At 41.7% G+C, this 63975-nt stretch overlaps 1 protein-coding gene and 1 non-coding gene across 3 annotated transcripts; both read left to right on the top strand.

The window, feature by feature from the left end:
• Positions 1–21398: 21398 nt before the first annotated feature.
• LOC120298098 lies at positions 21399–21505 on the top strand. The gene has a single exon (XR_005553949.1). It is a non-coding gene; the product is annotated as a U6 spliceosomal RNA (small nuclear RNA).
• Positions 21506–27442: 5937 nt separating this feature from the next.
• Positions 27443–48751, top strand: LOC120298097. Of its 2 annotated transcripts, none has more exons than XM_039321434.1 (3): positions 27443–27861; positions 43188–43241; positions 45891–48751. In XM_039321434.1, exon 3 carries the CDS (start codon positions 46893–46895, stop codon positions 48630–48632), a length of 1740 nt encoding a protein of 579 aa, XP_039177368.1. In that variant the 5' UTR covers positions 27443–27861; positions 43188–43241; positions 45891–46892; the 3' UTR covers positions 48633–48751. Both variants share the same exon structure in this region, with proteins under 2 accessions (XP_039177368.1, XP_039177369.1).
• Positions 48752–63975: the final 15224 nt, after the last annotated feature.

Genomic DNA, 63975 nt, shown 5'->3' with positions numbered 1-63975 from the left:
TAAAGTTTTGCAGCAAATGCAAGATTTTGCAGAAGGGCTAAATTTGAAGGGATGCAAAACATATTTGGACTGTGCAGTATGCAAAGCATCGAAGTCAAAGGCATTCCCAGTTAGTAAATGTAGCACAAGACAAACAAAAAGAGTTCTAGAGCTGGTCCATGCAGATCTGGTGGGACCTATGCAAGCCAGTTTGGGAGGAGCAAAATATGCACTGATAATTGTTGATGATTATAGCAGGTATTCGTTTTGCTACTTGCTTAGAAGTAAGACAGAGGTGCTACAACAATTCAAACAGTGGTTAAGTTTTGTAGAGAGAAGGTACAGACAACAAGTGTGTCAGTTGCAAACTGACAGAGGTACTGAATTTATGTCAACTAAATTCCAACAATTGTTGGGGCAGTTGGGGATAAGACACAGACGTACAAATCCTTACACAGCAGCAGAGAATGGTGTAGCTGAAAGAAGGAATGGTGTTTTGCAAACAATGAAAGATTCATTATTGGAGGATTCTGGTTTGAGCAGGTCATATTGGGGAGAAGCCATATTGACTGCTAATTAAATAGTTAATAGGCTGTGGAGTTCCTCCATTAATAATACTCCATATGCCATTCTATATGGGAGAAAGCCATCATTGGCACATTTGAGAATTTTTGGAAGTACTGCATGGGTACATATTCCAAAAGCAATCAGAAGGAAGGGACAGCAAAAGGCAAGAAAGCTCAGGTTTGTGGGCTATGAGCCAGGGTCAAAAGGATATTGCTTTAGCGATGGAAGTAAAAGAATTATAATTTCAAGGTCTGCTAATTTTGCAGAACAAAATTGGGACAGAATTAATGCAAATTCTGGGTGTGTCTCATTTAATGACGCTGATCTGTTTAGTGACAATATTTCATCTAATGATGAAAAAATGAGTATAGAAGATGTCAATGTTCAGGGAGGAGAGGCTGAACAAGACATGAAACCAGAAAGACTTGAGACACAGGAGCAGTTAATACTAAAGTGGCACCTGGGAAAACACTAATGATCCGACAAAGAATATGGGTAAAAAGCAGATGGCCCACCAAAGATTGTGTGTGAAAGGGAGGTTTGTTTTGCTTACAAGACAGCTCTTAAATTTAGGATGGCCAGACATCCTGTTCCCAGCTCTGCACATGATATATTACTAACTGCTTGTCACATGGTGTATCTAAATTGCTTAACACTTGATATATTACTGATTGCTAAAAGCATTCCAATGTAAACGAGGAGCTATCGATTATAGATCTGTCTAGTAGTTTTTCTATGTTAGAATAAGGACCTATAGAATGTAACCATGTGAGGAATGTGACCTGCTCAGGAAATAACTCTGCTTGAAGGGTTATAAAAATGGTCATCAATGCCCAGGCTTTTGTTCAGAATCTTTAGCCACGATGGCTCTCTGAACCTGCGCAATAAACTTCCCTTTCCTGGAAAGAGCTGACTCAAGTCTTTCAATTCTACAACAATACCATGTAGGTCAGAGCGATGTAATAAAGGAATTCCGCCTGACAGGTATTCTGCCAGCAAGGTAAAGGTTTGCAATGTGTGGTATGAGCCAAGAAGTTATAAAGAGGTGTTGGCATTACCAAAAGCTGAACAAGAAAGATGGAAAGAGGCCATGGATAAAGAGATGAAATCCATAGGAGACCATGAAGTATTTAAATCAGTGACTTTGCCACAGGGAACCAAAGCTGTGGGTTGTAAATGGGTATATAAGAAAAAGGTATTGACAAATAATGATGTACAGTATAAGGCCAGGGTAGTGGCACAAGGTTTTTCAATATTAAAGAAGTGAATAAAGTCTATAGGTCTGATGTGTCTTCCTGTCATGAAGGGAGGAGTGTTGGAATATTCATGAACAGGAAGAGTCATGTGGTAACTCAGTCAGCCAATGTGAAGAAAGTGCTACTGAGTCTGTGCAAAAAGAGTATTGAGTTAGGAGCTGGATTTCCAGTCTCATGTCTGTTTCTGGTCTGTCTCTGTAAGAAGCCTTCATTAAGCTATATTGCTGTAAAGAAGAATGGTATTGTAAATATTTTTATTTGAATCAGCTAAATGCAGTCAAGTGTGAGAGCTTCTGATTTATTTTTCACCAATAGAGAAATTAAAAATTCTCTAACAGTTTATCTTCATAGTTTAAACAGGCCAGATATGCCGCCCTGCAGTTCCTTCTTTACAGCTGAGTTTTTCATAGGTGGTATCAAGAGAGTTTTTTCTAGATTCTGGGCTTCACGCCAAGACTCTTTTAGTCAATAAGAAGTTTTAATACCATACTTCACCACAAGATGTCACCGATGCTGTTTAAAACTTTTTGAGTCCCAAGATTTTATAATAATTTTTCAAGGTTTATTTCTTTTCTTTTTAGATAAAAAACAACATCTCCAGTATGAATAGGAAAACTTTTAGTCCCCAAATTTCAAAAGTATATGCATTCAATTAGATTAAAGTTGTTTTTATAATTGCTCTATTTCCCCTGGGTAGTCAGTCACCGCTGTTCTTAGAGGGTTGGGTAGGAATTCCCTTCCATCTCTCCTCACAGGGGAAAAAATACTTTGGGCAGCTTTGGCAGGAAAGATATTTAAATCTTAAAGAGAAGATCAGATCTCACCCAATTTCATCCATGTTGCTTTAAAGGTGCTTGGTAGTAATTTTGACTTCGGCTGTCAGCAGCTTAGTGATGAGCCATATTGCTATGGCCAGTTTTTTCCCCGCTGGTTTGGAGAGCTGGCCCAGATCAAGCGGAAGGGCTACCGCCCTCCCACAATCAAGCGGGGGTCCCCTCCTTGCTCATCGTCCCTACAGGGTGACTTTTGACCCTTTCCAGGATCCCCCAGTTGGATGAATTCCGATGCAGAAGATGGAGCTCGCCTTCATGTGTCTGCAGGCACCACGATGGCAAACTGGAAGTCCTGCAATGGCAAACCGGAAGTCCTGCAATGGCAAACTGGAAGTCTCAAAGAACATGTTTATTAGTTACAACGTATTGGCATGGTCAAGAGTGAAACCAACTCTGCGTACATGTAACAATACAAAGTTAAATGTGCAACCCATAATACTATGCAAGCAACTACATTCCCCAATATGATTATTTGGCAGGCTTTTTATGCAACACCCAGTCCTTAATCTTGGGAGCAGCCTGTGAGGTTGGTTCCCACGGGACAAAAGATTATTTTGACTAACGAAGCACCTAGGCAGCCCCCCATTCCTTCCATTCTATGTGGCAATCTAGAATGAGAAGGAAAATGGCTGCAGCCATGCTCATGTGTAGGTCTTGAACTCATAGTCTCTTGCTTTCTAGTCTGGTGCCTTAACCACTAGATCAAACTGGCTTTCAGTTATTTTTAGCCTTCTTTAGAATTTCTTATGCTATTTCTGCAGATGGTACTTACTCCATTGTACAATGCTGAATAAATTATGCAGCCAGCTCAGCATGCTTAAAATTGGTGCCCTAAGATCTAATGAAGAGCCTTTCTACCCTCACTTGTGATCAGTACTGGTGGTCTAGCTAGCTTCTTTAGATGTAAACAGGGAGGAGTGAAGATTTGTTCTTCGACCTCCAATGCAGAAAACAAGTTGGCCCATTCCAGTTCTGTTCTCCACAATTTAACACTGAACTGGAAAGAAATAAAAAATTGAGAGGAAACAGAAGACAAGAAATACCTGTGTTCAGTTTTGATAATCTTTTAGAAGATACCAAACAAGAATGAAACTGGATCTACTATGTGGAGAGAGAGAAAAAACAAACAGATCTTGTACTGTCCTCAGACAAGAGTTCATATCTTTCCCTCATTGATTAACTGCTTCACAGCAAGCACCAAATGAAATACCATTATTTATTTATTAGGCTTATGATTTCATTCATATTATATAAGATTTTATAGTGACCACAGTTAATATTTTTATGTGAGTTTGGTTGATATATTTTGTCTGGAGGAGAATCAATGCTTGAGTTACAGCCATTAATTTAGCAACTGTTCAAAGTTACAATGGTATTGGAAAAAAGTGCCTCATAACCAGTCCTTGCACTTATAACCATAGCAGCATCCTTATATGGTCATGTGATCAAAATTTGGGTGCTTGGCTACTAGCATATATTTATAACAGTTGCAATGTCCCAGAGTCATATGATTACTATTTGTGACATTTCCAACTGGCTTCTAACAAGCAAAGTCAAGGGGAAAAGCCACATTCACTTAACAACTGAATGATTCACTTATTAGCTGCAGTGATTCACTTAATAACTGTGGCAAAAAAGATTGTAAAATTGGGCGTGACTCACTTAACAACTACCTTGTGTCATGGTTCTGATAAATGAGACCAGTAGAAATAAGAACTCTGAGGCAATTGCTTTCCTCAAAGAACACTTTTAATGGCTACATAATATCAGCATGAACAAAGGTGAAACCAAGACTCAAAGTTCCCCCTCCCAAAAGATTAAAAAGTAAAAGTTGAACTCCTCACACCTTAGTGTGACATAAATCACAATCCCCAATTAACACCGTTGGCGGGCTTCCTAATGGTAGCTCCAGCCCGCCAAACACTTAGGCTGCTTGACCTTGGTTCCCACAAGAAAGTTATTGTTTTGACTAAACTATAAGAATGCATCTCCCCCTCTCATTGCTGTGGCAACCAAAAACAAAGAAACATGGCTGAATTCAGAGTGTTTGAAGGTTTGACAGTTGAATCCCTAAAAGAAGAGAGAAATCCTGTGGATGGAAAAGAATTTAGAGTCAGAAATCAACCCCTAGGCTTATTCAGATGCTTATCATAACATTTATGTATTAATCTATCATCTTTTACATCAGTACTTTTCACCCAGGTAACTACTGATAGTGGGTAACTTTTCCATTGCACTGGATACTGCACCTTTCCCCTATACAACCTTGAGTCAAGGATTTGTTTTATTTCATAATAAGTTCTCCCTCCACAACCAGAGGACCAGGTGCCTGTTTGGGAGGAGGTCTCAATGCGGACTCTCTGTATGGCTTCAATAGGCTGCAGTGGAACACAGGGTGAATTTTCCCTAGAAGAGGAGGAAGCTTTAATTCCACAGTGACTGGATTTATAATCTGCACTATGGGGAAAGGTCCAAGGAACTTTAGTTCCAATTTTTTACTAGGCAGTTTGAGTCTTAGATATTTTGTAGAGAGGTAAACCTTTTCACCCACATGAAATGATCTCTGGGGGACCCTTCTTTTGTCTGCCTGCTCTTTTTAAACTTTTGAGGCTTTTGTTAGAGCTGCTTTGTCCCACATGGTTTTCCAAGAAGTCACCCATTGGTCTAAAGTTTGAGAAACAGAAGGATCCTGAGGGAGCTCAGGCATGGGAATGAATTCTCTACCAGTAGCTATTTTAAAGGAGTGAGTCCAGTGCTACTATGTACTGTGTTATTGTAAGCCACCTCAGCGAAGGGGAGGAGGTCAGCCCATGTGGTCTGTTGGTAGTCCACATAGCACCTAATATATTGCTCCACTATTGAGTTAGCCTTTTCAGCAGCTCCATTAGTAGATGGATGAAAAGACAATGACAGTCCCTGCATGGACCCAATAAGTTTCAGAAAGTCTCTCCAGAACATGGTAGTGAATTGCATCTCCCCATCTGATATAATCCACTTTGGAGCTCCATGGAGTCGGTAGATATGCTTGAGAAACATTCTTGTCAATTTCTTTGTGGAGGAGAGACCAGGGCAGTCAATGAAATGAGCTTGTTTAGAAAAAAGGTCTAAAATAGTCCATATTACCGTATTTCCCCTATTTTCTGGCAATTCTACAATAAAATCCATGGCTATTTCTTCCCAGGGCTGGGAAGGGTCTGCAACTTGATGTAATAATCCAGGCGTTTTTTCAGGCCATTTTTTTCATGGTTGCACAAGTTGCACATATTTTCACATAATTCTCAATGTCCTTCTTCAGTCCAAGTCACCAAAACTGCCGCCAAATCAAATGTAAAATTTTTAGATAGTCAAAGTGATCTGCTTGTTTGCTATCATGGCTGCATTGGAGAGCCTGAACTCTGATAGTCTCTGGTAGATACAGTTTCAATCCTTTCCAAGCTAATCCATCCCAACAAGACAGTATGGTTTATTTGCTAAGAACTAGGTGTCAGTTTTCAACTCCTCCTTCAGTCTCTTAGTAATCGGGTTATTAGGTTCAGTAGATTTTATGTGCGATGGGCCTCCTGTTTTTACTTGAGAAATCAACTCTGATTGCAGAATAATGGAGTTTACAATCTCTTCTCAACGGCTTTTGTATTGGGGTAGTCTGGATAGGGCATCAGCTAGGAAATGTTTTCCTCCCGGGATGTATTGTAATGTAAAGTTGAAATGGTTAAAATATTGTACCCATTGGACTTGCTTAGGGGATAATTTGCGAGGGTTTTTTAGTGCTTCTAGATTGTTGTGATCAGTCCATACTTCAAAAGGCAAGTCGCTTCCTTCAAGAAAATGATGCCAATTAAGCAGAGCCCATCTTACAGTGAAAACCTCTTTTTCCCAGACTGCCCACCTTCATTCAGCATTAACTTTTTGGAGGTATAAGCGCAGGGCTGTAAATTTCCACTGTCATTCCTTTGCAAAAGAACAGCCCCCACAGCTACATCACTGGCATCAACTAGAATGGTAAATTGTTTCTCAAGACCGGGATGTTTGAGAATGGGTTTTGCTGCAAACAGTCTTTAAATTCTCAAAAGCAGTTTGGCATTCAATGGACCATTGGAGTGGTTGGCAGAGTCATAGTTTCCCACCCATTTTCCCTGTTTTTAGCAGCTTGGTCAGTGGCAAGGCAATTTCGGCAAAGAAGGGTATGAATTGCCAGTAGAAATTAGCAAACCCCAAAAAACTCTGGAGCTGCTTTCGAGTTTGTGGGAGTTGCCATTCCAGTACTGTTCTCACTTTAGCTGAATCCATTTCAATGCCTTCACTGGAAATCCTATATCCTAAGTAATCCAGGTGTGTTTGATGGAACTCACATTTTGAGAGTTTTGTGCAAAGCTTGGCATTTAATAGTTTTTTCAGTACTTCACACACCAATTTAACATGCTCATCTAGTATAGATAAGGATGTTGTCAAGGTAAACAAAAACACCCTTATATAAGTGATTATGCAGCACTTGATTTATCAATTGCATGAATACAGCAGGATCCCTGTGCTGGTCAAAGTATATAGCCATCTGGTCAGAATATATAGCTAGCTTAGCAATTAAGAACTGTTTCCTTAAGGGATAGCCTTCTGGGTAATGTAATGTATGTTACCTGGTTATATCTGTGTTAGGATTGGCCACTGGGATGGTCTTGTATTTTATTATAGGATATCCTGATTATGTGCCAGTCTGCAATCTCTCCATGAATCCTAGCCACGAGGCTGGTAGTTCCATTAGAATGGAGAAATCTATTATCCTTTTACCTATGCGATGGGTCTAAATTACAACTCATATTCCAGAGGAATCTCTACAATAACTGTAAGTTATTAAATTGAGGATGCCTGTTGAATAAAGTAATTGCATAATTCATCCATGGAGTTAATTCTGCCTGTTTCAAGTAAAATCCAGCAATCTTCTTTGCTTGAGCCAGGATAGTAAAAGGATAAGAACATGTTTCTTCATTTGCTTAAAGTTTTTTTAAAAAAGGGAATCAATCTTTCTTCTGCCTGCCTAAAGTCTTCTCCTGCATGTTTCCTCTGCTTGCTTATGTAAAGAGACAGCTTAGAATGTGAAGAGATGTATGTTGAATCTGCTCTGCCTGGCTAGACTGAAAACTTCTCTTTGCCATCTGAAAAGATTCAGCATTTCAAAGTTTACATCTCTGCTCAAAGAACTCTGTTCCCTTTGTCTAAAAAGATCACTCAGAACTGCAAGCCCAGCTAGCTAAGAAAAACTCCCCTCGTTGGGATCGCTTCTCAGCCTGCTTGTAAACCAAAGCAATCTATTGCTAAGAGACAGGTCAATTGGTATGTGAAAGCCAATACCTCATGCAGAAATCTCTTCCATTGGAATGTAGGCACAGGGAAACCAGAAAGGCTATTTGATTAACAGAAGCCAGCCATTTAACGGTTCCCTTGATTATTGCTTGGAAGAAAAATAGCAAACTGAGCCCTTTTATAGTGCAAACTTTTAACGTGGAGTCTCAATTCAGGAATGCAAGCCTTTAGAGGTTCCATAAACAGATACTCAGAAGCTTTGTAGCTCATTAAAATTGATCAAACAGCAAACTGTCTATTCCAGTGGTTCTCAACCTGTGGGTCGGGACCCCATTTGGGGTCGAACGACCATTTCACGGGGGTCGCCAAACAACACAGTCCGCCATTTTTGCCCCCTTTTCCTTAGCTGGGCTACTCCCTTTTATTCTATTGGCTTTTGAAAGCCAATAGAATAGACTCTCTTGAATAGAGTCTAATTCTATTGGCTTTCAAAAGCCAATAGGAATTGTCCAGGCTGTCTCTGCCCTGCTGAGCCCGCCAAAAGCCCCATTCTGCAAACGGTGCTGCACCAGTTGAGTAGTCCTCGACTTATGACCGGTTGAGCAGTCCTCAACTTATGACCGGTTGGGGGTCGTGGCATTAAAAAGGTTGAGAACCACTGGTCTATTCCAAGCGTAGTCTAGGTACAGTGTCCTCTGGTGGCCAACCTGCAAACAAAGGCCTGAATTCAAATTACTTGTATACAACACACCCTAGTGGCCTATACGCAGCACCCTCTGGTGGCCAATCTGCAAACAACAGGCCAGCATTTAAGCTACTTGTATACAATGCACCCTAGTGGTCAAAGAGAAAATTCTATTAAAGTCTTCTGAAATATCCAGGAGTTCTCTAGTCATGGCATAGAGTTCCAATGTGCCAGAAGAGCAGGTCCTTCCAACTAACCTCGATTTGTGTGCAGAACCTGATGTACAAACCTGATTGGGAAACAGCAGAAACATCTAGGAAACCTTATGCGACACATCCAGAGATAAGCTTTCCCCCGGGTGCATTCGTTCTTTGGAAGAGGATATGGACAGGCTTTTCCTAAAATGGACAGACTATGAACGCCGCCTCATAGACATCCAATCACAACTAGGAGATTCAACACTCAAAGAGGAAATGCAATGCCTCAAGCTGATAAACAAGGAACGTAAGAAGCTACTACAAAGCAGTAAGGAATCTCTCCAAGCTGAACTTCAGGCAAAGAATACACCAAAGAAGGCCAAGTCTGAAGTGTCCCATCATTTGCATTTACCATCCCATTTGTCACATAGGTCTTCCTCTCACACCTCTAAGAAAGCCTCATCCTTTTGCCATAAGTCACAATGGTCTAAGGCGTGTTCCAGTGTGTCTGTAAGGACCCACCCCACTTTGAATCTTAAGAAGACAGAACTCTTGGAATAATTCTTCCAACAGGCATCCTTTATTAAGAGAAAATAGTTGCAGGCGTTCTAGACAGGACTTGGGGTCCAAGCTCTCCCATTCAAGGTTTTAAGGAGTTCTCCAGTAGCCCCACCCAATCAACCCCTGTTCCAGCGACAGTCTCAGACATTACATTCCCACCCCCTTTTCCTTACTGCCGGCTGGATGGAGACTTCAAAGAAAACTACATGAAAGGTAATAGCCCCAAACTTATGGTTAGCTCTTTTGGCAAAACACACATTCAGTTCCTTTGAAGTGTACCGAAGGAAGTGAGGGCCATAAAGCCCCTTTGTTCACCCCCTTCCCTTCATCGTGTGGCAGAATCCATACAAGGCAGAAATGGTTTTTTCTGTAATTGATAACTAGAGATGAAATATAATTGGATTCTGACATCCTGCCCCTCAAAAATACGACAGATCCACCTGAAAGAAAACAAAACAGGTATAAAAGTTAGTCAGGCTTGTTAGAGTATTCTGTGTGAAACTTCTTTAATAGCTTCAGGGCTCTGACATGACGTTTATGGACCCATTCGTTTTGTGAGGTAGGGAGGTGTTTCCAGGCAATTAGGTACTGAGTCACTCCATGATATCTCCTAGAGTCAAGGATTTCCTTTATCTCGAAGTGTTGTTCACCCTCCACCATGATTGGAGGTGGGGGCGGGTCTTTTGGCCATAGAGGTGAGTGACGCTCTCTTTTCAGCAAGCTGCAATGAAAAATTGGGTGTATTTGCCTGAGAATTTTGGGTAATTCTAATTCTACTGTTACTGGGTTTATGATTCTTTTAATTGGAAAAGGCCCTATATATTTTGGTCCAAGTTTTTTACAGGGCTGTAGGGACTTTAAGTATTTTGTAGATAAGTACACCATTTCTCCTATAATGAATAGTGTAGGCTCAACCCTTTTTTTATCAGCTTGTGCTTTGTATGCCTGCCTAGCTTCATCTAGTGCTTTTCTGACTATTGGCCAGGTGTTTTGTAATTGTTCCATCCATTCTTTCAGTGATGGGATCGCCGGTTCCTGTGGGGTTAATTCTGGCATGGAGTTGAAACTTTGACCGGTGGCTATTTGAAAAGGAGTGTAACCTGTGCTGGAGTGGACTGCATTATTGTAAGCAACTTCTGCGAAAGGGAGTAGGTCCGTCCAATTTGTTTGTTGAAAATTACTAAAACATCTTAAATATTGCTCAAGTACTGAATGACAACGTTCTGTTTGTCCATCCCCTTATGGATGATGGCTAGATGTCAGTCCCTGAGTGGTCCCTAAGAGGGATAAAAATTCCTATCAAAATGCAGACATAAATTGCACTCCCCTATCAGAGATGATAAGTTGGGGTGCCCCGTGCAATCTGTAAATGTGCTGGACAAAAGGTTTTGCTAAGGCCTTTGCCGTGGGAATCTTTTGGCAAGGGATAAAGTGCACCTGTTTAGAAAACAAGTCCGTGACCATCCAGACAACAGTATTCCCATTGTTTTCTGGCAGTTCCACTATAAAATCCATGGCTATTTCCCTCCAGGGGGCTGAGGGATTTGCCACTGGTTGTAATAGTCCTGGCGATTTCCCTTGCAACCTTTTTGCAGTCGCACATTTTGGGCAGCTGGCCACATAACATTCTATGTCCTTTTTTATTGATGGCCACCAAAATTGTCATTTAATTAAGTGTAAAGTTTTTACAAATCCAAAATGCCCTGCTGATTTTTTGTCATGGCAAAGCTGCATGAAAGTGACTCTTTGGGTTGTTGGTATGTATAACTTTTCCCCTATGCAAGGCAACCCGTCTCTCACTGTGCACACATTTTTGTTTTTCTGGAACCATTCGTCTGTTTCCAAACTTTTTCTGAATTCAATTCCAGTTTGGCTGTCCAGTTGTGGTTTTAATTTAGCTTGGGTTCTTGTGGTTACTGGTGCTGCCAGTTGTGACTCTTCCATTATTGGTTTAGAGCTGTGGTATATTGGGGCATGCGAGATAGTGCATCTGCCAGGACGTTCTTTTTCCCTGGTAAATGTTTGAGCTTAAATTGGAACTGGTGAAAATGCTGGGACCAGCGGGCTTGTTTGGGATTGAGTTTCCTGGCCATTTTCAGGACATCCAAATTTTTGTGGTCAGTCCACACCTGGAAGGGGATTTTGTTGCCTTCCAGGAACTGTCGCCACGTGAGTAATGCCCAACGTATCCCGTATGCCTCCTTCTCCCATACAGGCCAGCACTGTTCTGTTTCCATGAGTTTCTTGGATGTAGATGCACAGGGTTGCAATACTCCATCATCGTTTTCTTGTAAAAGAACAGCCCCCACTGCCACATCACTTGCATCTGCCTGTATTACGAAGGGCTTGTTCATGTCTGGGTGCCTTAGTACTGGTTCTCTTTAGTCTCTCAAATGCTGCTTGGCACTACATTGTCCATGTTAGTGGCTGGCTAGGTTTTACTGAGGATGCTCCCTTCATTTTTAGTAAGTTAGTGAGGGGCAAGACTATCTGGACAAATGAGGGGATGAATTGGCGGTAAAAGTTTGCAAAGCCCAGGAAACTTTGTAGTTGCTTTCTTGTGCGGGGTGGTGCCCAATCTAATACTGCTTTGACCTTCTCTGGGTCCATTTCAATGCCCTGGGGGGATATGCGATAACCTAGGTAGTCTATCATTTCTTGGTGGAATTCACATTTTGAGAGTTTGGCATATAGGTGGGCGGCTCGCAATTTCTTTAAAACCGCTCTGACAAGGTTGACATGTTCCTCTTTTGTTTCGGTGAAGATAAGAATGCCGTCCAAGTAAACAAGGACCCCCTTAAAGAGGTGCTACCTTAGAACGTCATTGATTAACTGCATAAAGACTGCAGGGCCCCCTTGTAATCAAAATGGCAAGACTTTGAATTGATAGCACCCCATGGGGCAGTTAAATGCGGTTTTCCATTTGTCCCCTTCCTTAATTCTCACGTGATAGTAAGCTTCCCTTAGAGGGTATAGGTTGCTTTCACTGATTGTATTCAGGGCCCTATAATCCACGCATAAGTGTAAAGAGCCATCCTTCTTCTCTCTAAAGAGGACCGGGGCAACCTCTCTCTAGGTTTTTTTTAATGAATCTTTCCATTTCCTCCTTCTCCTTTGGGCTCATGGAGTATAATCTGCGCTTCGGGAGTTTTGCCCCAGGCTTGAATTCCATGGTACAGTCTGTGATTCAGTGGGGGGGGAGCTCATCCGCCCTCTCCTTACTGAAAACTTCAGCAAGGTCTCTATATTCCTCTGGTATTTCTGTTAGTCCCTTTTCCTCTCCCATGGATGCTTTTTCTGTTCTTGATTCTGGTAGCCCCCCTTGGGGTTTTAAGTCCATAGGGTCCCCCTTCGGGAATTTGATTTCTGTCATCCTCCAATTTACCCAGGGGTTCCATTTTTTTAACCATTCCATCCCTAGGATCATTGGGCATTCCATGCCTGGGGTCACCACAAACGTTATGTCCTCTTCATGTTTGCTCAGGGAGAGGTGTATTGGTAGAGTGGCTAGGGTAGCTGGCACCCCCCCCCTGCTATGGATCCATCTAACTGGCCAAATGAGATTGGTTGTTCCAGTCTCCTCGATGGAATGCCCAGATTCCCCACTAGTGTTGGGCTAATGAGGCAGCGGGTGCAGACAGAGTCTATTAAGGCTTTCACCTTCACGGCTTCGGGCATGGGGGGAATTAATATAGTCACTGTCTTGAGGATGGGTTCTCTTCCGCACTTGAAACACCCCATTTGCTTCTTCGCTGTAGCCGATGATTTCACCGGTTCGTGTGTCAGCTCAGGCGGGGGGCGGCTCCATTGTTTTCCTCGGCGGTGTCTCTTCAATATGTCGATCTCTGCTTCCTCTGCCAAGATGTACCATTCCTCAAGTTGGTGTGGGTTTCTCTCGGGGCAGGCAAGCGTCATATAGATCATAATTAAGTCCATCTTTGAAATGGCTAAGGAGGATGTCTTCTGGCCAATTCAGTTTGCTGGCAATGGCCCAGAATTCTTGTGTATATTCAGCCACCGGGTGTTTGCCTTGCTTCATCGTTTTTATCCTTTCATGGGCTTTGCGATCAGCCAGGGGGGTCTTCAAATCGTCTTCTCAAAGAGGACATGAAACGGTTGAAGTTACTGAGTTCTGGGGCATTGGAGTCAAGTTCACCACCCAATCTGCAGCCGGTCCATCCACGCAGCTTGCATGATCCAGATGCAGGCTTTGTCGCTGGGAATGTCCTGCCCATATTCCTCCATGTAGCTGAGGATTTGGGTTAGGAAAAACTCCAAGCGTGTTGGGTCCTCTTTGAATTTCACCTCCAATGGCAGACATCTTGGAATGGATCGGTGCCTCCGTTGTTGTTGGTAGTGTCTTCCATCCAGATTGCCATCTGTGGTCCAGTAGGGGGTGGGGACTACTGGATCAGCAGATGTCCCCGGGATTGCAGGTTCCACTTCCCCCTCGGTGTCTCTCCCTTTGCATCTCCAGGAGCTGGGGAGCTGAGAGTTCTCTTCATCAGATCAATAGCTTTCTCTAGGATCCAGTCTGAGTACGGTGCCCAGCTTTCTCCTTCTTCACTTGCGTGCAGGGATTTCTCCATCTCCTGCTTCCATTCTGGTTGCTTGGTCCCCCGTATCAGGGTCACCTTTCTTGATTCCTTTCCCCACTCACTTTTCTTTCCAACGCCCATTGACCAGCGAGGCTTGTGATCCCATGTCTCCACCACTTCTTCTCCTGAGGAATCTGACCTCTCGGATTCCAACATCTGGCAAAGTTCCAATTTGGTCAGCGGCTCTCTTTCCAGGGAGTTTTCCCCCTTTCTTGCTCCATTGTCTGACATGGTATTTTTTTGCAAAATCCCCTGGCAAGGGTCTCCCTTCCAGGTGGATTAATTTTGCAAGTCCTGTCTAATATAAGGACCCACCCCACTTTGCATCTTAAGAAGACAGAACTGTTGGAATAATTCTTCCAACAGGAATCCTTTATTAAGAGCAAATGGTTGCAGGCATTCTAGACAGGACTTGGGGTTCAAGCTCTCCCATTTAAGGTTTTAAGGGGTCCCCCAGTAGTCCCACCCAATCATCCCCCCTCTTCCAGTGTCAGTTTCAGGCATCACAATCCCACCCCTTTTTTCCTTTCTTCCGGCTGGATGGAGACTTCAAATAAATTACATGAAAGGTAAATAGCCTCCTTTGTTATGATGAGGCCTTTTGGTGCTATCCACATTCAAACCCTTTGAAGTTGTACCGAAGGAAGTGAGGGCCATAAAGCCCCTTTGTTCACCCCCCTCTCTTTTTTTATGACAGAATCCAGAGAGGGCAGAAATGGGGTTTTCTATAATTGATAACTGGAGATGAAGTATAATTGGATTCTGACACTCGCATTCTGTATTCTGATATCTTTCGGTTGTGCTCATCACTCATCTACAGGAAGCGCAGGTAATTACAATGATCTTTCCTGACGTAGAATGAATAAAATATCTGTTGAATGTTAGCCATCACTGCTATAGCCTCCTTTCTGAAGCGGATAAGCACACCAAGCAAACTGTTAGTTAGGTCAGGCCCTGTAAGGAGGACTTTGTTCAAAGAGGTGCCTTGAAATTGTGTGCTGGCGTCGAAGACTAGTTGTATCTGATCTGGCTTTTGTGGGTGGTACACTCCAAAGAATGGTAGATACCAGCATTCTTCCTCTTTCTTCAGGGGTGGGGCAAGCTCAGCGTGTCCACTCTGGATCATCTTATCCATGAACTCCACTGAATGAGCTTTCATTTCAGGCTTCCTGTTCAGGATTCTCCTCAGACTGTTGAGGCGAAAGAGAGTTGCTCATGGTTGTTCAGCAGATGTTGCCTGGGTATGCAAAAAGATAGTGGGGCTATCCAACTTCCTGTGGCACCCTGTAGAAATTCCTTATCCATGAGTCACAGAAATTCTTTGTCTTCTACCTACAAGGCCATGTCGTTGTCATCTTTGCTGGTCTGGAACACTGTCACTCCTAAAACAAGTTTGGTTGTCAAAAGCGTGAAGTTTTCTTGGCATGGTTTCAGGTGAGATGGAAGTTGCTGAGACGTTTGCTTGGGTTGGAGCTTGCAGCCCATCAACCCAGACCTTTCCTGCAATGACCCATCCAAGTTCTGTCTTAAGGACGATTGGGGTGCCTGATGGGCTTCTGACCATTCCGTGGTAGGCAAAGGCATCTACTCCCAACATAAGTCGGATTTTGGCTTCAGGATCTAGGGCAGGGAAGTGATCCACCATGTGCGCCAGGTGAGGTATGGTGCATGCTACCTCTGGTGCTGGAATTTGACTGAGACCGTCTGGTAAGGTGTCCCATTCTAACAATGGCAGCAGTAGGAACCGTGAACTCCCATCTAACAACTCTATGAGGAGTCCAGTGACTTTCCTCCCTGCCATGCTCTGGGGGACAGTGCACATTGATATTGTGAAAGGCGTTTCTTCACTTAGGACATTAAAGAGGTCGAAGAATGCTGATCTAGCTAATGAGCAATTGCTTTGTGTATCTATTAATACATACATCTTCATGGCTTCTCCCGGGCATCCATCGGGGTAGATTTTAACCAAACAGAGGTGGTGGCATGGATGAGGGAATGGTGAGTTACCACATACTGACATGCAATTGACACTTGTGGTCACCTCTGGCTGCACTTTGGAGCTATGCTGAGGTTCCTTGGTCAAAGGAGGAGTAGAAGTTTCTTGATGTAGCTGCTCCTGGGTCCTTGTCACTCTTGCATAGGTGACACTTCACCTTAGCTGCGCAAGCTTTGGCCACATGTTCCATAGACTCACAGCATTTAAAGTAGATTTTGTACTCCCCAAATCCAACCTTCTTCTCCAGGATGTTGGAGGATACATTGGTGCTGTGCAGGATTTGCTGTCAGGCTGAGGTAGCTTGATATTGAAGTCGCTAGGAGCATGATTAGTGGCTTCTTGTTGATCCTCCTAGGAATTGCTCCCAAGGGCAGGGGGATGGGCCAAAGAGGGCTGGCAGTTTTCTTCAGAATACTCCTTGATGATGGTAACTTCCCAGGGTTCAGACGAGGGGCCTTGAAGGTCTGGCCGGAATTCCTTTGTATTGAGCTTAGGAATCATGGCTCCTTGTGTGCCTTGTGTGCCCTCCTTGTGTGCCCTCCTGCTTATGAGTATTTGTTGTTGCTGATGGACCGAAGGGGAGGTCTCATGATTCAGATGGTACAATGTCAGCTTCCTGGCTGGTTTGCACATCTGGTGGTTGAAATTATCCCTCTTGTTCACTTGGTTTTGGGAGATTTGTGGTCAACCGCATCGCTCCTGCCTGCTCATGTCATAGTGCATTCTGGTCATCCATGTAGGCCTTGATGTGGCTATATGGGCTTCTTATTTCTAGCCGTTCCAAATTGTGCATGGAGGTAGCACCTTCAACCTCCACCTGTAAAGCTGCAGCTGTTATTTCTGCTACCTCCTGTTCGCGCTCTAGAAACTCAAGCCTGGCCTGAGCTTTCACCATTTCTTCCTTTTGTTTAATCACACATAGAGCTGCTTTGGCCATTTCTTCCTTTTCCAGTTGCTCTGCTTTTGCCACATGTAGAGCTGCTCTGGCCTCCGCAGCATCGAATCGTGCTTGTGACACTTGAGTGGCCAGGCTCTCTGCCTTGTAATTGTTTGTCAGAATCCAATTATATTTCATCTTTAATTATCAAATATAGAAACTCCCAATTCTGCCTTCTCTGGATTCTGCCATCAGAGGGAGAGAAGGGGGAGAACAAAGGGGCTTTATGGCCCTCACTTCCTTCAGTACACTTCAAAGAGCTGGATGCTGAATGTGTGTTTATTGTAACAAAGAAGGGTATTTGCCTTTCATGTAGTTATCTGAAATCTCCATCCAGACGGAAGAAGAAAGGGGATGGAATTGTGATACTTGAAACTATCACTGGAAGGGGGGTTGATTGGGTGGGACTACTGGGGAACCCCTTAAAACCTTGAATGGGAGAGCTTGAACCCCAAGTCCTGTCTAGCATGCCTGCAACCATTTTCTCTTAATAAAGGATGCCTGTTGGAAGAATTATTCCAAGGGTTCTGTCTTCTTAAGATGCAAAGTGGGGTGGGTCCTTATATTAGACAGGACTTGCAAAATTAATCCACCTGGAAGGGAGACCCTTGCCAGAGGATTTTGCAAAAAATTACCATGTCAGACAATAGAGCAAGAAAGGGAGAACCCCCTCCCACCGGGAAGAGAGCCGCTGCCCCAGCTGGAACCTTGCCAGATGTTGGGATCCGAGAGGTCAGATTCCTCAGGAGAAGAAGTGGTGGAGACATGGGACCACAAGCCTCGCTGGTCAATGGTCGTTGGAAAAAAAAGTGAGTGGGGAAAGGAATCAAGAAAGGTGACCCTGAGATGGGGGGCCAAGCAACCAGAATGGAAGCAGGAGATGGAGAAATCCCTGAACGCAAGTGAAGAGGGAGAAAGCTGGGCACCGTACTCAGACTGGATCCTAGAGAAAGCTATTGATCTGATGAAGAGAACTCTCAGCTCCCTAGGAGAGGAGAATCCTGAGCCCTACGGCTGCCTCAGCTTCTGGAGCCACAAAGGGAGAGGCACCGAGGGGGAAGTGGAACCTGCAATCCCGGGGACATCTGCTGATCCAGTAGTCCTCACCCCACTACCAGACACAGATGGCGATCTGGACGGAAGACACTACCACCAACAACGGAGGCACCGATCCATTTCAAGACGTCCGCCGTTGGAGGTGAAATTCAAAGGGGAGCCAACACACTTGGGGTTTTTCCTAACCCAAGTCCTCAGCTACATGGAGGAATACGAGCGGGACATCCCAAGTGACAAAGCCCGCATCTGGATCGTGCAATCTGCCCTGGACAGACCGGCTGCAGACTGGGTGGTGAACTTGCTAGACTCCAATGCCCCAGAACTCAGCGACTTCAATCGTTTCATGTCCTCTCTGAGAAGACGATTTGAAGACCCCCTGGTTGATCGCAAAGCCTGCGAAAGGATAAAAACGATGAGGCAAGGCAAAGGCCCGGTGGCTGAATATACACAAGAATTCCGGGCCGTTGCCAACAAACTGAACTGGCCAGAAGACATCCTCCTTCTCCATTTCAAAGACGGACTAAATTATGACCTCTATGATGCTTGCCTGCCCCGAGGGGACTCACACCAACTTGAGGAATGGTACATCTTGGCAGAGGAAGCAGAGATTGACATATTGAAGAGACACTGCCGAGGAAAACAATGGAGCCGCTCCCCGCCTGAGTTGATACACGAACCAGTGAAACCATCGGCTACAGCCAAGAAGCAAATGGGGTGTTTCAAGTGTGGAAGAGAAGGGCATCGAGCTGTAGAATGCCGCTCCAAAGCCCCCCAGCACAACCCAAACAGATCCCCAATCAGCAAATCCGGAAAGTCTTCAGCTAAGTCAAAAGAAACTGCCATGAGAATGATGGAAATTGCAGAACCCCCCACTTCTGCTCATCAGGGGGAAAGAACTCCAGCATACACCGCAGGGCCGGTGGACGCCTCAGATGACAGCTCGGAGGGCGAACCCCTGGTAAGTGGACACATCGCACCCATCCTCAAGACAGTGACTATATTAATTTCCCTCATGCTCGAAGCTGTGAAGGTGAAAGCCTTAATAGACTCTGGCTGCACCTGATGCCTCATTAGCCCAACACTAGTGGGGAATCTAGGCATCCCATCGAGGAGACTGGAACAACCAATTTCATTTGGCCAGTTAGATGGATCCATAGCAGGGGGGGTGCCAGCTACCCTAGCCACTCTACCAATACACCTCTCCCTGGGCAAACATGAGGAGGACATAACGTTTGTGGTAACCCCAGGCATGGAATGCCCAATGATCCTAGGGATGGAATGGTTAAAAAATGGAACCCCTGGGTAAATTGGAGGACGAAAGAAATCAAATTCCCGAAGGGGGACCCTATGGACTTAAAACCCCAAGGGGGGCTACCAGAATCAAGAACAGAAAAAGCATCCATGGGAGAGGAAAAGGGACTAACAGAAATACCAGAGGAATATAGAGACCTTGCTGAAGTTTTCAGTAAGGAGAGGGCGGATGAGCTCCCCCCCCCCCCCACTGAACCACAGACTGTACCATGGAATTCAAGCCTGGGGCAAAACTCCCGAAGCGCAGATTATACTCCATGAGCCCAAAGGAGAAGGAGGAAATGGAAAGATTCATTAAAAAAAACTTAGAGAGAGGTTTCATTGAGCCAGCCAAGCCTAAAGTGGCTGCCCCGGTCCTCTTTAGAGAGAAGAAGGATGGCTCTTTACACTTATGCGTGGATTATAGGGCCCTGAATACAATCAGTGAAAGCAACCTATACCCTCTGGAATGCCCAATGATTCTAGGGATGGAATGGTTGAAAAAATGGAACCCCTGGGTAAATTGGAGGATGACAGAAATCAAATTCCCAAAGGGGGAGCGTATGGACTTAAAACCCCATTGGAGGCTACCAGAATCAAGAATAGAAAAAGCATCCATAGGAGAGGAAAAAAGATTAACAGAAATACCAGAGGAATATAGAGACCTTGCTGAAGTCTTCAGTGAGGAGAGGGCGAATGAGCTTCCCCCCCACCGACCCACAGACTGTACCATTGAGTTCAAGCCTGGGGCAAAACTTCCGAAGCCCAGATTATACTCCATCAGCCCAAAGGAGAAGGAGGAAATGGAAAGATTCATTTAAAAAAACCTAGAGAGAGGTTTCATTGAGCCAGCCAAGCCTAAAGTGGCTGCCCCGGTCCTTTTTAGAGAGAAGAAGGATGGCTCTTTACGTTTATGCGTGGATTATAGGGCCCTGAACACAATCAGTGAAAGCAACCTATACCCTCTACCCCTCATGAAAGACATGCTGTCACACCTATCGAAAGGGAATTTTTTTTCTAAACTAGACCTAAGGGAAGCTTACTATCGCAGGAGTATTAAGGAAGGGGACGAATGGAAGACTGCATTTAACTGCCCCATGGGGTGCTATCAATTCAAAGTCTTGCCATTTGGATTACAAGGGGGCCCTGCAGTCTTTATGCAGTTAATCAATGACGTTCTAAGGGAGCACCTGTTTAAGGGGGTCCTTGTTTACTTGGACGACATTCTTATCTTCACCAAAACAAAAGAGGAACATGTCAACCTTGTCAGAGCAGTTTTAAAGAAGCTGCGAGCCGCCCACCTATATGCCAAACTCTCAAAATGTGAATTCCACCAGGAAAGGATAGACTATCTAGGTTATCGCATATCCCCCCAGGGCATTGAAATGGACCCAAAGAAGGTCAAAGCAGTATTAGATTGGGCACCACCCCACACAAGAAAGCAACTACAAAGTTTCCTGGGCTTTGCAAACTTTTACCGCCAATTCATCCCCTCATTTGCCCAGATAGCCTTGCCCCCCACTAACTTACTAAAAACGAAGGGAGCATCCTCAGTAAAACCTAGCCAGCCACTAACATGGACAATGGAGTGCCAAGCAGCGTTTGAGAGACTAAAGAGACTTTTTTCTACCGAACCAGTACTAAGGCACCCAGACATGGACAAGCCCTTCGTAATACAGGCAGATGCAAGTGATGTGGCAGTGGGGGCTGTTCTATTACAAGAAAACAATGAAGGGGTATTGCAACCCTGTGCATATACATCCAAGAAACTCATGGAAACAGAACAGCGCTGGCCCGTATGGGAGAAGGAGGCTTATGGGATATGTTGGGCATTACTCACGTGGCGACAGTTCCTGGAAGGCAACAAAATCCCCTTCCAGGTGTGGACTGATCACAAAAATTTGAAAGCCCTGAAAACATCCAGGAAACTCAATCCCAAACAAGCCCGCTGGTCCCAGCATTTTCACCAGTTCCAATTTAAGCTCAAACATTTACCAGGGAAAAAGAACTTCCTGGCAGATGCACTATCTCGCATGCCCCAATATACCATGGTGTACTTATCTACAAAATACCTAAAGTCCCTACAGCCCTGTAAAAAACTTGGACCAAAATATATAGGACCTTTTCCAATTAAAAGAATCATAAATCGTGCTCGCTTTGGCAGCACATATACTAAAATTGGAATGATACAGAGAAGATTAGCATGGCCCCTGCGCAAGGATGATACGCAAATTCGTGAAGCGTTCCATATTTTTCGCAGAATTTTGGTGAACTAGTTCTACTGGATACCTGGGAAACTATCTGGGTGAGAAATGTTAAGTTTATAAAATGTTTTACAGATGACACCTTGATCCACAAAAGATGTCTCTCTTGTATCCTGACTTACAGCCTAAATGTTGGAGATGTGCCTGCCTGGATGCCACCTATTATCATATTTGGTGGTCGTGTAAAAATATAAAAGCTTTTTGGATTAAGATATGGTGGAACATTCAGAGAATTTTTAGAAAGAGGGTAAAATTTACTCCACAATTGTTTTTGCTTGGTATTGTTACTGATTGTGAGGCTAAGGAGGTTATATTGATGTTGAATCTGATTACAGCCGCAAGGCTGTTAGTAGGTCAATACTGGAAGAAGGAATCTTTGCCTACTTTGCAAGAGTGGTTTTTAAAAGTATCTTACTTGGCGGAAATGGCAAAGATTTCGGCTTTCTTAAAAGAGCAAATGCAAGAGAAATTTTTTGCTGTATGGGAAAAATGGATAAATTTCATACAATTTAAATTGGATTTGAAAAAATATCATTTAGCTTTTTTATAATTTGTATAAAAACTTTACTTTTTCTTTTTCTTTTCTTTGTTTTTCTTTTTTAAATACTTTCTCTTTTTAAGGATTATAATTCTTTTTTCATATATATTTTATTTTTAATTATCTTATAATTTTGTTATTTTTTTTTAATTAAGCCTATATTCTGCTCTGGGAAGCTCCGGGGGGGGAGGGACGGGGTGGTTTGGGAGGGGTTGGGGGAGGGTTGTATTGTTTTGTTTTGTTGTTGTTGTTGTTATTGTTTTTTTTCTGTCTTTGTAAAAGTTTTTAAAAATTTTTCAATAAAAAAAAAAGAATCATAAATCCAGTAACAGTAGAATTAGAATTACCCAAAAATCTCAGGCAAATACACCCAATTTTTCATTGCAGCTTGCTGAAAAGAGAGCATCAGTCACCTCTACGGCCAAAAATCCCCCCCCCACACTTCCAATCATGGTGGAGGGCGAACAACACTTCGAAATAAAGGAAATCCTTGACTCTAGGAGATATCATGGAGCAACTCAGTACCTAGTTGCCTGAAACACCTCCCTCCCTCACAAAATGAGTGGGTCCATAAACGTCATGTCAGAGCCCCAAAGCTATTGAAGAAGTTTCACACAGAGTATCCTAACAAGCCTGACTAATTTTTCTACCTGTTTTGTTTTCTTTCAGGTGGATCTCTCTTATTTTTAAGGGGGGGCGGATGTCAGAATCCAATTATACTTCATCTCCAGTTATCAATTATAGAAACCCCCATTTCTGCCCTCTCTGGATTCTGCCATAAAGAAAGAGAGGGGGGTGAACAAAGGGGCTTTATGGCCCTCACTTCCTTTGGTACAACTTCAAAGGGTTTGAATGTAGTTAGCACCAAAAGGCCTTATCATAACAAAGGAGGCTATTTACCTTTCATGTAGTTTATTTGAAGTCTCCATCCAGACGGAAGAAAGGAAAAAAGGGGTGGGATTGTGATGCCTGAAACTATCACTGTAAGAGGGGGGTGATTGGGTGGGACTACTGGGGAACCCCTTAAAACCTCGAATGGGAGAGCTTGAACCCCAAGTCCTGTCTAGAACGCCTGCAACCATTTGCTCTTAATAAAGGATTCCTGTTGGAAGAATTATTCCAAGAGTTCTGTCTTCTTAAGATGCAAAGTGGGGTGGGTCCTTACACACAGCTTCAGTCATTTTTGCGATACCACAAAGCGGATTAGCTCCCAATGCTCCCCTATTTCTAGGTGCACTAGTTCAGTTAGGTGGGTAGCCAGGGCTCTTCCTATAGAGATCCATCAGCCTGCTCAAACCTCATGGGTAAAGGTAGCAATTTTGCTCTAATGCACAGTTTTAGTATGGTGGGGAGATTGATTAAGCATTGGGTGCATCCCTAATCAACTAAAACATTCAAGTCCAACTGAGCCCCAGATTTTGGCATTATTATTTTGGCAGAAAAAGCAAAAGGTGGGAGAGGCTGACTCACCATCAGGTCATCCTCCCCCCTGTCATCACTGTCATATGGATCTGGTGTGGGCAGGCATTCAGCTGGCTCCTTGTACAACTTGTGACTTATACAACTTGCCCCTGGATGGCCCAGGCTGGCTGAGGTAGTCTCTTTGGCTTCGCCAGAGCTGCGGTCGCACTTTTTGATGGAGTGAAAGGGACCAAGCATTCTGCAGCTTGATGTCCAGGTTGTCCAGACCTGAAGCACTTGATCTGGGGTCCAGTAGAGGCTTGAATGGACCCACGCATCATGGCAGGTGGAGGCCGCTGTGACAGTTGATGCCTCACAGGGTCTTACTTTAGTTGAGATCCCAAAGTAGCAGGATTATGGCACTGGGTCAACTCGATATCCATGATTGGTAAGTGGCACCAATCATGGAGTTGATTAGGGTTGCTCCTGCAGATGCATACCTGCAATACATTGCGATCCAACCCCGCTTTGAAGTAGTAGATCAATGACTGCTCGGGCCATTGCCTAATCCTCCCTGCCACCCTTCAAAATTCTCTTAGGTATTCTCTTGCTGGCCACCCCCTCTGCTTCACATCATGTAAATGTAAGAACCCACCCCACTTTGCATCTTAAGAAGACTGAACTCTTGGAATAATTCTTCCAACAGGAATCCTTTATTAAGAGAAAATGGTTGCAGGCGTTCTAGACAGGACTTGGGGTCCAAGCTCTCCAATTCAAGGTTTTAAGGGTTTTCCCCAGTAGTCCCAACCAATCAACCCCCTCTTTCAGCGACAGTCTCAGGCATTACACTTCCACCCCCTTTTCATTACTGCCCGGCTGGATGAAGACTTCAAAGAAACTACATGAAAGGAAAACAGACCCATTTTTATGGTTAGTTCTTTTGCAATACACACATTCAGTTCCTTAGAAGTATACTGAAGGAAGTGAGGGCCATAAAGCCCCTTTGTTCTCCCCCTTCTCTCCCTCTGATGGCAGAATCCAGAGAAGGCAGAATTGGGAGTTTCTATATTTGATAACTAAAGATGAAATATAATTGGATTCTGACATCCGGCCCCCTCAAAAATAAGAGAGATCCACCTGGAAAAAACAAAACAGGTATAAAAGTTAGTCAGGCTTGTTAGGGTACTCTGTGTGAAACTTCTTCAATAGCTTCGGGGCTCTGACATAATGTTTATGGACCAACTCGTTTTGTGAGGCAGGGAGGTGTTTCCAGGCAACTAGGTACTGAGTTGCTCCATGATATCTCCTAGAATCAAGGATTTCCTTTATTTCGAAGTGTTGTTCACCCTCTACCATGATTGGAGGTGGTGGGGGGGGATTTTGGGCTGTAACGCTGACTGATGCTCTCTTTTCAGCAAGCTGCAATGAAAAATTGGGTGTATTTGCCTGAGATTTTTTGGTAATTCTAATTCTACTGTTACTGGGTTTATGATTCCTTTAATTGGAAAAGGCCCTATATATTTTGGTCCAAGTTTTTTACAGGGTTGTAGAGACTTTAGGTATTTTGTAGATAGGTACACCATTTCACCTATAATGAATGGTGTAGGCTCAACCTTTTTTTATCAGCTTGTGCTTTGTATGCCTGCCTAGCTTCATCTAGTGCTTTTCTGACTATTGGCCAGGTGTTTTGTAGTTTTTCCATCCATTCTTTCAGTGATGAGATCATTGGTTCATTTGGGGTTAATTCTGGCTAGGGGTTGAAACTTTGACAGTTGGCTATTTGAAAAGGAGTGTAGCCTGTGCTGGAGTGGACTGAATTATTGTAGGCAACTTCTGCAAAAGGGAGTAAGTCCGTCCAATCACTCTGTTGGAAATTTAAAAAACATCTCAAATATTGCTCAAGTACTGAATGACAACGTTCCATTTGTCCATCTATCTGAGGGTGATGACTAGATGTCAGTCCCTGAGTGGTCCCTAAGAGGGATAAAAATTCCTTCCAAAATGCAGACGTAAATTGCACTCCCCTATCAGAGATGATGCGTTGGGGTGCCCTGTGCAATCTGTAAATGTGCTGGATGAAAAGTTTTGCTAAGGCCTTTGCAGTGGGAATCTTTTGGCAAGGGATAAAGTGCACCTGTTTGGAAAATAGGTCCGTGACTGTCCAGATAACAGTATTCCCATTGCTTTCTGGCAGTTCCACTATAAAATCCATGGCTATTTCCCTCCAGGGGGCTGAGGGATTTGCCACTGGTTGTAATAGCCCTGGCGATTTCCCTTGCAACCTCTTTGCAGATGCACCTGTTGGGCAGCTGGCAATATAACTTTCTATGTCCTTTTTCATGGATGGCGACCAAAATTGCCGTTTAATTAAATGTAAAGTTTTTACAAATCCAAAATGCCCTGCTGATTTTGTGTCATGGCAAAGGTGCATGAAATGACTCTTTGAGTTGTTGGTATATATAACTTTTCCTCTACCCAAGGCACCCCGTCTCTCATTGTGCACACATTTTTGTTTTTCTGGAACCATTCATCTGTTTCCAAACTTTTTCTGAATTCAATTCCAGTTTGGCTGTCCAGTTGTGGTTTTAATTTGGCTTGGGTTCTTGTGGTTACTGGTGCTGCCAGTTGTGACTCTGCCATTATTGGTCTAGAGTCTGTGGTTCGTGCGCTGTTATATTGAGGCATGCGAGATAGAGCATCTGCCAGGAAGTTCTTTCTCCCTGGTAAATGTTTGAGTTTAAATTGGAACTGGTGAAAATGCTGGGACCAGCAGGCTTGTTTGGGATTGAGTTTCCTGGATGTTTTCAGGGCTTTCAAATTTTTGTGATCAGTCCACACCTGGAAGGGGATTTTGTTGCCTTCCAGGAACTGTCGCCACGTGAGTAATGCCCAACATATCCCATAAGCCTCCTTCTCCCATACGGGCCAGCGCTGTTCTGTTTCCGTGAGTTTCTTGGATGTATATGCACAGGGTTGCAATACCCATCATCGTTTTCTTGTAATAGAACAGCCCCCACTGCCACATCACTTGCATCTGCCTGTATTACGAAGGGCTTGTCCATGTCTGGGTGCCTTAGTACTGGTTCGGCAGAAAAAAGTCTCTTTAGTCTCTCAAACGCTGCTTGGCACTCCATTGTCCATGTTAGTGGCTGGCTAGGTTTTACTGAGGATGCTCCCTTCGTTTTTAGTAAGTTAGTGAGGGGCAAGGCTATCTGAGCAAATGAGGGGATGAATTGGCGGTAAAAGTTTGCAAAGCTCAGGAAACTTTGTAGTTGCTTTCTTGTGCGGGATGGTGCCCAATCTAATACTGCTTTGACCTTCTCTGGGTCCATTTCAATGCCCTGGGGGGATATGCGATAACCTAGGTAGTCTATCCTTTCCTGGTGGAATTCGCATTTTGAGAGTTTGGCATATAGGTGGGCAGCTCACAGCTTCTTTAACACTGCTCTGACAAGGTTGACATGTTCCTCTTTTGTTTCAGTGAAGATAAGAATGTCGTCCAAGCAAACAAGGACACCCTTAAACAGGTGCTCCCTTAGAACGTCATTGATTAATTGCATAAAGACTGCAGGGCCCCCTTGTAATCCAAATGGCAAGAGAACCTGGATCTGCTTAACAACCACATGATTCACTCTGCAACTACAGTTTGGCTGGGCTCTTCCCAGTGGATGTACAAGGTGTGGTGCGGTGTGCAAGAAGAAAGTCTGCCAACCTGTGATTCCAGTCACCGTATGTCAGTTTCTTGAGGGCATCCTTGGTGATGCACACCATTCATTCAGCCATACCGTTGGTGGAAGGGTGGAAAGGGGCTGAAGTCGCATGATGGATCATGTTGGCCTGAAGGAAAGCCTGGAACTCAGAAGACGTGAATTGAGGACCGTTATCTGAAACCAGAACATTTGGAAGGCCGTATGCTGCAAAAATTCCTCTCAACACCTGGATGGTCCTGGCAGTAGTAGTGGAGGAAACAGGAACAACCTCTAGCCACTTTGAATGGCAATCAACAAGGACCAAGAAGAATTGCCCCTGAAAGGGCCCAGCATAATCTATATGCACTCTGGACCAAGGTGATTGTGTTTCCTCCCACCTATGCACAGGGACCTGAGGCATTTCCGGCCCTGAGTGCTGGCACAAGTGACACCCGTGCACCTGGGCCTCTATAGCCTTATCTAGCCCAGGCCACCACAGATGGCTGCGCACAAGCACTTTCATCCTGACAATGCCAGAATGACCCTCATGGAGAGAGACCAAGATTCTCGGTCTCAATGATGCAGGAATAACTACCCTGCTGCCTCACAACAGGCAACCCTTAAAGATGGATAACTCATGCTTCTTGAGCCAGAAGCTTTGGAACTCAGTACCTGGACTTCTGTCAGGCCATCCAGACAAAACCCATGAAAGCACACGTGTAAGTGTGAGATCTGTGGCTGTTCCTGCAGCCACATCCCTGGCATTGAGGGGAGATTCAGGCAACTCCTGAATGGAGAGAATATTGATGGCAAGAGCAGGGCCTGCTTTTACTAGCTTCAGAGGGCCATCAGTGTGGCCCATCTCCTTACTAGGTTTCTGAATTAATGAATAATCATATGCTGACAAAAAAATAGACCACCTCACCATTCTAGGGGAAATAATATGAGGGGTTTGTTTGTTGGTTGTAAACAACCCCAGCAGAGGCTTATGTTCTGTGTAGACCATGAAATGTCAGCCATATAAAAAATCACGGAATTTCTTAATTCCTGCTACTATGGCCAATGCTTCCCTGTCTATTTGAGCATAATTACGCTCAGCAGAAGATGGAGTCCTGGAGTAATATGCTACAGGAACCTGAGTTCCATCAGCCCTCAAGTGGCTAAGTACAGCTCCCACCCCATAAGGAGATGCATCATAGGTGATGCAGACAGGTAATTTTTCCTTGAAATGTGCAAGCACATCATTGGACGTTAGCAAGGCCTTGACCTCATTGAAGTTCTTTTCGTGGACTTTGGTCCACTGCCAAACTACCTGCTTGTCTAAAAGCCTATTATTGGAATATTCATGAACAGGAAGAGTCATGTGGTAACTCAGTCACCAATGTGAAGAAAGTGCTACTGAGTCTGTGCAAAAGGAGTATTGAGTTAGGAGCTGGATTTCCAGTCCCAAGGTTTGTCTCTGGTCTGTCTCTGTAAGAAGTGTTCATTAAGCTATGTTGCTGTAAAGAAGAATGGTATTGTAAATATTTTTATATAAATATAAAGTTATTTGAATCAGCTAAATGCAGTCAACTGTGAGAGCTTCTGATTTATTTTTTTACTAATAGAGAAATTAAAATTCTCTAACACTTATGTAGTGGTTCTTCTACAGAAGCTTTGTGAGGTAGGAAAGCGTTGTAAAAATTCAAGAGACCTAGGAAAGCCTGAAGTTCAGTTTTAGACTTAGGGCTAGGAGCCTGCTGTATAGCCTTCAATTTAGATTCAGCAGGGTGAATACCTTGGGCATCTATTCTGAATCCCAAGAAATCTGTAGAAGTGACTCCTATCTTACACTTGTCTTTTTTTAGTTTTAGGCCTGCTCTTCGGAAACGAAGCAAAACAGCCCTTAATCTCTCTGCTAAATTCTGAGTAGATTCTCCAGCAATAAGGACATCATCGAAATAGGGGCAAACTCCAGGGATACCCCTAATTGTACTCTCCATGACACTTTGACATATGCCAGAGGCTACATTTACTCCAAATTGCAGTCTCTTGACTTTGAATGCACCCCTATATGTTATAATGGTCTATGCTTCAGTAGCTGCTTCATCAACAGGTAACTGTTGATATGCCTGTGCCAGATCGAGCTTTGCAAAAACTCACCCCTCTTTGAGGGAGGCCAAAATATGGCTGACTACTGGTACAGGGTACGTGTGCTGTTGCAGTGCCTTGTTTAGTGTGCAATTGTAGTCTGCACATACGCGTATGTCCCCATTAGCCTTAAGAGGCGTGACTATGGGGGTTTCCCATGGACTTGAATCTACAGGCTCTAAAATACCTTGCTGGATCAATTTATCCAGCTCAGCATCAATTTTACCTTTTAGTGCAAAAGGTACTCTTCTAGCTTTAACCCTAATGGGTGTGATGGTAGGGTCAAGCCTCAGTGAAACTGGAGGCCCCTTGTAGGACCCAAGCTTTAAACACATCTGCAAACTTCTTGCAGACTTCTGCTAGGTCCAACGTTTGCAAATATTGCAGCCCAGTAACCTGGATTCCCAAGGCCTCAAACCAATCAAGTCCTATAAGACTTGTTCATTCACCCCCAACAACCAACATATCCAATGACCTTCAAAATCCTTGTGCCTCACTGTAAGGGTGGCCTCCCCCTTTATACACACCTTGGAATTTTGAAAGTCTGTTAAGATTATATTGGATGGCCTAAGTTTGGCCTGGAACCCATTGCTGTTGCAAATTTTCCTAAATGTATGAATGGAAATGATTGAAAGAGCATACCCAGTGTCCAGCTCCATGACCAAAGGGACTCCTTGCAACCTCACCTTAAGTGACAGCTTCTTTTTAAGTGGTTTGTATGTGCCTGTTCTGCAAATACTTCTGCGCGATGTGCAGAAACCCACCCTGTTTTGGCTGGGGACCCTGGTACCTTTCAGATGTAATTCTTCTCGAGGTTGTACCTTCTGGCAACCCAGACAGACGGATGCTATGTGGCCTTGCCGGCCACATGCTCTGCAGATGGCGGAACGGAACCTGCAGTCAGCTCTCTTATGGCGACCTCCACACCCGAAGCATTTGTCCTCCAAGCCTTCTTGGACTCCCTCATGGTGCACGGAGACTGCTTCTGGGTTGTTCCTGATGGGCCGCATGTTCTTGACCGTCCCACCTGCTGCCTCCTCAGCCGTTACCTCTCTCAAAGCATCTTGGAATGAAATATCTTCTTTTGCAAAGAGCCTCTGTTGTAAGTCTCTGTTCCTCTGCTCTAAGAAGATTATCCAGATTGACTACAAACAACAGCATGACAAAGTAGCAACAATGGTGCACTGGAAGGTCTGAAAAAAATATCATTTGCCTGCAAGCAAGAACAGGTGAGACCATAAAATAGAGAAAGTCATAGAAAATAAAGAAGTTAAATTGCTCTGGGATTTTAGAATTCAAACAGACAGGAACCTGCCACATTACACCCTGGATTTAACAACTGTCATTAAGAAAGACAAAAAAAGCTGGCTAGTGGATGTGGCAATGCCTGGAAATAGCAGAATAGAATAGAAAAAAATGGAGAAGATAACAAAATACAAAGACCTACAAATAGAAATAGAATGACTGTGGCAAAAGCAAGCAAGGGTAGTACCAATAGTAATAGGCACCTTCAGTGCAATCCCAAAACAACCAGAGCATCACTTGAACACCACAGGCATTAACAAATTTGCCATCAGTCAATTGTGGAATGCGGCTTTACTGGGAACAGCTTCCATCCTGCAACAACATCTATAAGACCATGAAACATCTGCCTATTCCAGATCCTTGGTAAGGACTTGATAGGTAGACAAAAATGCCAAATCCAGTCTGAACATCTGGCTGACTGCAATGATGAAACATTAACTGTGAGAGGGACCTTGGAGTCCTAGTGGATGATCACTTGACTATGAGCCAGCAGTGTGCAGCAGCAACCAAATAAGCTAACAAAATCCTGGGTTGTATAAACAGAGGCATTGTTAGAGAATTTTAATTTCTCTATTGGTGAAAAATAAATCAGAAGCTCTCACAGTTGACTGCATTTAGCTGATTCAAATAACTTTATATTTATATAAAAATATTTACAATACCATTTGTCACAGTTTCCGACCAATGAAGCACTTCAAAGAACTTTCAGGCATGTTTCCTAAAGTCTTTATTACAGAGCTACAATTTTGCCGGTCACCATCATGGGCGTATTGATGCCAGAATCTGACTTCCTCTCGCTGGCATCAATCTTTTCTTGCTAAACCCCTCCCTTGTCTTGCAGTCACTAGTCACATTATCCAATTAGTGTGAAGGTCAAAAGTTTACTTCCTCTTTCTTTTCCGGGCTCCCCCCCCCACTCTAAGCTATGTATTAACCCAGTAATTACCAGACAGTTTTGCATATTGTCAAAGCAAAAATATACAGTATTTGCAGCATTGACACCATTCTTCTTTACAGCAACATAGCTTAATGAAGTCTTCTTATAGAGACAGACCAGAGACAAAACCTTGAGACTGGAAATCCAGCTCCTAACTCAATACTCCTTTTGCACAGACTCAGTAGCCCTTTCTTCTCATTGGCTGACTGAGTTACCACTCATGACTCTTCCTGTTCATGAATATTCCAACACTCCTCCCTTCATGACAGGAAGAGACATCAGACCTATTAACTTAATACATTTTTTTAATAGTGAAAAACCTTGTGCCACTAACCTGGCCTTATACTGTATATCATTATTTGGCAATACTTTTTTTCTTATATACCCACTTACAACCCATAGCTTCGGTTCCCTGTGGCAAAGTCACTGATTTAAATACTTCATGGTCTCCCATGGATTTCATCTCTTTATCCATGGCCTCCTTCCATCTTTCCTGTTCAGCTTTTGGTAATGCCAACACCTCTTTATAACTTCTTGGATCATACCACACATTGCAAACCTTTACCTTGCTGGCAGAATACCTGTCAGGCGGAATTCCTTTATTACATCGCTCTGACCTACGTGGTATTAACTGCTCCTGTGTCTCAAGTCTTTCTGGCTTCATGTCTTGTTCAGCCTCTCCTCCCTGAACATTGACATCTTCTATACTCACTTTTTATCATTAGATGAATTATTGTCACTAAACAGATCACCGTCATTAAGTGAGATATACCCAGAATTTGCATTAATTCTGTCCCAATTTTGTTCTGCAAAATTAGCAGACCTTGAAATTATAACTCTTTTACTTCCATCGCTAAAGCGATATCCTTTTGACCCTGGCTCATAGCCCACAAACCTAAGCTTTCTTGCCTTTTGCTGTCCCTTCCTTCTGATTACTTTCGGAATATGTACCCATGCAGTACTTCCAAAAATTCTCAAATGTGCCAGTGATAGCTTTCTCCCATATAGAGTGGCATATGGAGTATTATTAATGGAGGAACTCCACAGCCTGTTAACTATATAATTGGCAGTCAATATGGCTTCTCCCCAATATGACCTGCTCATACCAGAATCCTCTAACAACGAAGCTTTATTGTTTGCAAAACACCATTCCTTCTTTCAGCTACACCGTTCTCTGCTGCTGTGTAAGGATTTGTACGTCTGTGTCTCATCCCCAACTGCCCCAACCATTGTTGGAATTTAGTTGACATAAATTCAGTACCTCTGTCAGTTTGCAACTGACACACTTGTTGTCTGTACCTTCTCTCTACAAAACTTACCCACTGCTTGAATTGTTGTAGCACCTCTGTCTTTGCTCTAAGCAAATAGCAAAACGAATACCTGCTATAATCATCAACAATTATCAGTGCATATTTTGCTCCTCCCAAACTGGCTTGCATAGGTCCCACCAGATCTGCATGGACCAGCTCTAGAACTCTTTGTTTGTCTTGTGCTATATTTACTAACTGGGAATGCCTTTGACTTTGATGCTTTGCATACTGCACAGTCCAAATATGTTTTGCATCCCTTCAAATTTAGCCCTTCTGCAAAATCTTGCATTTGCTGCAAAACTTTAAAGCTTGCATGGCCAAGTCTTCTATACAGATGATGAACACATGAATCATGCTCTGCAACATTCTTAAATATATGGGAACATTGAACCTTTTGTCCCTGCAATACATATAGATTATCTTCCTTTATGCCTTCTGCACAAATATTCCTATTCCTTTGGATGAGACATTTCCCATTTAAAAAAATGACCTCAAAACCTTGTTTGTCTAAATTAGATACACTTAACAAATTATGTTCCATCTCAGGTACACAGAGCACATTAGTAAACTTTGATTCCAAATATGGAATTTTTACATCGCCTTTTCCAATGACTTTTGCTTTTTGGCCATTTGCCAAAGCCACAGCTTCTTGTGCTACTGGAACAAACCTGCAAAATAATTCAGAGTCATTAACAATTGTTTGACTTGCCCCACTATCAATTAGCCACTTGTCTCTGTTGTTGCTATTGCAAACTTTTGCAACACCAAAATGTTCCTTTTGCAAAGCAGTCCTTTTTGCATGCACAAATGTCCTTTGCTGCAAACAGTTCCTTTGCAAATGTGTGCTGGCTCCACAAATGTAGCAAGTCTTTTCCCTCCGAGCAGCTCTCTGTTTGCAAAATCTCTCCTTTGTTGCAATTTGGTCCAGGTCTGATCTGCTTGTTTCTTCTCCTCTGGAGACATGCAGTCTGGACCCCCTCCTCAGGAATTTCTCCTCCTCGTGGCTGCTTCTAAAATGGCGTTTTTCTTCTTCATTAAGCAAACATGCCTTTAAAGCCTCAAACTTTAAGTCCTGCTCTTCTTTGCACTCAAATATTGTAGAAACTGTGTTCCAGGTTTTATCTAAACTGTTCAACACCAATAAAACCTTCTGACACTCAGGGAATTTAATCCCACATTGTTCTAAGTCCAAAAATAAACTTTGCATTTTATTAAAATGCTGTTCCACAGATTCACCTGGTTGCAAACAGGCTCTGTAAAGTTTTCTTGGCAATTGCACTATGTTGCAAGCAGAAACATTCATGTGCACAGCTCTCAATTTCAACCAAATCTCCTTTGCAGTCTTTAAATTTGTGTCAGAATCCAATTATATTTCATCTTTAATTATCAAATATAGAAACTCCCAATTCTGCCTTCTCTGGATTCTGCCATAAGAGGGAGAGAAGGGGGAGAACAAAGGGGCTTTATGGCCCTCACTTCCTTCAGTATACTTCAAGGAGCTGAATGCTGAATGTGTGTTTATTGTAACCTCAAAGCGTTAGCACCAAAGAACCTTACCATAACAAAGAAGGGTATTTGCCTTTCATGTAGTTTATCTGAAGTCTCCATCCAGACGGAAGAAAGAAAAAAGGGGGTGGAATTGTGATACCTGAAACTATCACTGGAAGGGGGGTTGATTGGGTGGGACTACTGGGGAACCCCTTAAAACCTTGAATGGGAGAGCTTGGACCCCAAGTCCTGTCTAGCATGCCTGCAACCACTTTTCTTAATAAAGGATTCCTGTTGGAAGAATTATTCCAAGAGTTCTGTCTTCTTAAGATGCAAAGTGGGGTGGGTCCTTACATTAGACAGGACTTGCAAAATTAATCCACCTGGAAGGGAGACCCTTGCCGGGGGATTTTGCAAAAATTTACCATGTCAGACAATGGAGCAAGAGAGGGGGAAAACTCCCTGGAAAGAGAGCCGCTGACCCAGTTGGAACCTTGCCAGATGTTGGGATCCGAGAGGTCAGATTCCTCAGGAGAAGAAGTGGTGGAGACACGGGACCACAAGCCTCGCTGGTCAATGGGCGTTGGAAAGAAAAGTGAGTGGGGAAAGGAATCAAGAAAGGTGACCCTGAGACGGGGGACCAAGCAACCAGAATGGAAGCAGGAGATGGAGAAATCCCTGCACGCAAGTGAAGAGGGAGGAAGCTGGGCACCGTACTCAGACTGGATCCTAGAGAAAGCTATTGACCTGATGAAGAGAACTCTCAGCTCCCTAGGAGAAGAGAATCCTGAGCCCTACGGCCGCCCCAGCTCCTGGAGCCGCAAAGGAAGAAACACCGAGGGGGACGTGGAACCTGCAACCCTGGGGACAGCTACTGATCCAGTAGCCCCCACCCCCTATCGGACCACAGATGGCAACCTGGACGGAAGACATTACCACCAACAATGGAGGCACCGATCCATTCCAAGACGTCCACCGTTGGAGGTGAAATTCAAAGGGGAGCCAACACGCTTGGGGTTTTTCCTAACCCAAGTCCTCAGCTACATGGAGGAATACAGGCAGGACATTCCCAGCGACAAAGCCCGCATCCGGATCGTGCAATCCGCCCTGGATGGACCGGCTGCAGATTGGGTGGTGAACTTGCATGACTCCAATGCCCCAGAACTCAGTAACTTCAACCGTTTCATGTCCTCTTTGAGAAGATGATTTGAAGACCCCCTGTCTGATCGCAAAGCCCGTGAAAGGATAAAAACGATGAAGCAAGGCAAACGCCCGGTGGCTGAATATACACAAGAATTCTGGGCCATTGCCAGCAAACTGAATTGGCCAGAAGACATCCTCCTTGGCCATTTCAAAGACGGACTAAACTATGATTATATGATGCTTGCCTGCCCCGAGGGGACCCACATCGACTTGAGGAATGGTACGTCTTGGCAGAGGAAGCAGAGATCGACATATTGAAGAGGCACCGCCGAGGAAAACAATGGAGCTGCCCCCCGCCTGAGCTGACACACCAACCGGTGAAATCATCGGATACAGCCAAGAAGCAAATGGGGTGTTTCAAGTGCGGAAGAGAAGGGCATCGAGCTGTAGAATGCCGCTCAAAGGCCCCCCAGCACAACCCAGACAGATCCCCAATCAACAAACCCGGAAAGTTTTCAGCTAAGCCAAAAGAAACGGCCATGAGAATGATGGAAATTGCAGAAACCCCCACCTCTGCTCACCAAGGGGAAAGAACTCCAGCCTACACCACAGGGCCGGTGGATGCCTCAGATGAGAGCTCGGAGGGCGAACCCCTGGTAAGTGGATGCATCACACCCATCTTCAAAACAGTGACTATATTAATCCCCCCCATGCCCGAAGCTGTGAAGGTGAAAGCCTTAATAGACTCTGGCTGCACCCGCTGCCTCATTAGCCCAACACTAGTGGGGAATCTGGGCATCCCATCCAGGAGACTGGAACAACCAATCTCATTTGGCCAGTTAGATGGATCCATAGCAGGGGGGGTGCCAGCTACCCTAGCCACTCTACCAATACACCTCTCCCTGGGCAAACATGAAGAGGACATAACGTTTGTGGTGACCCCAGGTATGGAATGCCCAATGATTCTAGGGATGGAATGGTTGAAAAAATGGAACCCCTGGGTAAATTGGAGGACGACAGAAATCAAATTCCCGAAGGGGGACCCTATGGACTTAAAACCCCAAGAGAGGCTACCAGAATCAAGAATAGAAAAAGCATCCATAGGAGAGGAAAAAAGATTAACAGAAATACCAGAGGAATATAGGGACCTTGCTGAAGTCTTCAGTGAGGAGAGGGCGAATGAGCTTCCCCCCCACCGACCCACAGACTGTACCATTGAATTCAAGCCTGGGGCAAAACTCCCGAAGCCCAGATTATACTCCATGAGCCCAAAGGAGAAGGAGGAAATGGAAAGATTCATAAAAAAAAACTTAGAGAGAGGTTTCATTGAGCCAGCCAAGCCTAAAGTGGCTGCCCCAGTCCTCTTTAGAGAGAAGAAGGATGGCTCTTTACACTTATGCGTGGATTATAGGGCCCTGAATACAATCAGTGAAAGCAACCTATACCCTCTGCCCCTCATGAAAGACATGCTGTCACACCTATCGAAAGGGAAAATTTTTTCTAAACTAGACCTAAGGGAAGCTTACTATCGCGTGAGAATTAAGGAAGGGGACGAATGGAAGACTGCATTTAACTGCCCCATGGGGTGCTATCAATTCAAAGTCTTGCCATTTGGATTACAAGGGGGCCCTGCAGTCTTTATGCAATTAATCAATGACGTTCTAAGGGAGCACCTGTTTAAGGGGGTCCTTGTTTACTTGGACGACATTCTTATCTTTCCTGAAACAAAAGAGGAACACGTCAACCTTGTCAGGGCGGTTTTAAAGAAGCTGCGAGCCGCCCACCTATATGCCAAACTCTCAAAATGCGAATTCCACCAGGAAAGGATAGACTACCTAGGCTATCGCATATCCCCACAGGGCATTGAAATGGACCCAGAGAAGGTCAAAGCAGTATTAGATTGGGCGCCACCCCGCACAAGAAAGCAACTACAAAGTTTCCTGGGCTTTGCAAATTTTTACCGCCAATTCATCCCCTCATTTGCCCAGATAGCCTTGCCCCTCACTAACTTACTAAAAACGAAGGGAGCATCCTCAGTAAAACCTAGCCAGCCACTAACATGGACAATGGAGTGCCAAGCAGCGTTTGAGAGACTAAAGAGACTTTTTTCTGCCGAACCAGTACTAAGGCACCCAGACATGGACAAGCCCTTCGTAATACAGGCAGATGCAAGTGATGTGGCAGTGGGGGCTGTGCTATTACAAGAAAATGATGATGCAGTATTGCAACCCTGTGCATATACATCCAAGAAACTCACGGAAACAGAACAGCGCTGGCCCGTATGGGAGAAGGAGGCTTATGGGATACGTTGGGCATTACTCACGTGGCGACAGTTCCTGGAAGGCAACAAAATCCCCTTCCAGGTGTGGACTGATCACAAAAATTTAGAAGCCCTGAAAACTTCCAGGAAACTCAATCCCAAACAAGCCCGCTGGTCCCAGCATTTTCACCAATTCCAATTTAAGCTCAAACATTTACCAGGAAGAAAGAACTTCCTGGCAGATGCTCTATCTCGCATGCCCCAATATAACAGCGCACGAACCACAGACTCTAGACCAATAATGGCAGAGTCACAACTGGCAGCACCAGTAACCACAAGAACCCAAGCCAAATTAAAACCACAACTGGACAGCCAAACTGGAATTGAATTCAGAAAAAGTTTGGAAACAGATGAATGGTTCCAGAAAAACAAAAATGTGTGCACAATGAGAGACGGGTTGCCTTGGGTAGGGGAAAAGTTATATATACCAACAACTCAAAGAGTAACTTTCATGCACCTTTGCCATGACACAAAATCAGCAGGGCATTTTGGATTTGTAAAAACTTTACATTTAATTAAACGGCAATTTTGGTGGCCATCCATGAAAAAGGACATTGAAAGTTATATAGCCAGTTGTCCAAAATGTGCCACGGCAAAGAGGTTGCAAGGGAAAGTGCAAAATATATAGGACCTTTTCCAATTAAAAGAATCATAAATCCAGTAACAGTAGAATTAGAATTACCCAAAAATCTCAGGCAAATACACCCAATTTTTCATTGCAGCTTGCTGAAAAGAGAGCATCAGTCAACTCTACGGCCAAAAATCCCCCCACCACCACCTCCACTCATGGTGGAGGGTGAACAACACTTCGAAATAAACGAAATCCTTGATTCTAGGAGATATCATGGAGCAACTCAGTACCTAGTTGCCTGGAAACACCTCCCTGCCTCACAAAACGAGTGGGTCCATAAACATTATGTCAGAGCCCCGAAGCTATTGAAGAAGTTCACACCGAGTATCCTAACAAGCCTGACTAAATTTTATACTTGTGTTTTCTTTCAGGTGGATCTCTCTTATTTTTAAGAGGGGCCGGATGTCAGAATCCAATTATATTTCATCTTTAATTATCAAATATAGAAACTCCCAATTCTGCCTTCTCTGGATTCTGCCATAAGAGGGAGAGAAGGGGGAGAACAAAGGGGCTTTATGGCCCTCACTTCCTTCAGTATACTTCAAGGAGCTGAATGCTGAATGTGTGTTTATTGTAACCTCAAAGCATTAGCACCAAAGAACCTTACCATAACAAAGAAGGGTATTTGCCTTTCATGTAGTTATCTGAAGTCTCCATCCAGACGGAAGAAAGAAAAAAGGGGGTGGAATTGTGATACCTGAAACTATCACTGGAAGGGGGGTTGATTGGGTGGGACTACTGGGGAACCCCTTAAAACCTTGAATGGGAGGGCTTGGACCCCAAGTCCTGTTAAGCACGCCTGCAACCACTTCTTCTTAATAAAGGATTCCTGTTGGAAGAATTATTCCAAGAGTTCTGTCTTCTTAAGATGCAAAGTGGGGTGGGTCCTTACAATTTGCAACATTTAGAAATTCTGCATCATCTAAATTCAATATGAGATAAGCCATTGCTCTATCATGATTTTTCTGATCAACAGCTGCAAACACTTGTGGTGGATTTTCTACAATATACCACAGCTCTTTTGCTTTCAGCAAACATTCCATTTTTGCAGCCCACACAATGTAATTCTTCTGGCCCAAACGAGGTACATAGCTTTCCTTAAATTCCATTGCAGCTATTCTGCCAATTCTGCCTTGTTCTTATACTTTCTAAACACAAGCAATTTCTTCCAACTTTAAATTACAATGCAGTCCTTAGTAAGCTCTGGGCCCATAACCTGTTAGAGAATTTTAATTTCTCTATTGGTGAAAAATAAATCAGAAGCTCTCACAGTTGACTGCATTTAGCTGATTCAAATAACTTTATATTTATATAAAAATATTTACAATACCATTCTTCTTTACAGCAACATAGCTTAATGAAGTCTTCTTATAGAGACAGACCAGAGACAAAACCTTGAGACTGGAAATCCAGCTCCTAACTCAATACTCCTTTTGCACAGACTCAGTAGCCCTTTCTTCTCATTGGCTGACTGAGTTACCACATGACTCTTCCTGTTCATGAATATTCCAACAGGCATAGAATCAAGATCACAAGAAATACTATTACAGCTTTATAAAGCCCTAGTAAGACCACACCTAGAATACTGCAGCCAATTTTGGTCACCACACCACAAAAAAGATGTTGAGAGTTTGAAATTTTTTTTAAAGAAGAGCAACTAAGATGATCAGGGGCCTGGAGACTAAAACATACAAAGAATGGCTATGGGAATTGGGTCTGGCTAGTCTAAAGAAAAGAATAGGGGAGACATGATAGCAGTGTTCCAGTATCTGAGGGGTTGCCACAAGGCAAAGGGGGCCAGGTTGTTCACCAAAGCACCAGATCAAAGGACAAAAAACAACAGTTGGAAACTGATCAAAGAGAGAAGCAACCTGGAACTAAGGAGGAATTTCCTGACAGTGAGGACAATCAACTAGTAGAACAGCTTACCCACAGAAATCGTGGGCATTCCATCACTGAAAATTTTTAAAAAGAGACTGGACATCCACCTTTTTGACATGATATAGGTTTTCCTGCTCGAGCAGGAGGCTGGACTAGAAGACCTCCAAGGTCCCTTCCAGCTCTATTCTATTCTATTCTATTCTATTCTATTCTATTCTATTCTATTCTATTCTATTCTATTCTATTCTATTCTATTCTATTCTATATCATTATAATTATCATCATCAATCATCATCTCTACCTATCAAGGCAAATAGATGCATGTGGAATGTTGCAAGTACATCAGATGGTTGAAGTAATAAAAAGGGACTTGGAAGAATATTTGAAGGACAATGAAGAAGATGCACAGAAGTTAGTATACACAGAAGGCTTACAGACTAGTGGAGACACCAAACTGGCCTACAAGAAAGACCAAATAAAGAACAGAATGGCGGCATGGGATGAGGAAGCATGATGTGGCTACTACATTAAAAAAATAGTAGGGAAAGTAGATAATAATAAGACCTGACAATGGCTAAGAGCAGGAAAATTAAAGAAAGAGACTAATTGTGTCTGCACAAGACCCAGTCTTAAGAACAAATGCATACAAAGCCAGAATTGAGAAGACAGCAACAGAGCATAAGTGTTGCCTATGAAAAAGCTGAAAAGTTGCTATAAGAAGATCACACAGACTGACAACAAAGAATGACATAACAAAGTAGCAACAGTGGTACACTGGAAAATCTGCAAGAAATATCATTTGCCTGCAAGCAAGAACTGGCAGGACCATTAAATAGAGAAGGTCATACAAAATAAAAAAGATAAATTGCTCTGGGACTTTAGAATTCAAACAGATACCTACCACATAACATCCCAGACTTAACAATTGTCAATAAGAAAGACAAAAAAATCTGAATAGTCGATGTGGCAGTTCCTGGAGACAGCAGAATAGAAGAGAAAGAACTGGAGAAGGTAACAAAATACGAAGAACTACAAATACTGTAGAAATAGAACGACTATGGCAAAAGCAAGTAAAGTTGGTACCAATAGTAATAGGGGCCTTGGGTTTAATCCCAAAACAACTGGAGCACCACTTGAACACCATTGGCAATGACAAATTTGCCATCAATCAATTGCAAAAGGCGGCTTTACTTGGAACAACTTCCATACTGCGATGATATCTGTAAGACCATCAAATATCCAGATCTGCTTAACCCAGGTTCTTGGAAAGGACTTGATAGGTAGACAAAAATGCCAAACACAGTCTAAACATTTGGCTTACTGTGCAATGAACTATAATAAAACAACAAAAACAAATTTGTTAGAACTTACTAATTGAATCCTATACTATCCCAATCATTTTCAGAAGTGATTCTCCCAACCTATACCTTATTTTGAACATGTAGTCCATTAGCAGATTTGAAAGGCTGGGTGTAGTCAGTGATGTTCCAGGGAAAAGAGGATCAAAAAAGGCAAGACTAGCATCTTACTTTTTTTGATACCCCTACTCCACTCCCCGTTGATGCCATTGAGTGCAACCCAATCTTCAGCCTGACTCATACAGAAAATTAATTCCCAGTTTCATCAAATAAGTAATCCTGAGTTTTCCCTTGAACTTTATGCAGGAACACATTTTCATATCTTGATTATGATTTTCAGAACCACCACAGATTGGATTACAGGTAGTCCTCAATTTATAACTGTTCATTTAATGATGGTTCAAAGTTTTAAAAAAACTTATGACTTTTCCTCAAAGTAACAATACTTGCAAAAACCCCATGAACATGGGACTGCAATTCAGGCTTCCATTTATGATGGCTGCAGAGTCTTGTAATCATATAATTGTGATTTGTGACCTTTCCAGCTGACTTCTGACAAGCAAAATCAATTGGGGAAGATGGGTTCACTTAACAACCATATGATAAAATGGCAATAAAATTGGGTTCAGTCATGGAATGACTTGCTTAATGCTTCATCACTAAGTGACCAAAATTCCTGTCCCAATTGTGGTTGTAAGTTGAAGATTACCTATAAATTAGGCAAGATAGCATCTCTGAACAGGTTGAAAGAAAATATGTTTGTGAGGGGGGGGGAGGGTTGTTTGTACCTGAAAATTCATCCTGCACGGCAGACCTTATAAAAGAAAATCAATTCCCAAAGTAGTTTCAAAATACAATGAAATGTAACATACCGCAAACCGTAAAGAACGGTTCCATCTGGATGTAGCCGAATCATTCGATTTTTCACAGTAACTCCATGAACAAAGGATTTCTTGTCATTCAGGAAATATGTATCTGGAACCCAGAGATAATCAGCCATTCTGTTATCTAAAGTTAGATTTAAAGGTATGCCAGAGTAGGATAATCTTTTATCCCTCCAGGATTGCTGGAAATACATAGTTAGTGTATAGTCCTGGAAAAAAGTAAAAAAATAGCAATTATTATTATAGATCTTATTAAGATTTGATTTTATAATTGCTATTAACATCAAGATTTATATCCTGATTTTCTTCCAGCAGCTCAAGATAATATTCACTGCACTCTCTCCCTTTTGATGGAGGTTGGATTGAGACAAAACAACTGATTTAATTCGCCCAGTGAGTTTACATAATTGAGGGTTGACTTAAACATAGGTGTCCTCAATGTCCCCACGCTTTACTATACTGTACCGACTTTTCACAGATAGGAAGTGAAGACCAAGTTAATGGCAAATGCAGTTCCTTAAACATTCCCATTTTGATAAAGTTATTGATCCAGACATGTTCATTATTTATTAAGGTTCAAGGGGAAAATGTATTGTTTGCTTTGTCTTGTTAGTAAGCTAACTTTTACTCATTTTCCTACTGTATTTTCCTATTTAAGGGCAGTGTTGCACACTGGTTTGAAAAGTGGCTTGAGCTTATCTTTTATCTTCAGGTAAGTCTAAATATTATAACCATATAAAACTGATTTTGTTCAAGCAGTTGAATCCTATGGGATAAGTAGTTAAAGATGCAAAACACATTAAATATTACCAATTTCCTGTGTGCTGGGGTTGTATTGTGGCTGTCATACAGAAAACATACACGCACATGTACAAAATGTTTTCTTGTGGCAATGACTTAATATTTTGAAATGCCCCAAGACATACCAACTATATGGCAGTTCTCCACATCAACTCTGGAATTCTTTTTCAAAAAAATATCATGTCATATGATGAGATCTCACATGGAAGTGCTTTTTTTAAAGGTAGGGGATATTTCATTACCCTTCAGTCACATCTGTTTCATAAATGTGTGTATTCCAATGTTTTCAAGAGGGAAATTTCACCCCCATCAATATACTTTCTGAAGTCCCCCATTTTAAATGTTTTCACAGTATTAATTTGTATCCCTCTGTATCTCAAGAGTAGAAAGTTTTGATTATGTGTTACCCAGTTGGTAACTTTTAGATATCACATACTAGATAGATGCTCTAGAACAGTGTTCTGGCCCATATAGCTCTATGGCCCATATAGCTCTATGGCCCAGCTCTATGTTGGAAGGTCTGGCAGTTATTGGGTTAAATGCTAGGTATGTGGATGGGTCAGTGGGAGGAGTCCCAAAGGTCTTTGGGAGACTTCCTGGACACAAGCCACATGGGAATCTCTTTGTCTGTAAGAAGCATGGGCCATGGAAGGTCTCCCTATAAACATAAAGATGGTGTGAAGAGCAATATATTCTTACCTAAGGAAAGGATCTGAAAGATGAACAAACATGTATTTCCAGCAGCACCAATCTCAACGTGAACGCAAGTAATCTTTCTCATTAAAATATATTTGTTTATTATAAGATCGTTTCTTTTGAGTTAACTATCTGACTGGATTTGAAATATAACACTTTTAAATTTGGGTCAGAATAGTAAGAATATATACTTATAATTTGTGCTATCTTTTGAAAGCAAATAGTAAATTGGCAAAGATTAATTCTCCTCTCAAAGCTGCAACAGTTTGAAGAAAGAGAATCAAATTGTTTAGCCCTTTCTCTACATTAACCTTCAAGGAAGTAAAGATTCTCTTGATGCCTTTAAAAGCTTGCAAAGCAAAGCCAGCGTGTCTGTGTAAAAAACAGCTTTCAAGGAGTGATTCAGAGGTTTTGTTATGCTAATTCGCTTGCTAGCTAAACTTCAAAGTAAAAAGTACCTTGGACCTGTTCTCAAATTAATGTTTATAGTGGGGAGAAAGAAAAACAAAAATCTACATTTTTGTTCCTTGCATGAAAAGTTTGAATTTTAACACCAAAAGGAGCTTGGGCTTTTCCCCCTCCCCTCTTTGCCAGTGAATCACAGCAGCCTGAAACAAAGAACTGTTTAATGACTGCCTCTAAAGTTCAGACAAAAGCAAGGTTTATTGTCTTTCAATAAACTAATCTGTTGCCATAGTGACAGCCCTAGGTATGCTCGGAATTTCAGCCAATGTTATAAGGAGGAATCATCGCAGAAGCACCCCCTGGTGGTCATGCAATTTTTTTTTCTAGCTGAGTCACAACAGCCACAATTAATTCAGCACACAACAGAGCAAATCTGTTAGTTAAAGTGCAAGCTACTTAAAGTTATCCCAAGCTACCAACACCCCCCAGAGGGCACAGAGTGATCTTACTGGAAGCATTCACTCACTCACCCAAGCTGAGCACTAAGCTGTTCCAGCTTGAGGGAACTTAGGCAGAAGAAATCAAAGCCAAGTCTCTTTGCTTATTATCACAGCTGATGACCCGGAGTTCCAGCCTGCAACTGACCAGGTGGGAGTTTGTACCTCTACATCCTCTCAGTGGCTCACTAGCAGTAACGTGGTAATAGGAAGAATTTGGCTAGCCTTTTTAACACCCCCTAGAGGGCACAGAGTGAACTTACCAAAAGTACTCACTCATTCACTCAAGCTGAAGGCTAAGCTGTCCCAGCTTGAGAGAGAGGAAGCAAGAGCCAATTGCCTTTGCCTATTATCACAGCTGATGACCCGTAGTTCCAGCCTGCAACTGACCAGGTGGGAATTTGTACCTCTACATTCTCTTAGTGGCTCACTAGCAGTAACGTGGCAATAGGAAGAATTTGGCTAGCCTTTCTCCAGACGCCCCCTAGTGGTTAAAGGAAGCTCTACACGCAAGCCTTTAACCGCACCCAGAGAAGCCCCTCTAGTGGACAAAGGGTGAACCTCGAAGCCAGAGCACCCTGGTAGCTGACCCACAGCAAGTGACCCCTAGTGGTGAAGGGGCGAACTGCACTGAAGTACCCACAAACACAGGAGAACGCACCCAGTGGCATCTCCACCTACAGACAGCACCTCAGAAGCTGATCTACAAGTAGCGACCCCTAGTGATCAAAAAGAGAAGTTCTTCAAATTCTCTTCAAAATAGCTGAGAAGGAACCTACCCTAACCATGGAGGAGTGTCTTATTGATTTGGACAAAGGGGTTCAATTAACCAGCCTAGTTGAGACACCCCAACCAGTCAGTCAAGGAGAGATGCTGCAAACAGCCAACCTTGACCAGTATGCAGAGGTTGAAACTCAAGCCTCAACAAAGCCAATAATGTCTCAGGGTCAATACGATCTTAGACAACACAGAAAGCTCAAGAAGCCATGCACTCACATCTGATGGAGAAATGGCACACCATCCACAGGCGCCATGAAAGAGGCTTGGAGAGATTATACAAACTCTACCACGAACAGAAGGAGGAACTCTCCCCAGAACGGGCACATGCAGTGGAAGGAGATAAGGAAGACGCCTACGTGCAATGGATGGACTCTGAACAGCAACTCAAGGACATTCAAGAACAGTTAAGAGACCTAAGAGTCGACAGCGAGATGCAAAGCCTCAGGCTAATAAACGAGGAATGTAAGAAGCTTCTAGTGAGCTCACATGGTTCCCCACAGCCCGACCCTCACCAGAAAGGCAGACCGGTCAACAGAGCCGAGTCCGAAGTTTCCCGCTATTCACATGCACCATCACAATGGTCGCACGCAGATCCATCCCATGTGTCTGGAAAGGCCTCATCTTTTCGCCACATGTCCAAGGCACACTCCAGCGTGTCCCAACACTCGCATATCACAGGACCCTCCCGCCATTCAAAGGCATCTCGCCAGAGCCATGCATCTCGAGCCTCAAGAGCAGAGAGTATTGCCGCCCGTCTCAGGGAAGCACGGATCAATACCGCAATGGCCAACATTGCTGCAGAAGCAGCAGTAGACGACAAGCTACATAGAGAAGACTTGGCCAAAGCTCAGGCCAACTTTGAGATTTTCCAGCGACAACAGAGAGCAAAAGAGGCAGCCGCAATAGAAGCGATCCTGCAGAGAGAGTTAGAAGATGCCATGTCAACGCCCAATTTGGAAAGTCTAGGAAGGGAAAGTTCTCACAGCCGTGTACAGGCCTATGTGGACAACCAAAGCGCACTCCAGAATGCACAGATGAGAGCACCACAGCCAGCCAGAAGCCCCCCAAGACTGAGTAGACGAACAGAGGAATCTCAACGACCTGATTCGCTGGTCAACTGCAGAGTTGATGTCACGACACCTAGGTCATGAGATCCTCCCGCCGTTGTTGCCACATCGAACCTAATGGGATTACCAGCAATGGCAATGACTGCACAGCGGGGAGTGCCACAAGATCTTTCCACCATTATTACCCCAGCAATGGCAACAACTGCACAGCCGGGAGTGCCACAAGATCTTTCCACCATTATTAACCCAGCAATGGCAACAACTGCACAGCTGGGAGTGCCACAAGATCTTTCCACCATTATTAACCCAGCAATGGCAACAACTGCACAGCGGGGAGTGCCACTAGATCTTCCCACCGTTATTACCCCACAGAACCCACCAAACCATACCACTAATGGCAATCGGATGGATCCACCTATAGCGCCAACAGCCCTACAGCAGCTCAGGGAAGAGATTGAAAGAGTTAGAGCCACACTAGAGTCACTAGAGTCCCTGCTGCACCAACAGGAGGCCGCGCCCCAAGGAACTGCCACCAATCCTGACTACAGGGGACAGCCTCGAGCATCAGCTCTGACAGCCTACCAGGAAGCTAGCTACACTCTACCAGAAACACAGACCTTCCAACACGTAAGCAAGCAAGAGCCTGGGCTCCCTCAGCTCAATGCCAGAGCAGCAGAGTTCAGATCAAGCCAACAAGGTCCCTTGCACGTGACATGGCAAAATACACCCAGCCACCAATACGCCGAAGGAAGTTACCAGCCAAACATGGCACACGCCCCTACTCCTGGAAGCGATGTACCATCGCCACCCAGTTACACCCCTATGAGACTTTACAGAAGCAACATAGATCTGGCATCCAAGGGCGTACACAAATTCCCCGATAAACCGGGGAAGGACTACGTATTGTGGAAGCTCACGTTCCAAACCGCTATCCAAGATGAAGCTATAACATCGAGCGAAGCGCTCGGACACATGAAAACATGGCTGGGACCAGCTTCCACACGATTAGTAGAGAACACTCAACTAGCCCACCTAGGCAACCCAGCTACCACCCTTCTCAAAGCTTGGGAAAGGCTCGATGAGCAGTATGGCGGACATGAACTGACAGAAAAGTCACTCTTGGATTGCATTTACATCTTCCCTAACATCTATATCAATGATCACACCCAGATGTTGGAATTCGCTGACACGCTCTCGATGCTACATTCAGTTCGCGAGCAACCCAACATGCCAAAACTTACCTGCCTCGATCAGTTCAAGAAGCAAAGGATCATAGTTAGAAAACTACCAAAGCAGTCAAGGGACGAATGGGCCAAAATATCAGAAACCCACAGGAACCAAGACCCTGACGCACCACCTGCCTTCGCTGTACTCGCTGAATTTGTGACCGACCAAGCAAAACTACGTTGTAATGCCAGCAACTTCGAGCCAACACATGACAACTTCAGCCCCAACCAAAATTCTTCCCAAGCTACGGACAGAACCACACCTTTGGTGTATAAAACAGACATCACGCCTTCCCCAAAGATGTCTCCAGACGAACAAACACCTAGAAGCGCTCTTTCGAACCCTCATCCAACTACCAAAGGCCTAACTTGCCCGATACACAAGTTCTCTCACTCTCTAAATGATTGCAGAGAATTTAGGAAGAAATCCCTAGATGACCGAAAGACCCTACTCAAAGAGAATAGGATATGTTTCAAATGCTGTGACTCTATGGATCACATGGCCAAGGACTGCACAGCTAAGGTGAAATGCCACCTGTGCAACAGCGACAGGCACCCAGCAGCCTTACACCTAGAACCTAAGATGCTGTCTAAGGAATCACGACAAGCAACTAGCTCTACACCAGACTAATCACTGACCGAGTCCTGTTGCTAAGGAAGACCAGCTTAGACAATTGAACCTCTTCAGTTCCAGCTGTTCCTGACCCTTCAGTCCCAGCTGTTGTTCCTGATTCTTCAGCTCCGGCTGTTCCTGAGTTTCCTGATGTTCCTGATCTTGATTCTTCAGCCCCAACTGTTCCTGAGTTTCCAGATCCAGCTGTTTATGTCTTTCCAGGTTTTTCAGTTCCTGAGTATCCTGTGAATCCTGTTCCCCTCATTCCCGAGAAGCTTGGGTTCCAGTTTTTTCTGTTCCAGATTTGGTTCCAGTTTCCTTCACAGGAAGAAGACCTTGTCTCATTGGGAGACAAGACTGCATACCAGAACTATTGGCCCACAGTTCCTGTGCACCGGGCCCACCCACTTGATGAACTATTTTACCCAGCTGAGATCCAGATCATGAAGCCACGTGAGTCAGGTCGTGACTCAAAGACACTTGTACCAGGCTGATCACCGATTTGGTCCATCGCTGATGAAAACTGAACCAGAAGATTAAACCTCAAATTATGTATTGTCTTATGCATTGTTTGATGTAACACTTGCCTTTTTCATAATTGTGCATGTTTTATGTTTACCTTATAGTTATGCATGTTTGATACCAAGTTTTTACCTATTTAGTCACAAGTTAACCACAATGAGTATTGCATGCCTTGATGCTACGTTTTTACTATTTTAGTAGTGGAAATATAAATTTCCAAGCGGGGAGTGTTCTGGCCCATATAGCTCTATGGCCCATATAGCTCTATGGCCCAGCTCTATGTTGGAAGGTCTGGCAGTTATTGGGTTAAATGCTAGGTATGTGGATGGGTCAGTGGGAGGAGTCCCAAAGGTCTTTGGGAGACTTCCTGGACACAAGCCACATGGGAATCTCTTTGTCTGTAAGAAGCATGGGCCATGGAAGGTCTCCCTATAAACATAAAGATGGTGTGAAGAGCAATATATTCTTACCTAAGGAAAGGATCTGAAAGATGAGCAAACATGTATTTCCAGCAGCACCAATCTCAACGTGAACGCAAGTAATCTTTCTCATTAAAATATATTTGTTTATTATAAGATCGTTTCTTTTGAGTTAACTATCTGACTGGATTTGAAATATAACACTTTTAAATTTGGGTCAGAATAAACAGTGATGGCGAACCTTCTAGAGACCGAGTGCCCAAACCGCAACCCCAAACCCATTTATTTATCGCAAAGTGCCAGGGCTGCATCAGCATTGTGGTGCCCTCAGGGGGAGGGCAAGGAGGCACCTCTGAGTGCCGCCTCTGGCACGCAAAAACTGGGGGCGCAAAAATGGGCCACCATGCTGCAAGGTGCAAAAATGGTCGCTGCCACACTGTGGGGTGCAGATACAAGGCGCTGCATCACACAAGAACGGGGCAGGGCTAGTGAGTGTCATGCAGGCACTAGCCCCACCCCATTTGCAGTGCAAAATGCTTCCTCCTCCCTTTTCTTCCAGTCCAAAAATGGTTGGTGAGCTCTGCTCTACCACCTCTACTCGAGCTTGCTAGTCGGCCACTTCGCCTCCTTTGTGCTGGGTGGGGCTCCTACTCCGGGCAGTGGTGGTGGCGGCAGCCTGATGGACCTGCTGCTGGCGGTGGTGCGTGTGCCAACAGAGAGGGCTCTGAGTGCCACCTCTGGCACACGTGCCATAGGTTTGCCACCACTGCTCTAGAATGTTCTGTCTGCAAATTGTGCATCTAACACCACTGTAATCAAGTCCATCAACATTATCGCTCTTCTCTTCAGTTCCCTTTTACTTTTTCCAGCTTTATGGAATTCTCAGGAGAGCTAGATCTTTACACAGTGTCAAAACTATGATAACTTGAGCCTGGTTATTTGTGTCTTCTGTGATCTTATCATTTGTACTTTATCTAGAATTTGATTGATTCTATGATCCATTTACTTATTTTCTTGGCTATTGATGGGCAGAAGCTTTCCACAATTTCAGTATCTTTATTTTCAATTCAAAGCTTGTGTCAGAGAACCTCAGTTGTATTTGCCTTTAACCCTTCCCTTTTCCCCTCTCTTGATTTTGCCTGTTTATTTTTGGGGCTTGCCATACTATTGGGGGGAGGGAGCTTGCAGGGGAATTGTTATTTGCTTTGCTCTGCTTTGTATGAGATGCCCTCCGTCTGGGCAAGAGGAATGCGACCTGAAAACATCTGCCTTATCTCCAGACAATGGAGCATGAGACCATTTGGAAACGAAACCAAGAGAGACCTTGAAAAGCCCACTGAATCTCCAGCTTCTCATAACATGGTGGCACCTGTGGATTGGCTGGATTTCAACTCGATGTTGGACACTGGGGGGGGGGGGTGGAGTTGCAAATTGCCTTTTTGATATAATCCTTTATGAGCCAAATGTTAGAACTTGCTTTTCTCTCTTGTCATCACTAACTCTCAATAAAAAGTTCTTTTGGGACAATGCCTGTTTCAAGAGTTCTGCTTTCTTAGGAGATCTAGTTGAGGCAGGTCTTTAGAGCTTGCTTGCTGGACTTCCAGTTTTGTGCAGTAGTTCAGCAGCCGAAGGATTGCTAGGCTCTGCACCCTACAGCTGATTTCTGCCAGGAGACCCTAAATGGGCCTGAAGTTGCCCCGTAGAGGGAGAAAATCCCACCGATTGTGGAGAGACAACAGTCGATCCGATTGATTTGGGAAAAGCCCTCCAGAAACTGGCAGGAGAAGAGGCTAGTTCAACTTCCAAGTCTAGCCCAAGCTGCAAGCAACTGAAGTCCAAAAGTACTACTTCAAGCTGACTGTAAACAACATGTTTGGAACTGGGTAAGAACAGTGATTTTCTTTCTTCTACTTGGAAATTGATTTCCTGGGAAAAAGAAAAAAGAAAAACCCCAAGAAGCAAAAAGCCTCCAAAAGTGAGAAGGAGGGGGACCTTTGCTCCACCCTCCTGCAGACAGAAGCGGTGAATTAAACCTTTCAGGGGGAACAGAAATATATTGAAATTAAAAGAATATAAGACTTAATTTGAATAAGTTTGAAATCGGTGGAATCTGTTAAGATTTTCTTTTTATATTGTGAAAATAGAATTTTCACAATATAATTGTCTATTACTGAAAGAACTGGTGCTGACATCTAGTGGTGGATGAAAATATACAACAATAGCTGCTCTATTACAGGGATTGGCAAGGCCCAGGATAAAATAAATTTGATTCTGGTAACTTTCAATGTCTTAATAACAGAGAACAGCTGTGACAATTTTTTTTGATGCCTGTAGGTTTAGCCCCATTAGTATTTATAGATCATTTTAAATCGTCATGGGGAAAAAAAGCCCTAGATAAAATTAAATCGCTGGGCTTCTCTATGGAAAGTCTGTGTTCATTAGGATTTGATAATGCTAGAACTGCCTTGAAACAACGAATCTGGGATATAGATCTCCAAACAAACCTAAGTAAGGTGGCACATTCCAACATTTGTCACTTGCTTCCAGAAGGATTCTTTCCAGCTTCTTATCTATTTTGCATTACAATTTTGAAATTTCGTAAAGATTTCACCTTAGCCAGGCTGGATGCATTGCCCTCGGCAGTCCTTTTTGGATGGTTTAAGGGCATTCCTATGCACCTTTGAGTGTGTCCATGTGGTGATGGCTCTATAGAAACTCTAAGCCATATGTTGCTTCATTGCTTTTTATAGAAAGACTCTAGACAGATTCTTATATATCCGATATTGAAGAAATTTCCAGGCAGGGGATATAAATTTTATCTAAAGTTGCTACTTTTGGATAAGGATCCAAAAAAATCAATTCAGATTGCCCAATTTTGTGCCACCATTTGCACAATACATCGCACCATTATTAAGGTATGAAAAAAAAATAATATGATGTTTTATTTTGGGATTATATTATATTGATTGTTTGGTGGTTTTATATCCTGTAAATATAGAAGTAAAATTGCTACTGTTGTATACATTTTGACTATGTCTGGCCTTATGGCTGTAATAAACAGATTGATTGATACAACAATAGCTGCTCTATTACAGGGATTTGCAAGGCCCAGGAAAAGATAAATTTGATTCTGGTGACCTTCAATGTCTTAATAACAGAACAGCTGTGAGAAAGAAAGAAAGAAAGAAAGAAAGAAAGAAAGAAAGAAAGAAAGAAAGAAAGAAAGAAAGAAAGAAAGAAAGAAAGAAAGAAAGAAAGAAAGAAAGGAAAAGAAAAAAGAAAACATCTTGGGCTTTGTACAAAGTGAGAATTATAAACTCTAAAAAAAAAAAAGAATTGACCTTTCTGGATTATAAATAGTAACTCAACTGTGACTCTAAAGCTGTCTGCAGAGAAAGGAAAACCCTGATTTTTGGCTATCATAGAAAACCAGAGACCTGCAGAAAGAATATACCAAGAAAAAACAAATACTTTCCAGAAGGAGAATTATGCTATGTTGCAACTAATCCAAATAACAATAATCTCAAGCCACGAGGAAATTAAACATAACCTTGAAAACATAAATGAACACATCTCCAATTTAACTTTACAACATAAAAATTCTCAGAAAATAAAAATAGAGAGTAAGCAGAAAAAACAGACAACTGAATATGAGAGGAGAGAGATTTCAAGATGGAATTTAATACAAGGAAGTTTGACTTAACCCAGATAGAAAAAAATTACAGGAAACTCTGGATATGGAAAAGATAAACTACACTTTATGATTACAAAATAAGTTTGAGGACAAGAAAAAAGACTTGGCAAAATGGATTTTGTCAGAAGAATTATGAGAACTTGAGAGACAAAAAATACTAAATAAAATCAAGAAAGAACAAAAGGAAAAGATTTTCAATTAATACAAAGAGGCGAAACCTTCCTATAAAAATCTTTTACCTGTTTTGTCTTTTGTACCTGCAACAACATTTATAACATTATGGGAAGATTCTTTGATTCATCGAAGCATATTGAACAGGGAAGATGTTGGGCAAAAAAAAGAGGCCAAAGTGAAAATTAAGAAATTAGATGATCGGAATTATCAAACGGAGTATTTAAAAATTAAACATTTGTTTGAATATGGTTAAAGAAATAGAAAGATTTTGAATATAAATGAAGATTAGTTTAAGAGGGGTGAACCCCTCAAGTAATATAGTATGCCTTCTTTCTTCTTTCTTTTTTTTATTTTCTTTTTTAAATTTTTATTTTTAACCAACAAGACAAAACAAAACAAAGCAAAACATAACACACATACACACACAGTATATACTCCTTTTTTTTTACAGCAATTGTGTAATGGTAATCTATTATTTATATTTCCCCCTTATTCTTCTTTAGAATATTTGTCCTTATAGCCCCGTTATTTCTTATTTACATTTTTCTTCCTTCATGCTCTACTTCTTACTAAGAATAATTCATATTATTATTATTATACATTATTATACACATATTTTCACTTTTAACCTTTCCATATTTATTCTCCTCTATTATTTCTAGTCTTCAACCAGACATACAACTTGTTGCATATTATATAATACTCTGTGTCTTCCTTTTCTTTTATCTCTTTTGTTAATTTGTCCATCTCAGCACAGTACAGGATTTTTCTTATTACTTCTTCCTCTGATGGTATATTCTCGTTTTTCCAGCACTGTACATATGCTATTCTTGCCACCGTTATTATATGTAAAATTAAGTACCAAATTTCTTTACTATATTTTTTGTTTAAAATACCCAACAAAAAGATCTCTGGTTTTCAGTCTACGAGTTGGTCTATTATTTCTTGGATCCATTTTCTTATTGTAGACCAGTATTTTTTTGCAACTGGGCATGTCCACCATAAATGATAATATGTTCCATGTACTTTTTTTACATCTCCAGCATGTTGGCGAATTATTCTGGAACATCTTGGCAAGCTTTGCTGGTGGAAGATGCCATCTGTAAAACATCTTCAACTGGTTTTCCTTAAATGCCGCCCACATAGTCAATTTTATATTTATTTCCATATTTTTCCCATTTCTCCAATTCTATATTATATCCGAAAATTTTTGCCCATCTAATCATTGTGTCTTTGACAACCTTGTCTTATATTTTATATCTCAATAGGTATTTGTATAAATGGCTAATTAATTTTATTTCTGTTCCATGTATAATTTTATCCAATTCTTGCGGCTCTTTTTGTATTTCATATAATTTTTTGTCCTCTGTATATTTAGATTGAATTTGTGTAAATGTCCACCAATCAATCTCTCTGCCAATGTCTTGTTCCAATTCTTGTTTTGTTTTCAAATTTCCCTGTTCATTTACTAATTCCTTGTATCTAATTATCTTATTTATATCCAATAGGTTTGGGTATTTCAGAGCTTCTGTTGGGGATAACCACATTGGAATTCTTATATAATGTTTTTGTTTTATTTTTTCCCAAGTCTGTAGCAATGCATTCCTAACTATGTGTCTTTGAAAATATCTGTGTATTTTATGTTTTTCGTCCCATAGGAATGCATGCCACCCTGCTTGCAAGTCATGTCCTTCTATTATTAAAACTCTAGTATTTTTCAAATCCATCCAATCTTTTAGCCAAGTTAAGCTCAATGCTTGGTAGTATATTTCCCACTCTGGTAACGCCAATCCCCCTTTATCTTTCGTATCTTGCAAGAGTTTTAATTTAATCCTGAGTTTTTTCCTTTGCCATATAAATTTAGTGATCAATTTATTTAATTCTTGAAAGAATGTTTTCCCTAATTTTATTGGAATAACCTGGAACAGAAATAATATTTTTGGCAATACATTCATTTTGACCGTAGCGGTCCTCACTAAAAATGAAATTTGCAAATTTTCCCAATTTTCTAAATCTTTTTTTATCTGGTGTAGTATTTTTTTTCTTCTTTTTTATTATTAAAAAAGTTTTTATTTTCCATTTATTCATACAAAATACAATTAACCATTGGTACCGCCTGCCCATTCCCCCCAGGCTGCGTCCACCCTCTCTAAATCTTCCCTACTTCCCTCCTCTTTCTCTCCTCCCCTCCTACTCTCTTCCCCTCCCCAACTCCTCTAACCATCCTACTTCCTCCCTACTCCTTCCTCCCCTCTCATCCCTCTCACACACATGAACACAGCATAGGGGAAATGCCCAAGCATTTGCCATGACTATATTATCATTACCCACCCACTCACCCACCCACCCACCCTCAACCCTCCCCCCCTCGCTTCCCAGAGCAGAGTACAGGGTTATTAATAAGAAGGTTAACAATAATAAAAAAAGAAAAAAAAGGAAAGAAAAAAGAAAAAAAACATCATACTTAACCTTTAACTCTCCTTAAATTAAGACATATAAACAAATCTCTACAACAGTTACTATAAAATTTACTCATAAAATAAATGAAACTTTATAGTCCCATATTTTTTTCTGAATATAATCTATCCATCTTCTCCATACAATAATATGCCTTTCTTGTGTATGATCCTTCAAATAAGAAGAAATTTTTGCCATTTCTGCAAAGTTAGAAACTTTAAATATCCATTCTTCTAAAGTAGGCAACGAGTCCTTCTTCCAATACGAGCCTACTAATAACCTTGCTGCAGTTAATAAATTCAACATTAAAGTACTTTCTTTGTCATTTAAATCCACAAAGATACCCAATAGGAATAATTGAGGGGTGAATTTTATCTTCCTTTTAAAAATCTTTTGAATGTTCCATGAAATCATAATCCAAAAAGCCTTTACCTTTTTACAGTTCCACCAAACATGAAAATATGTCGCATCCATATTACCACATCTCCAACATTTGGGTTGTAAATTTGAATACATACAAGATATTTTTTTAGGATCTAAATGCCATCTGTAAAACATTTTATAAAAATTTTCCCTCAAATGTTGAGCTTGTGTAAATTTAACATTTCTAATCCAAATTGTCTCCCATAAGTCCAATGGGATCGGATCCTGGATATTCTGAGCCCATTTAATCATGCAGTCTTTAACCAATTCTGTTTCAGAGTCTAATTCTATTAAAGCATTGTAAATTCTTTTTATATGGGCCTGACTCTGATCTTTAATCTGAATAACCAGATTTCCATCTTCTAGTGTTATTCCTTCTTTCTTATCTACAGTCCACCTGTCCACTATTTGTAAATATTGAAACCATGACTGTAGAATATTTTCTTGCCTTAATACATCTAGAGATTTTAAATGCCAATCCGAACCTGACCAAATTAATAATTCTTTATACGAAATTTTATCAAAGTTCATCCCCTTAGAAATCCCCTCAATTGCATGTCTAGGAATCCCCCAGATAGGTATTTTATAGTTTAACCTATAATAATACTTTTTCCAAATTCAAAGTAAGGCACTTTTCAAAATATGTAATTTGAAAGCCCGGTCCACTTTCTTATTAAAAATTAAATATGCATGCCAACCATACATTAAATCCCACCCTTCAAGAACAAGAATATCCTTATTTGTTAAATTAAGCCAATCACTTATCCAAGTTAAGGCTGTTGCATCATAGTATAATTTCAAGTTAGATGCTTTAAGTCCTCCTCTTTCTCGGGCATCTTGCAAAATCTTAAATTTAACCCTTGGTTTTTTTCCCAGCCCAAATAAATTTATTGATACCCTTCTGCCATTCCTCCAAATTTACATCTTTTTTTAAAATAGGTATCATCTGAAACAAGAAAAGAAACTTTGGTAGAACATTCATTTTTACAGCTGAAATTCTCCCCAACAGTGACAATTGCAATTTTTTCCAGTCATTTAAATCCTTTTGCACTTTTGCCCATAGTAATTCATAATTATTTTTATACAATTTTCCACTTGAGGCAGTTAAATATACTCCCAGATATTTAACCTTTTTCACCATCTGAAAACCTGTAGCTTTAACCAAACTTTCCTTGTCATTGACTAACATATTCTTAGATAATATCTTAGTCTTATGGTTATTGACTTTAAAACCAGAAACTTTTCCATACTGTGTTATAAGTTCTAATAAACTATCAACCGCTCTAATCAGTTGTTCCAAAATCAAAACCAAATCATCTGCAAAAGCCCGTAATTTATACTCATTTTTTCTTATCTTTATGCCCTTGATTACCATTGATTCTCGAATTTGGATCAACAAAATCTCCATTGTTAAAACAAATAACAATGGAGATAATGGACATCCTTGTCTTGTCCCTTTTTCAATATTAAAAGTCTCAGTCAATCCCCCATTAACAATTTGAGCCGATTGTTGCTGATATATAGCTTTAAGTACATGTAAAAAATTATCCCCAAAATTCATTTTCTCTACCAATGAGAATAAGAATTGCCAATCTAATTGATCAAAGGCTTTTTCAGCATCCAAAAATATAAAAGCCACAGGAATCTGGTTGTTCTTATCCAAATGCTCAATTAAGTTAATAATTTGTCTAACATTATATTTCATGTATCGCCCTGTTATGAATCCTGATTGATCACTGTGAATCAAATCCTTCATAACCTGCATTAATCTATTTGCCAAAATTTTTGTAAAAATCTTGTAATCTACATTTAATAATGATATCGGCCTATAATTCTTAGGCTCTGTAAGATCTTGATCCTCCTTCGGAACCAATGATATAAATGCTCTTTTCCAAGAAGGAGGAACTTGTGCTCCCAGCAAGATACTATTAAAAAGCTCCTTTAATGGCTCCAACATTTCTTCATATAAATTTTTATAATACGTCGACATCAATCCATCTGTTCCTGGAGACTTTCCCACCTTTAACTGCTTGATAGCTAAGCCAATTTCCTCCACAGTAATTAAACAATTCATCGCATTTTGCTGTTCCTCAGAAAGTTTAGGAAAATGTACTGATTGTAAATATTTATCTATATCCATTCCCTTTATATTATCACTTGAGTATAGTTTTGTGTAAAAATCTAAAAAACTCTTTTAAATCAAATTTTGCTGAAAAACCTCAGTACCTTTATATTTTACTTTCTCTATAATCCTAGCCTTCTGTTTCTTTCGTAACTGATAAGCCAACCACCTCCCAGGCTTATTCGCATTACAAAAAGCATTATGTCTCATATAACGCAAATTGGTAGCCACGTGATCTGCCATCAACATATTAAATTGTTCCCTAAGCCTCTTTATAGAAACCTTTAAGTTATTATCAGTTGGGTTAAGAGCAAGCGCTTCTTCTTTTATTTTAATCTCATCTATTTCTCTATGTCTTTGTATCCTTTTATCCCTAAACACTTTATTTAAATCAATTAAAATTCCCCTCATATACACCTTACTGGCATCCCAGACCATGGGCATCAATGTACCCTTATTCATATTTAAAGCAAAAAACTCCTTTAAATACTCTTTACATTTTTGTACAAACTCTCCCCGGGTAAACAAATTCTCATTCTGTCTCCATGTTCCCATCTTCCAGGTATAGCTCCATCCACACAGGACTATGGTCTGAAAGGGTCCTGGGAAAGATTTTTACCTTTCTCACCCTAGAAAGAAAATCACTAGTAATCAAAAAGAAGTCAATCCTTGAAAATGACTGGTGTCTATCCGAATAGAAGGTAAAATCTCTATCACTTGTGTTCCTTTCTTGCCAAATGTCAATAAGTTCCAACTCTTCTTTCAAATCAAAAAAAGTTTTGGGTAATTTAGTTTGAGAGAAATTTTTTGAAGAGCTCTTTTTATCTATAGTTATATCCAAAACTCCATTCCAGTCACCCATCAAAATTACGGATTTATAATCCAACTGGGATATCCTCCCATACAAAAGCTTATAAAATTGCTTCTGTTGTTGATTAGGGGCATATAATCCAACAATAAGAACTTTCTTGCCTTGTAAGAATAGTTCCACAAAGACATATCTTCCTTCAAGATCAACCTCAATTAATTTAGCCGATAAATTTTTCTTCACATAAATTACAACACCCCCTTTTTTCCCTGGAGCTGGAGCTATAAAATGTGATCCCAAACGAGAATTTATCAAATATTTTGAGTCCTTTGAAATTATATGAGTCTCTTGCAAACATATCAAGTCATTATTATGTTGTTTCAAATAGTAGAAGACCTTTCTCCATTTCTGAGGTGAATTTAAGCCATTAACATTCCAGGTCAGGAACTTGGCCATCTACACTGGCCTGAAGCCTTTGAAGCATAGCCTGAAGATCAACTGTCGAAGATCTTTTAGGTCTTGCCCCTCCCACAGGCTCTGTAGTAACCATTCCTTCTACTTTGTCGCCACTTTTCTGCTGCTGCTCTTTTTCTTTACGTTTATGGGCAGCTCGTGTCATCCTTTGATCTTTTATCTCAAGATTCTGTACAGGAAACACTGCTTGTTCCATGACCATCAATGAGGAAGCTCCTGCCATAAAGGGCTCTTCAATTATCCTTGTTTTTGGAGGTGAAGACGGTCTTCCCTTTAGAATAGAGTGATAGAAATCTCTTGCCTTTAAAACTGTAGTTAATCTGTAACGTATTCCATCATAATTCACTACTATTCCTCTTGGAATCTCCCATCTGAACTGGATTTGACAACGTTTTAACTCATCAGACAGAAAAGTAAAATCTTTTCTACCTCTTAAAATTTTTGGAAGTATTTCTTTTAAAATTATCACATCTTGAGCTGCAATTTGAAACCTCTTTTTATAAAAAGCCTGTATAATTTCATTACGAATAGATCTTCTGGAAAAGTAAATAACCACATCTCTTGGTAAATTTCTCTGTCTAGCAACCCATGAGTTGACTCTGAAGATTTTTTCTATCTCATTCCCAACTACTTCTGGTCTCCATCCAAGATTAAAAGCAATATCTCTAAGAATAAGCATCTTCAAATCTTCCTGGGAATTTTCTTTCAGTCCTCGGATACGCAATGCAAACTCCATTTCTCTGTATTGTGACATAGTTTGTTCATCCTGTGTAACTTCTATCTTATTCTACACTTCCTCCATTCTAAATTCCAGTTTTGCTGCATTTTCAGTAATCTCTTCCATTTTATCATCAATCCTTTCAATATGCAGGGCAAGACTAGAAAACGCAAATAGTATGTCTTCTCTGCTTTGCTTGTTCTTTTTCTCCAATAATTCTTCTGTAATAGCCCTCTCTGCAATTATAAGATCTTTTACCTCCTCTTTAATATCCAAAGCAGTCATTTTTGAAGCCTCTTGTAAGTCTTTGAGAGAGATTGCAGGAGGAGGAGAGGATGGGGGTGATTTTGGTTTAGACTGAGAAGCAGGTTGAGTCATTGGGGAAGAGATGGAAGCTTTAGGGACAGAGACCAAACATTTTGAAGCCATTCTGTTAAGTTCAAAGGAGCAAAATTCTTGCCTCTATAATATCACAGTTCTTTAAATAATAATAAAAAAAGAAAGAAAGAAGAAAAAAAGAAAGAGGAACAAAATTCTTGCCTCTATATTTAAAACATGAACTTTTAACTTTGTTACAAAGTCAAACAAGAAAGACAGTCACCATTTTGCCTTTCACTTTCCCTTTCTTCAAAAGGGAAAGTAAACAAAAAAAGGGGGGGAAGATGCTTGCAGGAGTTAAAGTCACAATCAATCTTAAATCCACTTTCTCCTGGTCTGCTCCGTCTGCATTTGAATACTCACAAGCCTCCCAAAAAAGCAGATGTGGGAGCGACGCCTTGCTTCATCCCAGAACTTCGGGACAAAGACGTCCTGGAGTGCGGAGTTGGCTCAGGCTCCGAGGGAGCTCTATCCTCCGATCCCTGAAATTATGGGGATCCAGGGGAGCTCTTACCTCTACCTGAGTAGCTCTTCTCTTCCCTTTCTCCCAGGGAAGAGATTCAAGCCGCAGGACAGCTGATTGTAAAAGTCCTGCGGCTTTAACACAACCCAGGAATGGGCTGCTTTGTGAAAAGCAGCCATCGTAACTGCTTGATCCACAGGAAGTTTTTCTGGTGTAGTATTTTATCATAATTGTCCTCCTTAATCGAGGAACATTTCGCTGTAAGCCAGATCCCTAAATATTTTATTTTCTTGGTTATACTTATCTTTGTTTTATTTTCCAATTCCCTTTCTTGTGCCTTTGTAAGATTTTTTGTTATTAATTTGGATTTATTCTTATTAATCTTAAGTCTGGCTACCTCACCAAATTCTTCTATTTTTTTAATCAATTTAAAGCCAGTTTCTAATGGATCTTCCAAAATAAATACCAAATCATCAGCAAAGGCCTGGACCTTATATTCTTCCTTTTTAATTTTTAAACCCTTTATTTCTTGGTCCTCTCTGATTTTTGTAAGAAGTATTTCTAATGATAAAATAAATAGAAGAGGGGAAAGAGGGCATCCTTGTCTTACTCCTTTGGTTATATCAATTTTTTCTGTCATTTCCTCATTTATAATTACCCTAGCTGTTTGTGTAGTATATATTTTCTCAACCATCTTTCCAAATTTTGTCCCAAAATCCATATAGTACAACTGTGTTATAATAAAATTCCAGTTCAAATTATCAAATGCCTTCTGGGCATCAAGAAAAACTAGTATAGCTTGTCTATCAGGATGAACTTTGTAAAATTCTAAAATATTCAGTATTATCCTCATGTTATTTTTTATTTGTCATCCTGGTAAAAATCCATTTTGATCTGGGTGAATGTAGTTATTCAAATTTTTTTTTATCCTTTCTGCTATTATTGTTGTAAATGTCTTATAATCTGTATTCAGTAAAGAAATTGGTCTATAATTTTGAATTTGTTGCAGGTCTGAGTCTTCCTTAGGAATGAGGGTGATGATTGCTTCAGTCCAAGTTGTCGGTATCTTCGCCTCTTCCAACACCTCATTGAAAATCTCCAACATTATCCATTGTAGTGACTCTTGTGTATTTTTATAAAACTCGACCGGAATTCCATCTGGGCCTGGTGATTTGTTGTTTTCTTGTTTTTTCAATGCTATTTCTAATTCTATTGCAGTTATTGGTCTTGTAAGGACCCACCCCACTTTGCATCTTAAGAAGACAGAACTCTTGGAATAATTCTTCCAACAGGAATCCTTTATTAAGAAGAAGTGGCTGCAGGCATGCTAGACAGGACTTGGGGTCCAAGCTCTCCCATTCAAGGTTTTAACGGGTTCCCCAGCAGTCCCACCCAATCACCCCCCTTCCAGTGATAGTTTCAGGCATCACAATTCCACCCCTTTGCTTCTTTCTTCCGTCTGTATAGAGACTTCAGATAAACTACATTCAAATGCTAGTTACATTCAAATTCTTTCTTTGATGTGCAATAAACACATTCAGTTTCTTAGAAGTCTACTGAAGGAAGTGAGGGCCATAAAGCCCCTTTGTTCTCCCCCTTCTCTCCCTCTTATGGCAGAATCCAGAGAAGGCAGAACTGGGAGTTTCTATATTTGATAATTAAAGATGAAATATAATTGGATTCTGACAGGTCTATTCAACATTTCCTTTTGTTCTTCGGTGATTTTACTCATTTTTGCTGCCTCTATATATTGTTTGACTTTATCACCTGCTATATCTTCCTGATGGTATAGCTTTGAAAAGAAATTTTGTATTATTTTCTTTTTTTCTTCCCGTCTATATTGTACTGTTCCACTTTCATCTTGTAGTTGGTGTATTGTTCTTTTGCCTTTTTCTTTTTTTTTTTTATAAGCCAACCATCGACCAGTTTTATTTGCATTTTCAAAGTAATTTTGTTTTGCCATCCTGATTTTCTGTGCCATTTCTTTTTGTGTTGTCAGGTTAATCTTGTGTTTTATAATATTCCATTTTTCTTTTATCTTTTTATTTTGTGGGTCCTTCTGTAGATCACCTTCTATTTTTTTAATTCTTCTTGTAATTTTCCTTGTTGAAGTCTCCTATCTTTGTTTTTCTTAGAGTTGTATGCAATTGTCAATCCCCGAATGTAAGCTTTTGTAGTATCCCACAAATTTTGTGTTGATGTCTCTTCCTTTTTATTTACCTGAAAAAATAATGTCAACTCCTTTTCTAGCATCTGTATATATTGTTTATCTTTACACAGTCTTTGATTCATTGACCATCTTTTTCTCTGTTTCTGGCCTTTCCATTTTATTATTATTGGGTTGTGATCCGCCCAATCATTAAGCCCTATTTCAATTTCCTCTATCCCTTTTTGTACGTCTGTTGTTGCCCAGACCATATCGATCTTAGACCAAGATTGATGTGGATACGAATAGAACGTATATTGTTTGTCTGATCTGTGTCTCTCTCTATATATATCCTGAAGATTGAGTTCTGTTACCATGTCAAAGAACGATTTTGGTAATGTATTTTTCTTCTTTTTGTTCTTTTTACCACTCTTATAATCTTTCTTAACATCAACTATTGCATTTAGATCTCCAATCATACAAATATTTTCGTAATCCAGATCCACTAGTCTCTTATGTACCTTTTTAAAAAATTCTTGTTGATTATTATTTGGTGCATATAC

The sequence above is a fragment of the Crotalus tigris genome, unplaced genomic scaffold, assembly GCF_016545835.1.
Source record: "Crotalus tigris isolate CLP2741 ecotype Arizona unplaced genomic scaffold, ASM1654583v1 scf7180000023745.68627, whole genome shotgun sequence".
In the NCBI taxonomy this organism is placed as follows: Eukaryota; Metazoa; Chordata; class Lepidosauria; order Squamata; family Viperidae; genus Crotalus; species Crotalus tigris.
Note: the sequence above shows the minus strand (reverse complement) of the source record. Positions and strands in the feature narration are given on the sequence as shown.

Bases quoted from the DNA above. Each gene is read 5' to 3' on its own strand.
- LOC120298097 (XM_039321434.1), top strand. From the start codon at position 46,893: ATGGGATTACCAGCAATGGCAATGACTGCACAGCGGGGAGTGCCACAA.